Here is a 72,089-nt window from a genome sequence, read left to right as displayed (position 1 = left end):
GGCTCTCACTCAGCCCAACTCTTTCTCAGGCTCTATTCTAATTCTCACTTGGACAAAGCTCTCAAAAAAAAAAAAAAACAGTTCAGCTTATCTAACTTGAACAGGGTGTTGAGTTTCTTGTGTCAGAGTTCTAGAAATAAAACACTATTCTTAGCTGGTTTTATTTAAGAAATATTCAGCAGTGGTTGTTAGCTATCCTAGGAATGACACTGATTTTTGGACCAGATCTCATTGGCATCTTCACTTGAGGAATGCCTGTTTTAGGAATGTCTGTTTTAGTGAGAAAAGGAGCACATCAATTATAACTTTAATTTGAATGTTTTAAAATCATCTTTCAGGTGAGCCCAGGCAGCCAAAAACTTTCACACTCCACAATCTCCGCCAAGCTTCCAGCCTGATCCCACTGCTCAGATGAGCCTAATCCAGAAATTAATTTGTTGAAAAACTCAGATATGTGGGTTTTGTGACTGAGATCTCCAGATTTCATGGGGTTGGAGTTGGTCTTACTTCCCTGTACTTCTAGAAGCCCAAGAGTCACGCACCTGCCTTAATGGCACCAGTCAGATAAGAATTTAACTTCACCTGTATCAGCAGTTCAAAATTTTGGACACCCTGGAGTACACAGCTTAGACTTTGGCCACGTGACATCTCAAATTCTATAATACTGATAAACCAGGAGTAGCACATCAGATTGAATGCTATGTAATGTAGAAGGTAATCAATCTTGATTAGCAAAATATAAACACAGAAGGCTTAACTTGAAACATCTTAGTAATCTTTTATAAAAGGACTTAAAGGGTCCATGGTGAGATACAACAATCTTTACCATCTTTCTTCTAAGGAAACATTCTTTCATCATCCTCTTAGCAAATTATTTAAAACAACAACATAAAATAAATTATTGAAGGCCTGCTATGAGTGCAGGTTAGAGAGGTGGTTGGAAAAATTGGAAATACTGGTGGTGGGAAGATGAAACAGCGATGGGATTGATATTTGGGATATTGAATCTGAAACTAAATTAATGACTAAAAGTTATTTTTAAAAATCATCTTACAGGAAATTAATAGTATCTACCACCCAATTCCTTAACATAATCTGTTGTGATTCTAATTTTTCTCATTTAGGATAAGGTGTGTTTTCAGTGAACATGATCCTAACCATCATGTTAACTGGTTAAATTCACTACATATTTCACGGATTTAAGACAGAAATTTTCTATACAAAGCAAGTCTATGGACATCCCCTGCAAAGTACACTCTCTATAGTTCTTAAAACAGTTTTATCACAATTCCTGGCATCCAATACTAACATCAGTGCATGACCTATCCCAGTATCCTTGAAGCCTCACATCGAAAAACTCAACCAAGAAACCAAAGTGAAAGATTTGAGAAAACAAAAAAAGCAACAAACAAAAAACTTTAGGGTTTCTCTGGCCTCTGAAGGCAGAAGAACACACCAAATTTGCCTAAAGGCAAATTTACATAAGTGTGTTCTGGACATGAACAATAATACATAGCTCAGTGATATAGCACATACCTTGCATGTATAAGTTCCACTCTTAGCACCACACACATACACTAGCTCAACAAGAGCTACTTTCTGATTCCTTTGAAATATTCGTTGTCTACTTCTAGAGTTACTCAAAGTGAATTAAACACTGTTACTGCCCCATATCTAAGTTGTATATGTACATGCAATGAAACCAATTGTAAAGATGTCATCTCGGTTAATTGCTTATTCTCACAGATGCTTATTATGTATCCTGTACGTTATCAGACAAGTATCAATCCACATCTTTAATTCAGGCCTACAGGGAAGCGTTGAGGTAATCTTTCATAGTCTGAGATCTGGTGATGTGATCAGAAGTCAAGTTTTTTGACATATTCCCAAAAGAAATTACATAGTAACCAATATGAGGTGGGCAAATCAGAAAGACACTGCTTCTGAGACAGAGAGGGACAGACTCTTGACCAAAGACCACATGATGGATTCCATGATCCAGACTGTGTATTGGGGGAGGGGGGTCATCACACCTGGCTATGCACAGGGGTTACTCTGGCTCTGCACTCAGGAATTATTCCTGGCAGTGCTCTGGGGACCATATGGGATGCTGGGAATCAAACCCGGGTCAGCCACATGCAAGGCAAATGCCCTACCCTCTGTGCTATCACTCCAGCCCCCTGTATTACTTACTATTACTATTTGGTCTAAAATATCCTTTCTCCTTAATAACCTTTTCTCCAAGTCTTCTCAGTATATTTCTCCTCTTTAAAGTTTAATTTCACATGTAGCTTATCTCTACACATATATATGTGAAATAATAAATAATAGATTGAGGTATATATGAGTCCTTAGTGCTCACATTTTCATATTTAATTTTATTTGTTTCTTTCAGGAATTTTTCACTTTTCCATTTGAATAAACTTATTTCTAATATTTCTATTCATCTGCTTTTCTTAAAAGTCAAAGCTTTGGATGGAAGAATTTTTTTCCCTCGCACCACACACACACACACACACACACACACACACACACACACAGAGAGAGAGTTATTTCCACAGCACAGATTCTGCCATTCATCACTGCCACATGAACATCAGCTTTGTGTCTAGTTCATCAAACTTTGCCTTTCTTCTCATTTCTTTAGTTGAACTATCCAAAAATCTCGTCCCAAGTTCAGACTCTGCTATCTCCTTGTGCTCATTGACATTTGGAATGCCATTTGGTTCAGTTTGAGTTACATGTTACTGACTTCTTTCAGAAAAATATTTCTCAAGATGCGTGATATGTTTTTACTTCACAAACTCTTCACTGCATAGACATTTCACTCCACAATTTGGGAAACATCTATCCATAGTGCCTCCACCCTTTCTTGCAGACTGTTTTTACCCATGTGTCTAGCACATCTATAACTCACTTCACAAGTTAAATTTTAGCAACTCCTAAAAAAGAATGCTGCATTGAAATTTAGTGTAGTGGAGAAAAAATCTGCCACCCAAAAATATATCTTTTGCAAAAGGTTAATTTCATGGGAGGGGCCCTGAAAACAGGATGGGGTCACTTTTGAAAGAGACAGTTACAGGTAAGTATCTAAAAGGCATCTCCCAAGGAAGGTCAAATCAATGGACAAGTCAGAATTTTTTTAAGGTTGTTCACAATAATTTATTACACTCACTATTCCAACACCAATTCCACCACCATTATACCTTCCCACCACCATTATTTTCAATTTTCCGAACCATCACACAAGCCTGCTTCAATAGCAGGCCCTAACTAATTTATTTTGCATTGTTCGTTATGAATAATTCTCTAAAAATGATAAAAAAGGTTTCCTTAGGAGATAGTGTGTGAAGATTGTTGTATCTTACCCTGGAGCCATTGAGCCCTTGTATAAGAGATTACTAACATGTTACAAGTTGAGCCTTTTGTGCTAATATTTTTTTGATTGAAATTGGTTGCCTTCTACCTTACATCCTATCCATTGTGTACTACTCTTGCTACATCAGCGATGTAGATATGAGATGTCACTCCAGGAATTCTAAAATTTTAAATACGGTGATAGAGTTGGAATTAAATTTTTAAGTGGATTATGTCTTTGGGGTCTGGGGCATCTCTGCAGCTTGTTGATGTCTTCTGAGATTTATTTGTGAGTCTCTAGATCATGGCAGGTTATTAGCTTATAAGGTGCCAGAGTCAGTTCGGGCATGACTGTCAGGCTTCCAGAAGAACAGAGAAAAGCGGGGAGGTCACCCATACCTGAATCCATGAGAGCTTAGAGATCAGAGTTTTAAGATATATGCCTTTGTTTTACTGTGGCTATTTTTGGTAGACTTCCAAAATGACCTTCCTTTTCTTGTCCGTGAAATCCATCTGTGTTAACTTAGCTACTTAAAGATGGTGTCTAAGGCAGAAGAAATAGGCAAGAGTAAGGCACTTACACTGGCCAATCTGGTTCAAACCCCAATACCACATATTGGCCCAGAGTAAAGCCAGAGTAAAGCCTAAATGTAAAGCCAGAAGTAATCCTTTCATATATAATAAATATATGTATATAATTTATCAGAGATATTATTTATTTATTATTTATTATTATTTAACCAAGAGTAAATACTAGCATAACCAATGGGGGCTGGAGGGGTGAGAGAGAAACTAGGGACATTGGTGTTTAAAATGTATACTGGTGAAGGAACAGGTGTTGGAACATTATATGACTGAAACCAAATCATGAACAACTGTGTAACTATGTATCTCACTGTCATTAAATAAAATAAATAAATAAATAGAACTTTTCTGTATTATCTACTGAATTGTGCTTTTATTATTGTATTGTATTATTTGTCCAGTCTTTAAAAAATGCAAAGTGCTACAGGATGATTTCTTTTGTATCCTAACTACAGTCCTAACTCACTTTAGTTGCCTAACATATTTATTGTTCCAAAAACAATACTCACATGGCCCAGGTGGATTGTTCATTTAGAAAAACAATTAGTTTGGGGTTCAGAGAAATAGTACAGCAGATAGGGCATTGCTTTGTACACAGCTGATCTGGGTTCAATCACTGCCATTACATATGGTTCCCCAGGAGTAATTCCTGAGTTCAGAGCCAGGAGTAACCCCTGAACATCACTGGGTGAGGCCCCAAAAGCCAAAATGAAAAAGAAGAAGGAAAAGAACTCTTATTCTATTATTTTTACTATTTACTTCATAATGGGAAACCAAAGAAATTTCAAAGATGAGGTAAGACCAAGTTACTTCAGAAAAAAGAATTTTTTGTTAGCCACACAGCATTTCATTTGTTCTTCATTCCACACCATAAAGATCTCAGAGACAGCATATTTTAGTCAAAGGAAGAAATCAAAAGACTACAAAATGAAAGTGGGCATTAGAGGAATTTTGCTCAAGTGAGTTTAGTGAGATTGTATTACTTGAGTTGATAGTGACTTTCCTTCACTTTCTGAAAGACAAGGCAGCTTGAACTTTGTTTTCTCTTAATCTGAATATTGTCATATTATTCAAAGCATCCCTCGATACAGCTCCATCCAACAAAAACTTCAAAGTACCTACCCGTCACATCATACAGTGCCACAAACAAAAAATAGGCTTATTCCAGTCATGCATTTCCCAAGGGCAACTACGCACTTCCATGATGGCACCTTTGCCCAGCCCTCTTCCCAAAAGGATAAATACTGCTTCAACAGTCTGCCTTCCATGAGGGTTAAGAATTTCATAATGCAACTGAATGAGATTTAGGGGTCTAGAATGTCAGAATTACAAAAGTAATGGAAAATTAGATGCCCAATAAATATTGTGTACTATTTCATGAGTCTCTGAACAGGGCCTGCATTGAATTTTCTCATCCTTTTTTCCTCAGAACCTACCAGAGTATCTAACACATAGAAAGTATTCAATACCTATTTGTTGAATTAACAAATGAATGAAAAAATGAGATGTCACTTGTTCCAAATATATTTTTAAATATGCTAAGACCAGAGATAGTATACAATATAATGCATTCCCTACATGAAGCCACTTGGCTAACCTTGGTTTAACCGCAGGTTCCATATATGATTCCCTGAGCACTTCCAGAGGTCACCCCTGAGCTAAGAGTCAGGAGTAATAGGCCCTGAGCACTACTGGATATGGCCCAATTCTCCCAATAATAAATGCAATATGACATTAACAATACATATTTTATATCTGTTTTCTGTCTTATATTATTAGTAATTTTAAATTATATAAAACTAGTGACTTGTCCAGGTTTCCCCATTTTTTAACATTTTTTTATTAGTGAATCACCATGACTTACAGTTACAAACTTATGAACTTTCATGTTTGCATTTTGTTTATATCCCTCCACCAGTGCCCAATCCCCTCCACCAGTGTTCCCAGTATCCCTCCCACCCTCCCGCCCCATCCCCCCCACCCCACCCCACCTCTGTGGCATGGCATACCATTTTGTTCTCTCTCTCTCCTTTTGGGTGTTGTGGGTTGCAACAGAGGCATTACATAGCCATAGCGTTTGGTCTATATTCTATTTTCAGAGTGCCTCTCCCATCCTGTGCGGGTCCTCAAACCACACTTTACCTGGTGTTCCCTACTCTATGTGAGCTGCCCCTTCCTCCACCATGTGGGGCCAGCTTCCAAGCCTTGGAGCCAACCTCCTGGTACTTACCTCTACTATTCTTGGGTGTTAGTCTCCTATTCTATTATTTTATTTTATATCCCACAGATGAGTGCAATCTATGTCTGTGTCTCTCTTTCTGACTCATTTCACTTAGCATGATACTTTCCATGTTGATCCACTTATATGCAAAGTTTATGACTTCATTTTTTTCTAACAGCTGCATAGTATTCCATTGTATAGATGTACCAAAGTTTCTTCAACCAGTCATCTCTTCTAGGGCAGTCGGGTTTTTTTCAGATTCTGGCTATTGTAAACAGTGCTTCGATGAAAATATAAGGGCAGATATCATTTTGACTATACTTTTTTGCTTCTCTGGGATATATTCCCAGCAGTGGTATTGCTAGCTCAAATGGGACCTCAATTTCTAATTTTTTGAGAATCGTCCATATTGTTTTCCAAAGCGGCTGAACCAGTTGGCATTCCCACCAGCAGTGTAGAATGGTCCCTTTCTCCCCACATCCTCTCCAACAGCGGTTGCTTTTGTTCTTTTGGATGTGTGCCATTCTCTGTGGTGTGAGGTGGTATCTCATTGTTGTTTTGATCTGCATCTCCCTGATGATTAGTGATGTAGAGCACTGTTTCATGTGCATTTTGGTCATTTGTATCTCTTCTTTGGGAAAGTTTCTGTTCATTTCTTCGCCCCTTTTTCTGATGGGGTTGGATGTTTTCTTCTTGTAGAGTTCAACCAGTGCCTTATATACCCTTGATATCAATCCTGTAATTGATGTGTATTGGGTGAATGTCCTTTCCCATTCTGTGAATAGTCTTTGTATTCAGTCACTGTATCTTTTGCGGTGCAGAAGCTTTTTAGTTTAATGTAGTCCCATTTGTTCATCTCTGTTTCCAATTGGTTGGCCAGTTGCATGTCATCTTTGAAGATACCTTTATCTTCAATATCATGGAGGGTGTTGCCGACCTTGTCTTCAATGAACATTAAGATTTGTGGTCTGATGTTAAGGTATTTAATCTAGTTTGATATGACTTTTGTGCATGGTGTCAGGTCGAGGTCTAAGCCCATTCTTCTGCATGTGGTTGTCCAGTTGTGCCAGCACCATTTGTTAAAGAAGCTTTCCTTGCTCCACTTCACGTCTCTTGCTCCCTTATCAAAGATTAGATGATCATACATTTGGGTTGTGTGTAGGGATATTCCACCCTGTTCTATTGGTCTGCGGCTCTGCCTTTGTTCCAGTACCATGCTGTTTTAATTGTTACCGCTTTGTAGTAAAGTTTAAGGTTGGGGAGGGTGATGCCTCCCATCATCTTTTTCCCAAGAATTGTTTTAGCTATCCGTGGGCATTTGTTGTTTCATATGAAATTTAGGATTGCTTGATCCATTTCTCTGAAGAATGTCATGGGTATCCTTATAGGGATCGCATTGAATCTGTATAATGCTTTGGGCAGTATTGCCATTTTGACAATGTTGATTGATTCTCCCTATCCATGAGCAGGGGATATGTTTCCATTTCCTCATGTCCTCTTTTATTTCATGGAGTAACATTTTATAGTTTTCTTTGTAGATGTCTTTTACTTCCTCAGTTAAGCTGATTCCAATGTACTTGATTTTCTGGGGGACGATTGTGAATGGGATTGCTTTTTTCATGTCCCTTTCCTCTGTCTCATTATTTGCATATAGGAAGGCCATGGATTTTTGGGTATTGATTTTGTAGCCTGCAACTTTACTGTATAAGTCTATTGTTTCTAAGAATTTCTTAGTAGAAGTTTTAGGCTTCTCTAGATATAGTATCATATTGTCTTCAAACAGTGAGAGTTTGATTTCTTCCTTTCCTTTCTGGATGCCCTTAATCTCTTTTTCTTGTCTAACAGCTATCACAAGTACTTCTAGTACTATACTGAACAGAAGTGGTGAGAGTGGGCATCCTTGTCTTGTCCCTGATCTCAGAGGAAAGGCCCTTAGTTTTTCCCCGTTGAGGATAATGCTTGCCGTAGGCTTGTGGTAGATTGCTTTGACTATCTTGAGGTAAGTTACTCCAAAACCCATTTTGGTGAGGGTTTTCATCATGAATGGATGTTGGATCTTGTCAAATGCTTTCTCTGCATCTATTGATATGATAATATGGTTTTTATCTTTACTTTTGTTGATATGATGGATTATCTTGAGTGATTTCCGAATGTTAAATCATCCTTGCATCCCTAGGATGAATCCCAATTAGTCATGATGTATGATCTTTTTGATGAGTTGCTGGATCTTATTTGCTAATATTTTGCTGAGGATCTTCACATCAGTGTTTATCAGGGATATTGGTCTATAATTTTCTTTCTTAGTGGTGTCTTTGTTTGCTTTTGGTATTAGGGAGATATGTGCTTCACAGAAACTGTTTGGGAGAGTTACTGTTTTTTCAATTTCCTGGAAAAGCTTGAGGAGAACTGGCAACAGATCTTCTTCAAATGTTTGGAAGAATTCGCCAATGAATCCATCTGGACCTGGTCTTTTGTTTTTGGGGAGATTTTTGATTACAGTTTCAATTTCCTTAATATTAATGGGTCTATTCAGGTATTCCAAATCTTCTTGGTTCAGACTTGGGAGACTGTAGGAATCAAGGAATTCATCCATTTCTTTTAGGTTCTCTTGTTTCGTGGCATACAGACTTTCAAAGTAGTCTCTGACAATCATTTGAATTTTGTTGGTTTCTGTTGTGATGTCCCACCTTTTCATTCCTGATTCGGTTTATTAGGGTTCTCTCTCTCTTTTTCTTTGTGAGTCTTGCTAGTGGTTTATCAATCTTGTTTATTTTCTCAAAGAACCAGCTCTTGGTTTCATTGGCCTTTCAGATTGTTTTCTGGGTTTCCATGTCGTTCATTTCTGCTCTAATTTTTATTATTTCTTTCCTTCGGTCTGGTTTGGGTTCCTTTTTCTGGTCCTTTTCTAAGGTTTTGAGCTGTGAAGTCAAGCTATCTATGTAAGCCCTTTCTTCCTTCCTAAGGAATGCTTGCAGTGTATAAATTTTCCCCTTAACACAGCTTTAGCTGCGTCCCATAGGTTTTGGTAGCTTGTGTCTTCATTCTCATTTCTATCGAGTTATCTCTTGATTTCTTCCTTGATTTCCTTCCTGACCCACCCATTGTTCAACACTGAGCTGTTTAATTTCCAGGTGTTTGTTTTGATTCTTTGCGTCTGTGTGTGATTAGCTTCATCCTCAGCGCATCATGGTCTGAGAAGATAGTTGATGCAATTTCTATTTTTCTGATTTTATTGAGGTATATTTTGTGGCCCAGTACATGGTCTATTTTGGAAAATGTTCCGTGTACATTGGAAAAGAATGTGTATTCTTTCTTTTGGGGGTATAAAGCCCTGCATATGTCTATTAGGCCTCTCTCTTCTATTTCTTCTTTCAGAGTCCATGTTTCCTTGCTGAGTTTTGTTCTTGTTGATCTATCCAGAAGTGAAAGGGAAGTGATGAAGTCTCCGACTACCATTGTGCTGTTAGCAATGTCCTCCTTGAAGTCTGCTAAAACTTGTTTTAAGTATTTAGCTGGTCTCTCATTAGGTGCATATGTGTTTAAGAGTGTGATTTCTTCCTGTGCACGTATCCCTTGATAAATAGGAAGTGACCTTTACCGTCCCTTCTAATCTTTTTCAACCTGAAATCTATGTTGTCGGATACTAATATTGCCACCCCAGCTTTTTTGAGGGAGCTGTTTGCTTGCAGGATTCTTTTCTACCCTTTGACTTTGAGTGTGTTTGCTCTGACTGTTTAGGTGTATTTCTTGCAGGCAGCAGAATGTTGGGTTTAGTTTCCAAATCCATTTTGCCACTCTTTGTCTCTTAATTGGTGCATTAGGCCATTGACATTGAGAGAGATTATTGTCATGAGGTTTTGTGTCATCTTTCTGTAGGGTTTGTTGTTCTTATGGGATTCTTCCTTGACTTACAATAGCCCCTTTAGTCTTTCTTTTAAGTTTGGTCTTGAGTCTATGAAGTTCCTGAGCTGTTGTTTATCCGAGAAATAGTGTATGGTTCCATAGTGTATGGTTCCTTTGAGTTTGAGTGAGAGTTTAGCCGGATAAAGTATTCTTGGTGAGGCGTTCATTTCATTGAGTTTTTTCACTATGTCCCACCATTGTCTTTGGGCTTGGAGGGTTTCCTCTGATAGGTCTGCTGAAATTTGAGGGGTGCTCCTTTGTATGTGATTTCCTTCTTTGATCTTGCTGCTTGCAGAATTGTGTCTCTATCCACCGCATCTGCCGTTCTGACTATGATATGCCTTGGAGTCTTTTTATTCGGGTCTCTTTTTGCTGGTACTCTTCAGACTCCCTGGATCTGGATGCCTGCCTTCTCCATTTCGGGAATTTTTTAGCAATGACGTCTTTCACTGTGTTTTTTTTCATTGGGATTACTTCCCTGTGGTTCTGGTACTCCAATGATTCTTATGTTGTTCCTCTTGAAGTCATCCCCAAGGTCTCTGATTCACTCTATAGCCATTTTGAGGTCTTTTGCCATTATTTGTTGTTGTCTGTAAGCTTTGTGCAGCTCATCTTCAAGCTCACTGATTCTGTCTTCGGCTGTAGTCATTCTACTGTTGAGGGCACCTACTGAGACTTTTAATTCATCTACCAAATCCTTTATTTGTCTGACTTCTGTTCGTAGCTTTGTGATATCTGTTCATAGCTTTGAAATTTCTGATCTCATTTCTTCCTGCATTTTCTTGGTTGACCATTCCAAAGCATCATTCGTATCCTCCCTTAATTTATTAGATGTCTGTTCCATGGTTGCTTTAAGTACATTGACCCTCTTCAAGATTTCCTCTCTGAATTCTTTTTTCTGAGAGGTCCTGTATGTGGGTAGAACCTGTGGAGATTTCTGGAATCTTTTCTTCATCTTCTTTTAATGGAGGGGATTTTCACTGTTTCTTCATATTGTTATGGAAGTCTAGAGTTGGACCCTTCTAGTTGTCTATCCCTATTTCCTCTTTCTGCAGGGGGGATTCTGTTTGTGCTAAGTTGATGATGGTAGCCTTGTTCCAATTCTAGAATACTTCCTTACTCTCAGGCGCTCCTCTTGGTTTATGTGGGGCCTCTAGTGATGACTTAAGGCTATGCTGTCTTTACAAGGAGTTTGTGCAGATTCTATTGTTCACTGACATTTTTTGTGAAGTTCAAGTCAGCTAAAGAACTATTTGGCAAAGAATGGTTGAGATGGCCAGGGTGATTTTCGAAGAAATAGGTTATAGAGAGTATAGTGTAAAAAAAACTTACAACTGAGGCCACTCTGGCAAGTGGCCACACTCCCTTTGAGGCCACGCCCCCTGAAATACAGGCCACTCCCCCAGTAATCTCTTGGGGTATGGGGTGGGGTAAGTGGGATCCCGATCCTTCGAGTGAGTACCTGATTGGGAGTTCAGCATTACAGAGGAGCAGAGAGGCATGTCCACACAGAGCAGGGGGTTGGGGGGTGCCAGGGGAGCCCCTATTGCTCGGTAGGTGGGATCCCAATACGCATGAGTCAGTTTCCCCATTTTTAATACCCACTTTCTAATCTACCTAATATGCTACAGTTAAGAAATCATCTTAAGCACTATTATTAAACATAATAATAAGGCCATGTGAAGGTGTGTAATCACAGTCTGCAATCAAATGTTTATCTTATATTTTAATAGAATATATGAATATTAATAAAATTTATATTCTAACTTTTGTGTTTGGGGGCCACAGTGATGTGCATCACTTACTCCTGGATCAATGCTCTGGAATCATTCCTGGCAATGCCAGGGCACCACATATGGTGAAGGAGATCAAACTGGAGTCTGCCACACGTAAGACATGCACTTAACCTTAATCCCTGTACTATCTCTCTGACCCCTATATTTAAATTTAATAAATGTACTATAATTAGATGCTGTACTGCTATCCACATATCTGATGTTATCTGTGTAATTTGATAACACCGTGACATTGATAAGAAAATGTCAAGCAAAAGACAGCTTTGCTGGTTTGTCCACATTTGCATATTGATCATTTGTTTCAAATTAGCTTTAAAAGCAAATATCCTATGGATTGAATATCAGTTATGATGTGATTTGAAACATAAATAAGGTGTTTTTATGTCAGCATGTGAAAGATGCATGCCTATATCAAAATTGCATACCCAGATCCTATATTCACTAACAACAAAATTGGAGAATTCCAGAAATTTTCCAAATTATCAAAAGAAGAAAAAATACCTTGCTTACTTCGCTAATTATTTTATACACAATCAAGGACTGGTTTTTGTTTTGCATGCTCTGGGAAATGGCCTCAGTTTTGTTCTAAAAGAATTTGATTCCACAGAAAAACTTTCACTAGTCAAATGTGCACTACTAAGTAAAATGAGTCAGTCAGAAAGAGAGGGACAAACATAGAAGGACTGCACTTATTTGTAGAGTATAAAATAACATCACATGAGGCTGACACCCAAGTACAGTAGATACAAGGACCAGGATGATTGCCCCAGAGCTGGAAGCCTGTTTCATGAGTGGAGGGGAGAAGGCAGATGGAATAGAGAAAGGATCACTAAGAAAATAATGGCTGGAGGAATCAGTTGGGATGGGAGATGCATGCTGAAAGTAGATAATGGACCAAACATGATGGTCTCTCAGTGTCTTTTCTGCAAGCCATAATTCCCAAAAGGAGAGAGAGAGTATGGGGAATATTGTCTGCCATGGAGGCAGGGGGAGGGTGGGAAAGGGGAGGTATACTGGGGATATTGGTGGTGGGGAATGTGCACTGTTGAAGGGATAAGTGTTTGATCATTGTGTGATTGTAACCCAAACATGAAAGCTTGTAACTATCTCACAGTGATTCAATAGAATTAAAAATAATTTTTTAAATGTGCACTACATACATTACAGACATTTTATTATATTACTGATCTAAAATAACATGCTTAGAAAAATCTAATGACCATGAGACTTTTTAATAAGTCTTTTGATTCTACTCTTTGTTGTATAAAACAAAGATGTTGATCTAAAGAGAGATGAAGCAGCAATATCTAGTTATCTAAACATTAAATAAAAATATCATTTCCTTGACTCGCATAAAATAAAAATAAATGAGTCTGACTAGGTACAAAATTTCTGACTCTACTCTTTGCTAATGGTCACACAGATCAGTAGAGGCCCATCCCCCTTATCATGTGAGATAAGGATAACTTAATCCTATTGTCAAGCTCCAGCTGTGGGAAAAGTAATAAATCAATAACCTAGGGGGTTTTTTTTGAGCAAGGGAAAAAGTATATTGTGTATTAATAAATCTACCTCACATGGAAATATTTTGAAGATTTTCTTTTAAAGAACCTTGGATCCCAAAAGCAAGTGAATGCAGATTGGGGAGAATTTGTCACAGGAAAGACTGGGTGTGCCTGCATTTTCCTTAGTGCTGACTGCAACCAATTAAGTAATTTCAAAGACAAAACTTGTTACTGGGACAGAACTGGAAACAAATTTCCTTATTCTGACAAGCTTTCTGTTAGAGATAGCAAGGAACAACTGATGCATCTTGGAAAGGATGAAAGACAACACCCTCTAGGGCAATCAGCTCTGTGTTTTCTTTGGGTGGATTTTCCCTGGTCTCCCCTGGCAAATAGAAGACACCTCTCCCTGTCTGCTGGCTCTTCTCCACGAGACCAGAGTTCCCTGTTTGGTAATGATTCAGTTCTCCTCCACCACAAGGGGATGACACCCTCAGACTTATGCAGCAATGTCATTCCCCTGGATCAATGAGCAACTTGAATATCACAGAAAACAGAAAAGAACAAATGCAGCCCATCTCAGGAAAGAGAAACCCTAGATTCTAAGGTTACAGAGATTGGTCATGGGAATATCTGTTGCTTGAAAAGAGTTATGTCATGGAGAACACACTCCTGTTATTTCAGAGGACATGTCACAGGCCCACAGAGCTAGGTCCTGAAGAGGCTGTAAGTATGAGGAAACAGTGCAGGAGCTTAACTCATTTTCTATTTTGACATTCAAACAAAGAAATGTGTCTGTTTGGAAGAACTCTGCTGACTCTAAAGGAACCATCTGGGACTAATTATGATATCCAGCCTTATTTAAGACCATCATTTCATCTTGTATTTTGAGTTTCTATAATGTACTTAATGAAGGTTTTCCCCAAGCCCATCATAATCCCATATGCATGTGTGCACATGTACATCTCCAAAGCTTTTGCAGAGTTGTATGATGATTACCACTATCAACAGTGAAGTTTAAAATCTCCCCAAGATTTTTTCAAACAGGAAGTCATTTTCTTAGTCTTCTTCAGCAGATATCAGTCATAGTTCCCAGATAAATTCATGACTTACATCATTGGAAATCACATCTGGACACCACGAGTGCAATGCACCCTTATCCATTCAAGTGTTTGAATTCTATGCCCTCAGGAAACATTACAGATACAGAATAAATGAGGCCCTGCCCATCAGGTCTACTGAAAACCTTGTGTAAGCAAAGATGCCATAAAAGCTCCTCTATCAAGTCATTCTCCCAATGGAACAGAGATGGAACCAGATGAAATAAGCCCTTCTCTTGCAGGCTCCTAGCTAGAGGTAGATAGCTTTGTAGTGGCTTTCTTCCAGCTAAGTTCTATTTCAAATCTTCCCTATTTAGGATAATAAGAGAAGGCAGCAACAGAATTCTCTGAATTTTTTTTTCAGCTTCCAAGTAAAAACTGAATTTATAAAGGAGGTAGTATGAAGCTTTATCGCATTGTCTCTTATATCATAAGACATCTTCTAAAGAGTGGTTTCTTTTTCCCACACAAAAGTTGCAGTTGACATGCTTAGAAAAATCTAATGACCATGAGCTTTTTGAATAAGCCTTTTGATTCTACTCTTCTTTCTTTTGGCCATTTCTCTTCTCCAGAATCTGGCTAAATTGAGCAAAGGGGAGAGAAAAAATAACTATTTGTGGATCTCTGGCAAAAGTTTTAGTAAGGACAAAGTTCAACCTTGTCCTTACTAAATTAATGTCTAAAATAAATTTTTCAAATATTATTGGTACTAACTCAGTCTATTATCCATTACCACAGATACCAGGAATTAACTACAATTTTACTTCTATTTGATTCCCCACTGGGACAAAACCACACTTTTAATGCCAACACATGCACATTCTAACATTACAGTAAATGTTTTTCTGATGCTTTTACAGATTCACGAGAGACAGAGAGAGAGAGAGAGAGAGAGAGAGAGAGAGAGACATTTGAGGCTTAGTTACCTCACTAAGGATAAATACTATCTCAGAAAATGGTTGGTACAATATAGAAATTACTGAATCTATTCTCTAGAAACCCTCAGGTTAAAGTTTGGATTACTAGAAAAAGAAAGAAATGCAAATTGTTTATTGTTTTCACATGTACAGTAAATTCAGAAAATTGTACTTCTTTCTAAAACCAGATGGGAAAGAGACTTTCTTTTCATCAGGAGTGGTTTTGCTTATTGTGCCAAGAGCTAAAAAGATGTTTTTAATAACCAAAGCCAGTTTGTTATACAATCTGTCTGAATCTTGCTTGTAAGAGAGATGAAGTTTCCTTTGGTAGGAAATAGAGGGTGATGGAGAAGTTGTCAGAGATGATGGAAAAGCTGTAGAAAAAAAAATCCAAAAGAAAGCATCTTAAACTCATGGTTGATAGAAAACCTGGTTTGCATATTTCATTGAAGAGGCAATGCAAGTTTACTAGGTCTCCTTCTTAAGTGTTCTTTAGGAGGGAGAATAAATTGGGTGCCATAGACATGTCTTCTAAATTCCCAAGTTTTATGCAGTTCATCCACAACACCTGACAAGGCCTGAGAGAGCATGAATTCTCTTTGAACATTACTTGAATCAAGGGAGAATCTGGACAATGCATTAGAAGCTAAAATAAAGGTGTTCTGAGGCCTCAACCCCCAGTGTGAGCATAGAACTGCACACATACACATACTAAGGTGTAACTGAGAAGATCCTGAGAAGACAATACAGCTGAGGCCAGAAAGGTATTTCGATGGATTTGCATACAAGAGGACCAGGTTCAATTCAGGTACCATGTGGTAACTGCTCACCACATGGGATGACCCCCTAAGCACAGATCCAGGAGTAGCCCCAGGAGCCATAGGGTGTAACTCTCCCTGACCCCGCAAAATCATGTAAATGTGTTTCATTGGATCTGTGTTTGAAAAAAAAAGACATATCAAGATTGTCTGGCCAATCACCACTCAAACACACCTAAATGAACCACAGTGGATCCATCAGATTTTCTATGATTCAAAATTTATATTTGTAGAAATTGAGCTAGAAGTTCATAAAGACTTGAGACTAAAGCAGCTCTTTTGGAATAGGCATGATGAAACTATGTGCAAGCAAAGGACTGAAGAGAGAAGGAATCAGAAAGCAGGATGGAGAAAAGGAACATGTAAAGGCTCAAAGGACCGGTGCCCATGCTTTGCACAGTCACGAGGAACACTACCAGGAGTAACCCCCAAGGATGAAAGTGGAGGTATCCCCTCCCCTGGGCAGCCTTGGATGTGACCCTGAAAACAACTCTCTCTCTCTCTCTCTCTCTCTCTCTCTCTCTCTCTCTCTCTCTCTCTCTCTCTCTCACACACACACACACACACACACACAAATGCAAAGAAACGAAACAGAGGAATGTAAAAAGCACAGCAAATTGCTCCCTTAGTTCCAGACTTAATTGCAATTCCAGATCCAGTCACTGGAGAGGACCTAACTCTGTCTTTGGATGCATGATATGTCCTGAGATGAGTTTATTCTTTATTTAAGTCAGAAATATTTGATTTCTTTATTTAAAGAAACTCACTGAGAGGATTAACAGCCTTTGCATTGTTCCTTTTATTTCACTTCTCTTTCAGATGAATCATTCTCTGCAATTATTACTTGACAATGCCTCCAAATGAAAGCATATTAGGTTTATATAAAACAAGCCATTCCAAAGCATAGTGGCTAAAAACAGCCATGTTTTAGCTTAGAGTTCTGAAGAGAGGCTGTTAGGCTGACTTCAGCTTTGCAGCCTTTCAGTTCTCACTTAGGCTTGAACATCTGTGGTCAGCTTCTGGGTCAGCTAAGAACCAGTTGACCTGGAGTGGTCTCAGCTCAGGTGGCTTATGAATTCTTCAGGTGGTCTCAGACACTAACAGGCTACACTCCTACAATTGCTTCCTTGATAATTCAGCAGTGTTCCAGAAAAACAAGTGAGTTGCTCTGCCATGGTACAACATCACTTCTATTGCATTCTTTTGGAGAAAATTGACCCAGGTTAAAATTCTGAAGACAGGGACTGGGACAATAGTAAAGCAAGAAGGGCACTTGCATTGCAAGTGGCTTGCCTGGGTTTGATCACTAGAATCATATAAGGTCCTCTGAGCCGCCCAGTAGTCATCTCTGAGCACTAAAAAAAACACCAAAAATAAAATAAAATTCTGGAGACAGATACTCCACTCCTTATGGTACAACTACACAGTTGCATCATGATTGATAGAGAGGGGAATAGTGACCATTTTGCAATCTATCAGAGATGGCCTCCCAGCTCTGTAATAGAATGGGGTCTCTTACAAATGAGACAGGATTATTGCATAGCTCTAACCTGGATAGTGGGCAGAAAAGGGATAGGGAAATGATTTGACTAACCATGAAAGAAGAAACATTATCCAGCACCAAGGGAGAAAACATGACTACAGGGAGTTGGGTAAAATCAGAAAACATGCTCACAGTCAGTGACTGCTTAAAGTGAGATTGCTGAATCTGCATGTCACATTTGAATCCAGCACCAAGGGAGAAAACATGACTACAGGGTGTTAAAATCAGAAAACATGCTCACAGTCAGTGACTGCTTAAAGTGAGACTACTGAACCTGCATGTCACATTTGAATTCTTGTTCAAAGAATTCTCCTGTCAGGCCATCAAGAGTGGGGACTTGTAATGATTATTCAGATTCACAAATCTATTTTCCCTCAGAAGGGGCCTTAGCCTATGTTTCTCAGCTTTAGATATCCTCATGAAAAAAGCTGGAATCAAAAATTTCAAAATTCAGACAAGATTAATATTCAAAATGTAAACCTAACATTGATACTACCTGAGAGCAACTTGTGATACCTGTATTGTGGATCATAATGCAGAAACCCTGGGCCTATGGAACACCTAATGTTACTGTCAGTCCAGAGAGGTTTGACAGGTTACAGAGAAGATATATTGGTTATTTTCCTTTGCAATGGCATGCTGGCAATCGTCCAAGAGCTCATGAGAGATCCATGTCAAATTTGGAGGAAGGAACTCTGCAAAGGGGTTGTATTTTCTGATAATTTTGAAACAGGAGGAGGAAAGTAATATGTTCTTTGTGACCTGTGGGAAACTTCCTGGTTATAGGAAGTTTAACCAGGCTGTTCTTTCCAGAATTCAGGACAAGGAATGGACTGACTTCTGAGGGTGCCTGTGACATGCTGGTGGTGGTGATAGAAAGTGCTATTTAGAAGAGGAACCTCAGATAAGAGATAAACCTATAGTTAGATGACTACTGGCTTATCGATATTTTGATTCTCTCATTACAATATTTATCTACCAAAGTTGTTTGGAGGGGAATATAATGAATTATCTTGGTCAGCTCAAGCTAGGTGGGAGAACAAAGACTAGACTGTACAGATTGGCAGGTGCCTTCAAGTCAGGAGAGGTGCTGTGGCCATAGACATTGAAGAAGACAGGAAGTCATGGCACAGAGAACTTGAGCAAGTCTGCAGGGAAGAAAGACCAATGAACATAGCTGCATCAAATCAATTCCTGCCATGAAGGAGTTTGAAATTCAGTGCTCATTGTTGTGGAACAGTCCATTATAATGAGCACTGAGCTTTCTATGGGAATATTAGATGTTTGTCTAAATATGTATCAAGAACATAGATTTTAGTAGGAAAGCCATTTTCAGTCAGAAACCCTTTGGAGGGAAGTCGTTGACTTTATCCTCTTTAGAATCAAGATTGTTAGGTATGAACAAAGAGGTTGTGAAAATGTTTCTCTGAAATGTATCTCTAGGACCAGAAAGATGACACAGAGTGTTGAAGCACTTACTTTGCTTGTGACAGTCTAGTTTGGTTCCCAGCACTATATGGTCCTCTAGCACTGGGTATGGCCCTAAAAGTAAAAGATAGATTTAAAATAAAGATATGTATTTCTCATTTACATAACAATGATTCTATTGAATGTTCTTCATATTTTTATAAAATACTTGTGGACTGACAAATATGTGCAGCATGAAAGCAGTCAATTTTATTAAAATAATGTATATCCTTTACTTGTTGGTCATCAGACTGAATATATTTAACTTTTTAATAATTTTTAAAGAAAATATCAGTATTTTGATGGTATATTTTAGTAAACATTTGTTAGTGGTAATATCTGGCTCCTTTTGCTAAGTACCAATAGCAACCACATCTTTGTGTTAAATGTCAGAAAGAATTACCATATCGAATATCAATAAACTACAACAAATTGTAAAAATGAATAAAACTGAAGGAGAATGATAGCATGGGTGTGTGCTGCTTGGTTTATCTCTGCTCCAAGACCCGGAAAGAAGACCCTTATTGGCCTATACAAAGTAATAGGAAACAGAGGACCAAGTCTAGGGCAGGTGCTCACAAGACTGAATTATGAATTAGGAAGGTGGTAGAGCTGTAGTCTAGAGGCTACAAAAACCAGCAACTTATATTCTTAATTTATTTTATAAAGTTGTTCATGATGATTTGTTACATTCAATGTTCCAACACCAATCTCGCCCCCATTGCACCTTCCCACCACCCTTATTTTCAATTTTCCCAACCACCCCTCAAGTCTGCCCCTACAGCAGGCCCTGAATAATTTATTTTATATGGCTTGTTACATAGAATTCTCTAAAAATGATCAAAAACTTGTTTCCTTAGAAGAAAGTGTGTGAAGACTGGTGAAGTATCTCTGAAATTTATTGATCTTTTTTTGAAATTTATTTATGAGTCTCTGAATTGTAGCTGGTTAATGAGCTTACTTGGCGCCAGAGGCAGTTCATGGGCATGACTGCAGAGGCTTCTGGAAGAACAGGGAGATGGGGCTGGCAGAGGGGGTTTGGGGTCTGAATACCTGAGTTTTACAACAGAGTAATTTCTGGACGAGGCTTGTTCCAAGCAGTACAATTCAGCTGTGAGCATGGCAGTGATCATGGAGTGTGGAGGTTTTCAGCTGCCGGGGCTCTGTTTGAGTGGGTGCTTGGCTCACTCGCTGCCTTCAGGGTGCACCAAACAACTCAGCCTGGTGCAGAGTCTGGAAGCATCTCTACAACTTTGCAACTGATTTTAAGAAAAGACTCCATTTCAAAGAATAAGTTGCAAACACTGCCAGAATGTGAGGAGGAACATTTTTTTGACCATGGAAATTTTAAATTATCTCTTCTGTGTGCCATTTTAAGTAACATTACTTTGCTAGAAAAGTAGAAAGTGCATCTTCCTTATATATCTCTCCCTCCCACTCTTGCCTCAACTCAGTCCTTCCAGAGCAATTAATATAAGTTCTGCTCGTCCAGGCTACTATCCCAGGATTAAATTTAACAACACTAAATTGAATGACAGAGAGGGTGGAGCAGCAGAAAATGTTTTACAATTCTATCTACAGAACATCAGAGTAAAACAAACCAGGCAAGAACAGAGAATTCGGCTATTTCATTAGACCGTGGAGCCTAATATTATCCCAAACATAAATCTGTACTTTAACAACAACAACAAAAATATTGGAAGCCTTATGATTCTCCACAACATTGTTTCTGTCCAAAAGATTCTTAATTTCACAGAAGATGAAGTGTAGAAAATCAACTCATGGAATTCACTAGTCTGAACATGATGGCCATCCTCCTTGAAGTAACTGACTTGATAAAATAATGGAATGGGTTTTTGAAGATTCAGTTATAGTATCATATAGGTGACAACACGTTTAAGAACTAAGCAGAGTAGGCCTGGATATAGTATCTTAGAATTATCATAAAGGTATGATCCTATTTCTCCCATTATCTGACTTCATTGACCTTATAATTGAAAGATCAAAATGAGGACAATCCATCTCACTAATTAGAAATTTACTAGCAAAGTTTTGCTTTGCTTTCCTGACTTTAGGTTTGGAGGGCTTAATTTCAGAGAGTGGAATGTTTCCACCAAGAGATAAAACAATTGTTCCATTGAATTATAAATCTCTTTTACCTATTTTGAGCCCCACCTGGCATGCTTCGGGGATACTATTTCTCAGTACTTGGGATTGTTCTGCAGTGAGCTCAGCAGTAGAAAGTGAACTCAAAGAATCAAGCCAGAGGGAAAGCTGGGGTCTCCTGAATGCAAAATATGCACTCAGACTATTTAGTAGGTCTCTGGACCTAACATATATGTATCTATGTGAAGTATTACATATTTATATTGATGTATTAATATGTGATATATGGTATGCATATACAAATTTTTTTTCTGTATTCAGTCATATTTATAGTCCATGTGTGTAGGATAACATTGGGTTTGTCCTTTCAGCCTTGCCACGGGGAACTTAGTTTACCTTAAATCAATGTCCTTTCTGTATGGACACAGGAAGACTGTTAATATTATGCTTTGTAACTTGGGAGCTGATTGACTCCAATAATATTTACCCCAAGGCATCTGTTTTCTCAACTCAGTTGTCCTTAGTTCCTAGCATCCCAAAATCAGAGTCCCGATGAGGGACAGAATGGACCCAGGACAAGCTGTAAGCTACCCTGGTATCGAAATGGGCCAGGCCAAAGCACCACAATACTCAACTATAAGTTGAGAGCATGGTCATAGACAAATGCTGTCATGACCCAAAAGTAACGACAAGACTTGGACCTGCTGGGGTTAGGAAGACTAACCTGGCCTGAGGACTGTGGTCTGAAATATATAGTGAATGTCCTCAGGAAGAACCAAAGTCTAATACATCTCTGTACTGTACAGTAATACTGTACTCATACAGAATGACTTTGCTAGAAATACTAGAATTAAATTTTATTGTAACTATTTAAGTGGATTACTAGCTAAGGAAAGAAGATAGCGACACACCCTTGTTTGGATCCCACCCTTGAGGGGATCTCCTAAAATATGGAGTAATCTTCTTACATGAGATTTTGTTAACTTCCTGGAGAAGTTGTCTTACACTTCTTTGTTGATTTGTTAATGTTCAACCCACCTTTGTGTCACCACCCTAGATGATAGCTAGATAAACTAAGACTGTAAGAGAAGTAGAAAAGAGAGGCAAGACAGAAGCGGCAGAGAAAACACAGAAGAAAGAAAACACAGAAGTGGAGCAGAAGACAAAGGGGCAGAGGTAAGACAGAAGCAAGGAGAAAATACAGAAGCAGAGAGAGAAGACACAGAAGCAAGAGAGAAGACACAGAAGCACAGACAGAGAGAGGTTGGAAGAGACCAGAGGAGAGAATACAGAGACAGAGATAGAGAGACAGAAGAGAACACAGCAGCACACACAGAAGCAGAGCACAAGGAGGAGCCATCCCAATCCGGTCAAGAGCACCAAACACAAGCGAAGCGGCACACGCACGAGAGAACTGCCCTGAAAGCCCGCGAACAACACAATACATCATCACACATCATCGCACTCCCCCGAGCGCCCGCCTTTGTATTTTTCACACATGTGCTCCCCAACTACACTGTAATAAACTTGATTGGGTGCCCAGGCAACTCAATAGCAATGATTGGTTTTTTTTGTGCTGTTTACATAAATTCGAGAATACTCAGGGGTGCTTCTATAATAGAACTACCCTCATATTTCAATAAGCTTTTACGGTGAGAATGCCTCTGTTACTGAAGTACCTATCTCAGCTATCCATAAACCTTTACGTGGTAGAGGTCTCATATCAGTCTGTAGGCTGTAGACCCCTGTAATTAGGAACTGTGTGGGCATTTCTATGAGTGTGCATTACATATCTGATCATCATTGTTTGCAATTTGACAGTGGAAAGAGAGAAGCTACAATTCAGACTCTGTTTACCTACCCACAACTGTTCAGTACCATCTACCTTAATTTTTTAAAGCATGGAGGGCCTCCCAAGCAGTGCTCTGAAGACATTGAAGGTGGGGGATGGGGGGAGGAGTTCCTTCCAGGCTATTCTTAGCGAATACATACAACAGTTCAATGTGAAGACTCAAGGACACTGCTTCTCAGGCCCTGTGGTAACTTGCTCAGCCCTTGCAGTGCCAGGGATTACCTGGGCCACCCCACTATTGCTTGGGAGCCTCTGGGGCAACAACTAGCACTGCTGGGTGTATTGGAGGAGGTGGGGCTCCAGATCAAATTAGGGTTGGCCTCATGCAAGGCATTATCCTTAACTCCTGTATTATATCCCTAGCTCTTCTTCCATCTTATCAAAGTCACTATTTTAAATACTTTCTGATAAGTTTCTATAGTTAAAAGAGAGAAAGCTACTTTTTAATTTACCTAAGTAAGTCTGATTCCTATCAGAAAGCATTCGCCCTCAATTGGAATCATCTAAAGAGGGTTGTTACAAAGGTACCACTTATGGGACCAGAGAGATAGTAGAGTAAGTAAGGCACTTGCCTTGTATGTGGCTGACCTGAGTTAGATTCCTGGCATCTCTTATGAGCTCCCAAGCACTGTCAGGAGTGACTCCTGAGTACAAAGCTAGAAGTAATCTCTGAACATTGGTGGTGTGATCCCAAAACCAAAAGCAGAGCAAAAAAATACCCCCCCCCAAAAAAAACCACAAAGATACCATTATGGTTCCAGTTGGGTAAAGAAGAACCATGAAGGGACAGTGAAATAACCTGGAGTTATTAAAATCAGCACTGTTACCATATCTAAACACAAAGGAACAAGGGAAAAACTTACCAAACCAAATAGTGGAATATTCAAATAGTGGAATCCATCAACAGTGAGGCTGTGACTTTCAGAGAAGCAGTATAAATTGGACAAATACATAGCTCACCTGGGGCTGGAGCTATAGCACAGCGGGTAGGGCGTTTGCCTTGCACAAGGCCAACCCGGGTTCGATTCCTAACATCCCGTATGGTCCCCTGAGCACTGCCAAACGTAATTCCTGAGTGCAGAGCCAGGAGTAACCCCTGTGTATTGCCAAGTGTGACCCAAAAATAAAAAAAAATACATACCTCACCTATCTCTGCTACCTGTTTTCCACAGAAAATGAGAGACTTTCAACTGTCCAAATCCAAGAAAACTTGGTTCACTTTTTCTTATCTTTTTGAGTCACTCCTGGCGATGCTCAGGGGTTACTCCTGGCTCTGCACTCAGGAATTACTCCAGGTGGTGCTCAGGGAACCATATGGGATGCTGGGAATCGAACCCAGATTGGCCACATGCAAGGCAAACGCCCTACCCACTGTGCTATCACTCCAGCCCCTTGGTTCTCTTATTATTTGATCTCTCTGGGAATCGCACCCAGATTGGCCACATGAAAGGCAAACACCCTACCCGCTGTGCTATCATTCCAGCCACTTGGTTCTCTTATTATTTGATCTCTCTCCTGTATTTCACATGATAAACTATTCCCTTCATTTTGAAAGCATCATTTGCTTTTATTTCTAAGACAATGCTATTCCTCAGGGGTCTGTTACCAATATATCTTTTCTTCTTGGATAAACTCATTTGTTCTGGTACCCCCATTACCACCTGTTTTTCCATTTTCCCCATATTCCCATAATATCTTGTTTTAGTTTGGGTTTCCTGACTAGCAGATGCTAAAACAAGGGTTTGCTTATTGTAGAGATGTAGATTTATAAATGATGATGCCAGGAAACTTCACTGGTAGATAGAGAAATAAGACAGAGTGGAAAGAGGGTAAATGAAATGGACACTAATAAGCAAAATATGACAAGAGGCAAAAAACTTAGTCTTACTAAGGATCTCCAGAAAGTTGTGTAAAACATGCTGTAGGGTTATACCAGCCATAAGGAAAATGGTCTGGTTCTTTATACAAAACTGCTAAGAATCATTAGATGAGGGCTACTCCCAGAGGGCATTCTTTCTCAGCATTACTTTCCTGCCATTAATATAGGTACAGCTGTCTCTCAGAACAGTTATTAGCAATAGAAAGATGGGCCAGAATATAAAGTGTAATAGAACATGGGTGACGTTCAGCATTGGCTTTACTTCCAAATTTCTATTTTTTGTTCAAACTTGCCTATTTTTCCTCTATCTTATATTCGACTGCTTATATGGAGCTCTAGGATAAGACCTGCCTATCTTCCACTCCTCTCCTCACATCTCTCTCCCTGACTACAGAGACTAGCCTCACCATCCATCCAGCATCCCAAAAATATACATACCAGTCAAGACAGGTTTCCAAGTCAGGACTGGGCCAATATCTGAACAATGATTTCTTCTAACATTTCCCTCCCACTCCACTGTCTCAGTTTAAGTCCGATTATTTTTTTGTCTGAACTCTTGCAATAATCTCTGAATTGGCTTTTTTTTTCTCTCTCTCTCTCCCTATTCTACTACACTTACCATCTGTATAAACATTTTACATAAAATCCTCCAAAATCTTCTCAAGGGCCTTTCCATTACTTCAGGCCAAGATTCTAAGTTTAGTTATACAGAATGATCTGTTCTCTCTCCTAATTTCCATCTTTTCCTTTCCAATCTTCTATATCCATTATACATGCCTGCCCAGTTCCCTGTACTCATAGTTCTTTGTATATGATTAAGCCCAATATTAGCTTATGTTTCCTTCCACCATGTTTGTTCTTCCCCTGGTTACCTACTTTGTTAGTTCATACTCATGACAAAAGCAATTTCTCTGCCAGACCTCCCAGGAAGACATAGATTAGATCTCTTGGTTGTGCTTTTGTAGCACTATCAGGATAATAATCACATATCCACTGAAATAATTAAATAGCTATTCTTGAGTACAGTAAAGATAGGAAGATACCAGAAGTGATACAAAAAGGACTTATACCTGATATAAAAGCACAAAAAATTGGATAATACTCACATCAGATAGGAAGTTCATAGAACCTTTTCAGAGATCTCTGCTTCATGTTAGGGGGCTGAGTTGTGGACAGATTCAGTTCTGATAATCTATCATAATAGTTCAATTAAGGTCTTTTTACACAAGAACTAGATTTATAATTATTGTTGCTTATCAGATAACTGAGTATCTCCATGAATGTCTTGTCACATCTGCCACAGATCAGTATTTCATGAATAAACATAGTATTTGATTAATGTTTTTCCTTCATCCCTTTAAGGTTACCTTGCTTACTGTGCTACCTTATGACCTTTTCCACTCCAGAACCCTAGCATGTCCATGAAGACTAGTGATTCCAATTCAAGAACAGCATTTCCAACTTGCAATAGAATATACAGAGAGAAACTATTCACTTTTTAAAATGTAAATGGAATATTTTTAGTGTTTCAAAGTGTTATAATAAAGAGCATGTCTTTCAGACCTTCACAAAGGGAAAGTTATAGAGAGGTAGTGTAAATCATGTGTTTTAATCTCATTTTTATATCCTAATGATCTCAGATATTAAATGTCTTGTCTTTTTCTTTTACCCAGGGATTTCTGGCCTCCCAACTTTATTTAGTGTTTGTTGGTATTGGGTCCAGTCTTCAATGAGTAACTTAGAAAACTGTTAGGAATTCCATCTTCCCAAACCAGCATGTCAAACCCAAAATCTGATTTAAAAAACTTATAAAACAAATTTAGTCCAATCTAAAATTATACACCTTACTCACTGAATTAACACCTCAAAATATATTAATACAGCACTATCTACATCCTCCGAGTCTTTTGCTGCATAACTTGGCAATTTAAATTTTTCCAAATGACTTAACAATTGTTTATTTGATTAGAATATATACTACTTGCGTAGAGAAATTGAGGAAAATTCTCACCCAATGGCAAGGATATTATTTGTAAGGTTATAACAAGGTCTTCCAGTACAGCATTCTTATGCTAGCAAAGAAAGCCAAAATTTAGTAGGGTTCAGGGTATAAATTCTTTAAAAGTTGTCTAAATTTTCTCCAAAGTTATAATTCCTTTTTGAATATTCTCTATTTATTTTTTCTCAATTTATATAGGAAGAAAAGCAAAGTTATGGATTCCACCTGCAATGCTGCTTATTTTCAGAGTAAGATCTCTGTCTAATTTTGAACTTAACTGAAATAAGTCCTTTGTAAAGAGGTAAAAAATAATTATATATCTGTTCCTAGATCCTTGACTATGCATCAAGCTACAATTTAAATTCTGAGCTCTCCCTTCATGACCTTCCAGATCAAGAGTCTACCTGCCCTACAGAGTGTCATTTCCAAGGATGACTATATGTATGGGTTTTCCTGGCACCATCATGCCAATATCTCATCTTAGAATTGTTAATGATTCCCCTTTTCACTTTCAAAGTGTCCCAGTTGTTTATAGATTTTGTTTATCCATCAAATACCTCAATTCTATCTATACCTCAATTCATTTATACCACCAATGAATACTCAAAGTAACTATGATGAAAGCTATTTCATGAAACCATAATTTCATAATGGAATGAGTTATCAGTCTTTCTGTCTTCTTTTTATGATCTGTTCCCCGCAATCATTTTGGCACTATTGAGTTTAGTTGCGAACTTCCGTACCTATTACTAGAACTAAAACAGAAAGAAATTAATTATTGAGTACTTGGAGCTTACAGAATTTGGAAGGGTTTGAACCCATGGCCAATGATAATGAATCAAGAGAAATGTCCAATATAAGACTGCTCTATCAGAAATCCCATATTTGCTGTCACTCACTGTTTAGCATCAAAGTGGTACTAGGCTATTAACACACAACCGGAGTTATTTAGTGGATCCAATTTCTCTGTATATGATCCCATATTTCACATTGTTCCTCTATGCAGTGTAAGTTTTTGCAGGGGTATCTTCATAGGAACTAATGTCATGGGCAGAAATTAGTAAGAAAAATTCAAAGGGCTTTTATTCTTGTCTTTGACATACAAATTACATTTACATTAGAAAGCTTGTAGGGTCCAAATGCACAGGGAAGAAAGTGGTAGTAAGAGTCAGTGGTGGCTCCAGAATTTCTAGCACTTCAAGAGAAACTATTTCACTGGTTAAAGGGATTCATGGATTTTCCTTAAAGCTGTGTTCACATAACAAACACACTGTTTTTACTTAGCTCAGTTGTTTATTTCAAGTGGTATCTCAGAGAGCTAAATCAGACAAATGAGTCAAACTTTGGCACCACAACCCAGATAGAAAAGGCAAAATACTCTTAAGACTACTACCCTGACTTCACAGGTTGAACTGCATTGCCTCTGAATTGCAAAGCAAAATTTTAAAGATCTTTAGAGGGTTCTATCATATCAACATATATCAACATACATTTTCCCTAAACAGTCTTTTGAGAGAAAAAAACTACTTTAAAAACAATATTGGTATACAATTTTCGCAAAATACAAACTATTTTACAAAACATTATAAATTCAAAACTTGCAGAGAAACTTGGATTTCTTTTTCTCCCTCACCAAACTGGCACAGGCAGGCTGGAACATTTTCTCTTTTGCTATATTGCATCATTCTTTGTTTTTTAACTTCTTAGTTTGGTCTCCCTAACATAAACCATCCCATTGCTTTATTTTTATTTTATATCTTTTTTTAGTGACTAAAGCTTTAATGAATTACTTTTTTTTATTGGATCACTGTGAGCAACATTTACAAAGCTTTCATGTTTGAGTTACAATCAGACAGTGATAAAATACCCATCCCTCCACCAGTGTACATTTTCCACCACTAATGTTCCCAGTATCCCTCCCCCAACCCCTGTCCCTCCCCTGTCTCTGCCTCTATGGCAGACAGTTTCTCTTTCTCTCTCTTTCTCTCTCTCTCTCCCTCCCTCTTTCTGGGCATTATTATTTGCAATATAGATGATGAAAGGCCAACATATTTTGTCCTTCACCTACTTTCAGCACATATCTCCCATCCCGAGGGATTCTTTCAACCATCATTGAATTAGTGATCCCTTCTCTATCCCAGCTGCCTTCTCCCCCAGTTCATAAGGCAGGCTTCCAACCATGGACCAGACTTCTTGGCCCTTGTCTCTACTGTTCTTGGGTGTTAGTCTCATATGATATTTTATATTCCCCAAATGAGTGCAGTAATTTTATATCTATCCCTCACTTTCTGACTCACTTCACTTAGCAGGAATCTCTCCACAACCATCCATTAATAAGCAAATTTCATGACTTCATCTTTCCTAACATCTGCATAATATTCCATTGTGTAGATGTACCAAAGTTTCTTTAACCAGTCATCTGTTCTCAGGCACTCGGGTTGTTTCCAGTTTCTGGCTATTGTGAACAGTGCTGTAATGAACATATAGGTGCAGATGTCATTTCTACTGTGCTTTTTTTGCACCCTTGGGATATATCCTAGAAGTAGTATTGCTGGGTCATATGGAAGCTCAATTTCTAGCTTTTTAAGAAATGTCCATATTGTTTTCCAAAAAGGCTGGACCAGTTGGCAATCCCACCAACAATGGAAGAGAATCTATTTCTCCCCACATCTGTGCCAGCACTGGTTGTTCTTATTTTTTTGGATGTGTGCCAGTCTCTGTGGTGTGAGATGATATCTCATTGTTACTTTGATTTGAATCTCCCTGATGATTAGCAATGTAGAATATATTTCCAAGTGCCTTTTTGGTCATTTGTATTACTTTTTTGAGGAAGCTTCTGTTAATTTCTTCTCCCCATTTTTTGATGGGGTTGGAGGGGTTTTTTCTTTTACAGTTCTACTAGTGTCTTGTATAGCCTGGGCATTAACCCCTTATAAGATGGGTATTAGGTAAATATTTTTCCCATTTAATGGGCTCTCTCTGTATTTTGGTCATGGTTTCCTTTGAAGTGCAGAAGATTCTTATGTAAGTTTAATGTAGTCCCATTTGTTTGTTTGTTTCCACTTGCTTGGTCAGTGGTGTTTCATCCTTAAAGATGCTTTTAGCTTCAAATCCCATTGCTTTAAAGGTACCTTTGGGGCAACAGTCTTAGTTACCTCTGTGGGGTTCCAGTGATACCTTTCTCATTGCCCCAAGTCTATTAAAACCATTCCCTGTGCATTTTCTTTTAGATTTTTTAATCAAGTCATGCAATGAGACTCTTAAATCCTAAGTCAAATGGCACAAAAAAAGAAACAACTTCTTTTCAAGTCCAACATGGAAGAGGGGCTCTGTGTTGCTAAACATAAATTTTGCAGATCTGTTGGCTTCTCAGTTCATAGCACTCAACTCCTTGGCTCCTCAGCAACTCCTTCTCTTCAGCTGCATCTCGAGTTTTCAGCTGGGGGAAGTGCGCTGGAGACGCAATGAAATCGTAGTGCCGGTCCAGATAGCGCAGGTAGATGAGCATGTGAAGGGCATAGGCCAGCACCAGCAACAGGATCAGGGACATGGCCAGGCCAATCAGAATGGCTGGCGAGAAGGACGAGGCACAGTCTCGGGCCTTGGCAAACTGGCTCCCCCTGATGGTAAAGCCTTGGATCTGTCAAGAGAAGGAAAAGATCTGAAGTAAGACAATCTTTCTCAGAAAAGAATTCAGAGGGAAGGAAGATGAGAAAGGGAACTAATGCAGGAACACAGGCCAGGGGCCTCAGGTATGTCAGTGATAGGAAGAGTCATGTAGCTATAGATGCAAGGCACAGACTCAACAACACTGAAGACACGAGATCTAAGTGACAGCTATCAATATTTGAAATGTGCAACGTGCTTGGGGGTATAGGGTGGGGGATGGGGACAGGGAGTGGGAGCACATGGACACTGGTGAAGAGAATCTGACACACGAGGTGGGATTGGTGTTGTGCTGTGTGTCCAAGACTCATCTATCAATAACTTTGCCAGTCATAGCTCTTTAATTTAAAAATACCTTTAAAAAGCAAAACAAAACATAGTCTTTCTCTCTTAAGATCTAATTCCCAGCTGGTTTGGGGGAACTGAACTCCTAGTTCGCTAAATGAAAGATACTGTGGCTATATTTGCTAAATAATTTGAACACATTACCTAACCAATGTGAGTGTGCTTATGGCAACAGTGAAATTTAATTATAAGTAAAGATCCAGAATCCTGGGTAGGTAGAGTTGTCATAATCAAAAGGTTCGTGAAATTCAAGTCTCTAAAGCCTCTTTTAATCTGATCCTCGGAAGTGTTCTGGCTCTTCTCAAACCACAACTGCTGTGAAATCTCTAAAATTCAAGGCACACTCAAAACTGTACAAACTTCATTAAGAATTTTGTATTAGAAGATGAAATCATGCTATTTGCCACTTTGGGGTTGGATCGGGCATGTCATGTTGAGTGACGTCAGCCAGAAGAGAGGGACAGTTACAGAATGATCTCTTTTTTGGGAGAGGGAGGGGGTAGGCCACACCCTGCATTGCCCAGGTCTTACTCCTGGTTCTAGGCTCAGAAAACTCTCCTGGCTGGGTTCAAGGGACCATGTGGGGTTCCAGGGATTGAGCCCAGGTGGGCCACATGCAAGACAAATGCCCTGCTGATACTATCACTCGAGCCCCAGAACAATCTTTCTTATATATGGGGTATAAAGAAGCATAGTAAGGAAATAACAAATAGACAAAGGCAACAGAACCTGAGAACTGTTCTACAGAACTGGGCTTGCTGTCGTGGGGTACCAGGGTTTGAGTGAGACGACACTGAGACTGTGATGGAGAAAACAGACATTCTGATGGGGGTATAGCACGGAATGCATGAAATCTTATTATTACTATAAATCATGGAGCCTCAAATTTTAAAATAAGTTTTAAATAATTTCAATTTTGACAACTTTGTTATGAACAACTTTGTAAACTATGGTGTTTAAATGAGAAAAAAATTGTAGTTTTGTCTTAGTTCCTCTGTCTTGTACTCTGTTGACAGGAAGTCTCTTAAAGGAAAATACCCTAGTTCCAAGGAAATAAAATAGAGATAATAATAAAAGTTGACACTCATCTGAGGTATTTTTATGTACCAGATAGTACCTTAACTCATTGCTCACAAAAGCCTAAGAGTAAGCTACTAATGTAATCCCTATTTTATAGATGAGGAAACAGAGGCAAAGAGAAGTTAAGAAAACTTGCCTAGAGTCATACAAATGTCAAGAATCCAAACCCAGTCCATCTGGCTTCAGATTTTCTTGTCAAATTATGATTCCAGAACTCCTGGTGAGTTCTGTCTCATCTTTCTCCTGTCATTACTTCTTCCTCTTTTTGGCTGTACCTCACGGATCCAACTGTTTTTTTAGGAGCCATATACCAGCCCCTCCTAGCATCCTGCCCACAAAACAAAAAGAACACTTTCTCATTTGTGTAAATGAAGTAGTGTAATTACTTGGAAGTCAGAGAACTTCAGCTTGACAAATGTCCCTGAAAATAGAACACTGTCAAAAGAAAAGGAACAGGGTTAACAGAACGACTACTCTAAAATGAGAGCAACCTCTTATGGAATGCAAATCCTACATTTAGCTGTCATTTAGAACATAAACCTACATAGTACCACTTCATTCAATCTCCTTGTTAATTTTAAAAGGGAACATCAGAAAATGGAATTATCCATGAGCATTTTATTAAGAATTCAATTTTTATGAGTTAAGTGGAATGTGGGCATAGTTCCATGTGAAAATAATTGTAGTCACCCATCGTGACCTTAGAGGCCTTGCTCACCAACAGTCTGTGATCTAGAATGAATCCAAACAGCTTCTAAAGGAGATTCTTGGCTTGGCTTTTGGGATCCTTTTTCTGTCCCCTACTACGAAGAGACAAAATAGACTTCTCTTCAGACTAGCTCCTGAGGAGTCAAGTTCCTCAGTGACGAAAGTTGGCCTTCTTGATTAATATAACTCCAGCCAAGCCAACTCCTGGGTTATATTGCCACTTAATTTTTGCCATTTGATTCATTGAGAACAGAATCTGTGAATAACGTCTGAATATTATCTATCCATTTTCTTCTCCACCAATGGTTGAAAAAACTTTTTTAAGCTCATGGGTGAGTATTGTTTGTTGCAGATTTCTTGACATCCTGATCATTTCCCATAAGAATCCAGAGTTTGGGGCTGGAAAGATAGAATAGGAGTTAAGGCACTTGCCTTGCACATAGCTGCCATTGATTTGATCTCCAGCCCCAATGTAGTGTCCTGAGCAGAAAGCCAGCAGAAAGCGCTAAGAACACCAGGTGTGGCCACAAAACAAAACAAAGAAAAGAATCCAGAGTTTTGGGCTGGGGAAGAGACTCAAAAGGCATTCTTCACATGTGAGAGACCAAAATTTTATACATAGCATCACGTGGTACCCTGAGAACACCAGAAACACCCCTAACCCAGTAGTAACAGTGGAGTGGTCCAACTCACCCCTGCAAATATGCAAAGAATGGAAGTGACTGAAGGGAGGCCATCTGTTTCACAAATGGGAATTTCAGAGTTGTCGCTTCTCTTGAAAAGCTAGAGGACCAGCAATACTGGGCCTGCATTCCTATGAAGCAAAGTTAGCTGGAGTTGAACAAAAAACACTCCTTGACCTGATGATCAACTTTGCCACAGCCCCCAGCTGGCAACCCTTGAGGCCTTTGAATTTTTAAGCCAAGGCAGTTGAGTTTGCTATGCATGGGGCATCACTCTATTTCATTTCTAGACTACACCAGATAAACAAAGATTCATGTGGAGACAATAGACTTTTGAACATATTCTTTAACCACCATCATCATCACCCCAATTCACCCTGGACTAACTGTGTGCTCTGCCCTGAGCTTATGTTCAGGTGTTTTAATAAGGCTCAGCTTGACAATGTTGGGTTCCTGGAAAGGATATTGTTCAGGATATTGGTGTGCCCTGCATCACAGCGGGGATAGATGCACTCCTCACAAGCACAGTTCCAATAGTCTTCTGAACCCCATGAACATGAAACTGAGGAACTGTTTTTTATGTCGACTGTTTCAAAGTTTTAGGGTCAAATCTCTGTCACTTCCGTCCAGGGCAAAGAGAGGATATGATGGTTTTTACCAACCTCACCAGTGGCCCAAACTGATCTTTTCTTCCTTTGGTTTTCTTAACCCCTACATCTTTGCTCTTTGGTGTTTTTTGGTTTTGTTTTTGCTTTTTACTTTATACAATACAATCTACCATCTTAACCTGTCTTTTCCATTTTCAGGTATACAGTCAAGTGGCATTAACTACGTTCACATTATGAAACTAGTGCCACCATCCTTCCCCAGAACAGTTCTCTCTATGCCAAAACTCTGTATGAGTTAAACAGGAATGCTTCCCTCCCCATCTTCCTCCAAGCCCTGGAAACCACTATTATACTCCTATCTCCAAATCTGACTACTCTAGATACTTCATGTAAAAGGAATCATAAAAACATTTATGATTTTTTTGTATACTTCTCTCAGCATAATGTCCTCAAGGTTCACTCATGTTGTAAGTATCTAAATTTTTCTTCCTGTTTAAGGCTGAATTACATTACATCCTAGCTCTCTAGATCTGGGTTTTGTCTGCTTACAATTGGACATTTGGGATGTGCCCCCTTTAGGCAATTGCTAATAATGCTGCTATGAACATGGTATATATACAATTCAAAGTCCATGGTTTGAATTCAAAACAGAATTGCCATATTCCATGGTAATTCTATATTTAATTCTCTTGAGGAATAGCTATACTGTTTTCCATTGTATAAGTGGCTATACAAGTTAACATTTCAATCAGCAACATATAGGAATTCTAGTTTTCAATGTTATTTTTCTAATAGCATTTCCATGGTCACCATTAGTAATTTCTGAAACAAGTTGGGGGCAAAACTTTGTCAATTCTTCTGTTGAAATCATGTGTTACTTCTGGGAATATATATCTCGAGGATGCAAAAAAGCACAGTAGAAATGACATCTGTACCAATATGTTCATTGCAGCACTGTTCACAATAGCCAAATTCTGGAAACAACCCAAGTGCCCTAGAACAGATGACGGGTTAAGTAAACTTTGGTACAGCTACACAATGAAATACTATGCAGCTGTTAGGAGAGACAAAGTCATGAAATTTGCTTATAAATGGATAGACATAGAGAGTATCATGCTAAGTGAAATGAATCAGAAAGAGAGGGACAGACATAGAAGGACTGCACTCATTTGTGGAGTATAGAATAACATAACATGAGGCTGACACCCAAGGACAGTAGATACAAGGGCCAGGAGGATTGCCACATAGCTGGAAGCCTGCTTCATGGGCGGAGGGGAGAAGGCAGATGGAATAGAGAAGGAATCACTAAGAAAATAATGGCTGGAAAAATCAGTCGGGATGGGAGATGTGTGCCATAAGTATATAAAGGACCAAACATGATGGCCTCTCAGAGTCTGTGTTGCAAGCCATGATGCCCAAAACTATAGAGAGAATATGGATAATATTGTCTGCCATGGAGGCAGGGGGAGGATGGGAAAGGCGGGTCATACCAGGGATATTGGTGGTGGGGAATGTGCACTGGTGGAGGGATGAGTGTTTGATCATTGTGTGACTGCAACCCAAACATGAAAGCTTGTGATTATCTCATGGTGATTCAATTAAAATTTTTTTTAAAAATTAAATCATGTGTTAATGATTCCTTGTTTTTGCATTCTACCATATTGTCCCTTCTGCCTGCTTCCCTTTTAAAAATTCAAGAAAAATCAGTAATATGTGGTTATAAATATTGTATACATATAAATTAAACATGCAATAGTGTCTTTGGAGTCAGACAGTTCAGAATTCAAACTCTGGCTTTATCATTCACCACTTATACCACTTGGGAAAATGGTGCAATCATAGGGATTTTTTTTGGTAGACAAAGCATATAAAATAGCACAATGCCAACACATAGAGAGATTTATACTTAGGAGTTATAGTGAATCCTGCCTAATCCAGTCCTATCACATATATGGCAGGGAACTGTTTACTTCCATCAAGACAGATAAGAAATTGAAAAAGTGAGCAACTTGTTGAAGCTGACCCAGGTGGCTGAGAAGTAATTTCAGAGCAGATCTGTTAGATTCTAATATGTAAGTTCCTTCCCCTGGCATTGCCATGATGGTCCTCCCAGCACTGCAGGTTCTAGCTCTGGTTTTCACTCCTGTCCCCAGCACAGCCAACTGTAGTCTCACTGGTCACCAAGCATTACTGGACCAGAGTATTGCCAGGGATCACCCTGGTAATTGATGAGCACTGTTGGGCCATCGTCCTCAGAGGGTCAAACAATGTTGAAGATGCTCCTATGTATAAAAAATAATAATGAAAATGTCTAGAATAAGATACAAATGGGGATGGTAAAACAGTACAGAGGTTAAGGCACTTGCTTGCATGTGGCCAACATCAGATCAAATCTCCAGGACCACATACGGTATCCCTAGCATGGCTAGGGGTCACTCCTGAGCACTGCCAGGGGTAGCCCTGCGATGTCCTCCTCAAAAAAAAAAAAGGGTTTGCATCTTCACTATCCCAACCCAGCTCACAAAAAAACCACAATTCTTTATATTAGGGGGATGTAAGGGAGTACAGAGGGAGATGGTATACATATATGTCTCATAGAAATATGCATATATATGTGAATTCCATTTACATATGGAAAAGATTAGAAAATGCCTATAAAGGGACATGCAAGACTCCACCTTCTGTTTCAGTAAGCTGGGGGGATCCAGGAGCTTTCCTGCCAGGTAAACAGCACAGAGGAACTTAACAGGAACTGTCTGTCAGCCTGAGATCCTGGTGGTGACAAGGACCCTCTTGTGGTCCCATACCTTTCCACAAATACTTTCAAGAGGATCTTTGGGATATTTTCAACTTCCTGGCCGACAGTTCTGTTCTCTACTAACTGCCAGAGCTGTCACTCACACGACAGATGTACTTCTTATCTGTCCTGATAGGATCACTGCTCCAGTCCTGAATGGAAATAAAATAATTGTCCGGCCACCCCTCTCCTGAGAAGGGCCTCTCAGGGCAGGAAGTGTCAGTCACTGGGCTTCATGCCACAGCTTCCCTCCAGCTTTGTGGGCTGGCATTCCTCACTGATAATTATTCCTGACTGCAGAAATCTAAATGTGAGAACAAAGTCCTTGGGGTGGGGGAAGGTCCAGGGAAAGAAAATAATCTCTTCTATGTCATTTTATATTTTAGAAAAAAGTTTTTAAATACTAATACCACTAAGTATGTAACACTCTTCTCTTTTTCCTGAACAGTTTTGTGGCAGGTATTTTCAGACAAATATTGGATTTTGTCAGCACCGCATACAGAGGTGCACTGGAGTTTCAGCTGATTACCTGGAAATCAACAAAAGTGACCTCCCACAGGCTTGACATATCATCCGTGTCGCTGGGCAACAAGAGGGCATCATATCTCTGGAGGTTGCTGACGTGCTGGCAGTGATAAGAGTAACTTGATGGGGCATAAATGCCAGTTGCATTGAAAGTTGCCTTGATCGAGTTATTAAAGATAATCTCCACTCGGTGCACACTAAACCAGCTCTGCATGGACAACTTGTTGTAATTGGTAAGGATGAATCTGAAAGCGATTATAAAACAGCATTACCCCCACAGCACTTGAACAGTTGCTGACACAGCACTTCGTCTGTGAACAGTACAACCGCGCCCTCTTCCGTCAGCTAGCAGAATTGGCACGAAAGAGACAGCATTCTCGGGTTCTATACAAAAGCCTAATGGCTTATGGGAATCAAGCAAGGGACAGGGTAGGGGAGGCCTCCAAAGGGAAGAACACAAAATCCTTCAAAAGGGGAAACATGAACATCTTGGATTTTGGCTTTTTTTACAATGAACACTTGGTTCTAGTATTGCCCAAAAAAGTTGATGAAAAACTTAAATGGATATCAATATAAAATCAGCTAAATAATATATTAAAAGAAGAGTATTCTCTTATTATTAAGGTCGAGCACACTTTTATGTTCTTTGTGTGTTTCATTTTATGAATGAAGTACTACAACTACTACCGTAGATCAGACCAGCAATATTTGTCAGATGAAAAATCTAAGACAGATAAGGATTAGCTTGTTCAAGTTTCACTCAAAGAGCAAGTATTAGATCCCAGCTTCAAAACCAGTTTGAGCTGGAGCAATAGTACAGCGGGTAGGAGGTTTTCCTTGCATACAACTGACCTGGATTTGATCCCTGGCACCCCATATGTTTCCCTGAGCCCTGCCAGGAGTGATCCCTGAGTGCAGAGCCAGGAGAACAGCCTGAACACACACGGGTGTGGCCCCCAAACCAATTAAATTAATTAATTAATAATATTAAATTAAAAAAAAAACAAAACCAGTTTGAGACTAGTGTCCTTATTCTTGGCTATTTTGAAATGGCATACTCTCTACTAATAAAAAATATATATTAAAATATACATAATGTCATCAAATCTTTTAATTTAAAAAAGTGTTATGGGACCAGAGAGATAGTTCAAAGTACTAAAGCACATGCTTTGCACATGGGATCACTAAGTATGATCCCCAGCACTACATTAACACTGAATACTTCCGAGAGTGACCCCTTAACACTGGAACAGAATCACCCTAGAAGCACCACCAATTTTTGAAGGAGGAGAAACTGGGCAGATACTAAGGCAAAAATACTGGAAATATGGAGGCCAAAATATTAATACAGACTAAAAGGGTCACTGGCGATTTTCATTGCCTTATTTTATAGCTTAGTATTTCCTGATTTTTTTTCTTTCCAATACAACTGTATAGTTTTGTCTTAGTTTGGGTCCCTGCATTAGCAGACTCTGAATCAAAAATGTGAAGACAAGAAGTATTTGGAGAGATGAGCTAAAATTTATGTTAGAATTTGGTCATTCAGAATATATAAAGCAGAGAGAAGAGAAATAACAGAGGAAGAGAAAGCAACTCCCAAAGGGCAGAGAATTAAGCCAATGTCTGCTGCAAGAAGTGGAGCTTGATGCCTCTGAGAAAGCCTGGGAGCCAGGTGGAGGGCAGGCCTGAGTTCTCCAACCCGAGGGAGTCAGGATTCTTTTAGTTCTTGGCTGAAAACTGCTGGAGTAGGGCTGGCAAACTGGTCCCTTTGGACAGAGAAAGCGTTTAAGCAAGAAAACACTGTTGAAAATGAGCTGGTGAACTAACCATACTTATCTCAAATGGAAATATCCAAGGAGGTGTAGACAAGTTTCTGAAAGTATGTGACCCATAACTTTAATATCACAAAGCATAATAAAGCCATTTTCAAAGCCATTTTCAGAGGAATGGGATCAGAGACAGACCCATTCTAAACACATATACAAACATGTGTATGTGTTTAATATTCTGTTTTTCTTACACAGCTTTCCTGAAAGGTGATAGCATGTGTTTTTTTGAATTAAGACCATCCTATACAGTCCCACGATATATAGTGCTCTGAGGGAGCATTTTCCAGGTTAGATCACAGGTTCTCAAAGTAGTCAAGTGCAACAATCTTTCTTAATGCATGTCATCACAGAAACCTATACATCCAGGTTTATGCTGTGACATTCTAAGAGTAACAAAGGTACGGGGTCTTTCTCAAACATGCTTGGTCACTGGGCCTCTTTTCTCGGGAATCCTATATTTTCACTTATGTTTTCATAGAAGTCAGCTTAGAAAAGATGGCTTTATCGCACCCTGCTGGTTTTCTCAGTAATATGAAAGAGTCAGGTGACTGTCTACACGAAAAGAATCGGTCCTATAGGAAGGGAAGCATTATATTTTTATAAGAAAAAAATGTAATACCTTCAAATTCCCAACACGGCATCGGAGTAGTTTTTAAGTGACTGAATAAACCCCAATGCTGGCAGGTGTATCCTTCCTTACATAAAGATAGAAAAATGTAGGCCTGTTTTGTCTGTTGGGGAATGGGGCTAACAAACTTTTTCATTATTGTTAAATAATCAGTGGTTTATTGCAGAGAGCTACAGAGAAAACAGCTTCAAATCAGAGCCTCAGTGGTTGGAGTTTGAAATATATTTTATCCTTAGCTCAGAGGGAAAGGGTATTATATTCTCCCATCCATGTATTCATGTGTCCTAATAGAGGAAGAAAAATTATGGTACACAAAACACTGGTCCCAGCACTCCCAGCCCATGCACTGAATCATTCAGATTGGTTTGGCAAATGTCACTGGGAGTTTTCCTAAGGCCCCATGAGCACAGACTGGGAGGTCTCCACCCACAAAAATAAAGAACAAAACTTTACCATAGGTAGGGTCCCATCATAACATGCTGACTGCTCAGTGAAGTGGCATTTCATGTGTACAGGACTTGGCCCAGAGCAGGCTCTGATACTTACATACTGAATGAAAAATGATACGAAGCTCATCTGAAGAGCTGAGTCTAGGGTATCCAAAGGTATTCCTATGACATGCCACAGTGGCAGACATACCTACCTTAGATCTAAACCCGTAGGATTTTCAGCATCAACAAACTTCAGAGACAACCTAAGAAAACAGAAACAACAGTCTAGAGATGGGAGCTAGATAATACAGAGGTTAAGGGAGATGGATAGTACAGAAGTTAAGGCACCCATCTTGCATGTCACTGACTTTGGTTCAATTCTTGGCACAGCATTTGTTCTCCTCACCCTAATAGAGTGATGACCCTGGACACCACTAGGTGTGGCCCCAAATGAACAACAATAACAGTAACATTTTAAAAGAGGGATTATCTTTACACCATGCTCAAAAGTGATCTCAAAATCGGGATGGGAGATGCGTGCTGAAAGTAGACTATAGATTGAACATGACGGCCACTCAATACCCCTATTTCGGACCACAACACCCAAAAGGAGAGAGAGAGAGAACAAAAGGGAATGCCCTCCCATAGAGGCAGGGAGGGGGGGTGAGGGGAGGGGGCTGGGATTGGGAGGTGGGAGGGATACTGGGTTCACTGGTGGTGGAGAATGGACACTGGTGGAAGAAGGGGTGCTCGAACATTATATGAGGGAAACACAAGTATGAAAATGTGTAAATCTGTTACTGTACCCTCATGGTGATTCACTAATTAATAAATAAAAAAAGGAAAAAAATGTATCACAGAGGCTGTGCAGATGCCTAGGATACACATCACCCTGAGTCTGACCCCTGTATGACATCCCTTCCATAGCATCACTGGAAATAGCCCGCAAGAGGCCCTTAGCACTGCAAAAGAGGCAAAATAAAACCCAGGAATTACATACCTAAGTACAACAAATACTATCACACTTATAGAGAAAAACATTTTGCAATCTGTGACAGGCAATGGTTTCTTAAAAACACACACACATACAAAACCATAAAAGCAGAAAAGGGGGGAAATGGACAAATTAGACTTATAAAAAATCTTTTGCTTTCTAAAAGGTGCTATTCAGAAAACAAAAGTTAGTAAAAGAATGGCAGAAAATTTTCAAAATTTTCACATTTATACAAAAATCTTATATTCAAAACACAAGAAAAAAGTAACATTTAAATTTACTAAGAAAACACAGAGAAAGCATTTCACAAGATTCAGCACCTGTTTATGATGAAAACTCTCAGCAAAATGGGCACTAAAGGAACTTTCCCCAATATAGTCAAAGCCATCTACCACAAGCCCATAGCAAACATCATTCTCAATGGGGAGAAACTAAAAGCCTTTGCCCTAATATAGGGGACAACACAAGGTTACCCACTCTCGTCATTCCTATTCAATATAGTACTGGAATTCTTGCCATAGTAGTTAGGCAAGAAAAAGATATCGAGGGCATACAGATAAAAAAGGAAGAGGTCAAGCTATAACTATTTGCAGAAAATATGATACTAAGAAAATCCTAAAGACTACCAAAAAACTCTTAGGAATAATAGGTTTGTATAGTTAAGTGGCAGGCTACAAAATCAACACCCAAAAGTCCATGACTTTCCTATGTACAAATAATGAAAGAGAAGAAAGATATATATATATATATATATATATATATATATATTAAATCCCATTCACAATACTGCCTCAAAAAATTAAGTACCTCAGAATCAGCTTAACTAAAGAGGTGAAGGACCTATACAAAGAAAATTACAAAACACTACCTCAAGAAATAAAAGAGGACAAATGAAAATGGAAACACATTCACTGCCCCTGGATAGGGAGGATTAACATTATCAAAATGGCAATACTCCCCAAAGCACCATATAGATTTAATGAAGTCCCTATAAGGATACCCATGGCATTATTCAAAGACATAGACAAAGCACTCCTGAAATTCATATGAAACAATAAACCCACATGAATAGCCAAAGCAATCCCTTAGAAAAAGAAGATGGGAGGCATCACGTTCCCCAACTTCAAATTGTACTACAAAGCAGTAGTAATTAAAATAGCATGGTATTAGACTAGAAACAGACCCGCAGACCAATGGAACAGAGTTGAATATTCTGTCACAGACTCTCAATTATTATCTATTAATCTTCAATAAAGGAGCAAGAAATGTGAAGTAGAACAGGAAAACCTCTTCAACAAGAGGTACTGGGAAAACTGGATAGCTACCTGCAAAAAAAAAAAAAAAAAAACAACTCTGACCTCGACATAATGCCAGGCACAAAAGTCAGATAGAAGAGGATTAAAGACCTCAATATCAGACCCGAAACCATAAGGTAAATGGATGAAAATGTAGGCAGAACCCTCCGAGATATTGAAGCTAAAATCATCATTATAAAGATGAAAGACCACTAAGCAAGTGTAAACAACATAAACAAATGAAAATACATTAAATTAAGAAGCTTCTGCCCCTCAAAGGAAACAGTGGCCGAAATACAAAGAAAGACCAAGAAATGGGAAAAAATATTTACCTAATACCCATCTAATAAGGGGTTAATATCCAGGATATACAAGACACTAGTAGTACAAGAAAAACCCTCCAACCCCATCAAAAAATGGGGAGAAGAAGTGAACAGAAGTTTTCTCAAAAAAGAAATACAAATATCCAAAAGGCACATGGAAAAAATGCTCTACATTGCTAACCATCAGGAAGATACAAATCAAAACAACAATGAGATATCATCTCACACCACAGAGACTGGCACACATACAAAAGAACAAGAATAACCAGTGCTGGTGCAGATGTGGGGAGAAATAGATTCTCTTCTATTGTTGGTGGGAATGCAGACTGGTCAAAACTTTTTGGAAAACAATATGGGAATTCTTTAAAAAAAAACTAGAAATTGAGCTTCCATATGACCCAGCAATACACTTCTGGAAATATACCTTGAGCATGCAAATAAAGCACAGTAGAAATGACATCTGCACCTGTATGTTTATTGCAGCACTGTTCACAATAGCCAGAATCTGGAAACAATCGAGTGCCTGAGAACAGACTTCTGACTAAAAACACTTTGGCACATTTATACAATAGAATACTATGCAGCTGTTAGGAAAGATGAAGACATGAAATTTGCGTATAAATGGATGGTCATGAGAGTATCATGCTAAGTGAAATGAATCAGGAAGAGAGAGAGAGACTAAGAATGACTGCACTTATTTGTAGAATATAAAATAACATAATATGAGACTGACACCCAAAGACAGTAGAGACAGGGCCAGGAATATTGCTCCATGGTTGGTAGTATGAGCTGGGGAAGAAATCAGTTGGAATGAAGAAGGGATCACTAATTCAATGATGGTTGGAGAGATACTTCTGGATGAGAGATGTGTGCTGAAAGCAGATAAAGGACCAAACGTTATAGCCTCTCAATATCTGTATTGCAAACCATAATGCCCAAAAGTAGAGAGAGTATGAGGGAAATTGTCTGCCATAGAGGCAGGGGGAGGTTTGGGATGGAGGTGGGGATACTGGGAACATTGGTGGTAGAACATGTATACTGGTGGAGGGATGGGTGTTCAATCATTGTACGACTAAAATTCAAACATGAAAGTTTTGTAAGTGTTGCTCATAGTGACTCAATAAAAATAAATAAATTTTAGCTTCTCACAATAAAGTAAATAAAAAATAAATATAAATTTACTAAAACAACAGCCCAACTTAAAATGGCCAAAAGACTCAAGTAACTTACAAAGAAAAATATGCAATTTTTTTACGCAGCTAATGACTACCAAATAAAAAGTGCTCAGCATCTTTAATATAACATAAACATGATATATATTTATAATATAAAGACAAATATTTATTTACATTTTTCTTAACATTAACACAAGTGTTCCTGGAGCAGAAACAGATCAACTATTATTTGTAATAATAACTAACTGTTTCTCCTTTTTATCCAATTCTTTCCCCTAGGCACGAGAAAAGCCAGATATCATCTTGTATGAACTAGCATTTGTAATGCAGGTGAGAAACTAAAATCATGAAACTGGGACTTAATATTGAGAGCTACAGCAATTCCCCATCACCCCCTAGGAAAGGAGGGAAAATCAAGTTCTTTGCTTAATGTCAAAAAAAAAAAAAGATTCTTGAAAGAGAAAAAGGACTCTGAGAGTCTACCTCCAAATGCACACAGAGGAGCTTTATTAGCCTGTGGATGGAAGCAAATGGCTCAGACAAAGGAGACAACTGGCTTTATGATCAATACCATAATACATAAACAAATCTCTCCAAGGGGAAAGTTAGATGTTCTCTTAGTTTCCAATCCCTAAAATGTCTTGATAGTTAACTTTTTTTACATCTTAACATGTGAACACATTCCTCTGAGATAGAAAATCTCTAACTATAAAGCTTTCATAGGACCCAATAGAATGTGTTTAGAAAACACTAAATATGCAAAAAATAAATAAAAATATTTTCTCCATAGACACATTCTAAACATACGCAGCACTAATGAAGATATGAAGTAAATGAAATTCTCATACAATACTGGTATGAGGTAAATGGTACAACCTCTTTTTTAAAAATTGACTATTTCTTAAACTTTAAACATTCAAGTACCCTATACCTGAGCCATTCCACTCCTACATATATACATAGTAGATTAGGGGCTGGATCAATAGAACAGCAGGTAGGGCCTTGTAAGAGGCCGACCTGGGTTTATTCCCCAGCATCCCATACAGTCTCCTGAGCACCACCAGGAGTAATTCCTGAGTGCATGAGCCAGGAGTATCCCCTACGCATCGCCGTGTGTGACCCAAAAAGAAAAAGAAAAGATTAAAATATGGTCCTACAAAGATCTGTGCACAGATGTCTAAATGACAACATTACTTGGAAAGTTGTTTCAAAATTGGAGAAGAAAACAAATTTCCATGAGAAGATGTATGGGTAAGTTATGATATAACCATACTATGAAATACTTAACCACACAAAAATAGAAAGAACATAATGTTGACGCATGAAACAATGTAGAAAACTGTCAAATGTGTTACACTAGTGTAAGAAGTCTGGAAAAGAGTATATGTTGTATATTATATTAATATAAAATCTAGAACATATGAGCTAATCTATGATTAAAAGTAGATCAATGGTTACTTAGAGAAGTAGGAGTTGCTGAGATAGATTACTTGGGTTACAAGAAAATTTGGGGACATAATAAAAGTGTTTTTAATTTTATTACTGGTTTCATGGACATATACACATGACAAAAGTGACAAAATAGTACGAATTCAATGTGTGCAGAGTGCTTCATTTATATTTTAATAAGTGTGAAAACTAGGAATGATGAAAATCTAAATAGAGAAAAATGTAAGCAATTTAAATATATAAAGTATGATGCTATAATGTGACATTATAATACCTAGAAGTTACAATATTTCAGATATAAAAAAAAGTAAAAGTAGTTATAAAACGGTCCATCATGAAAGCTTTTTTAAAACGTCATCTCTGACTTCATTTCATTGGCTGAGCTAAACTTTATTCTTTTTGTTTTGCTCTGTTTTGCTTTGGGGCCACACCTGGTGGTACTCAGGGCTTACTCCTAGCTCCAAGCTCAGGAATCACTCCTAGAAGATATAATATTGTACTGTCACTCTAGCCCCTAAAGTTTATCTTAATACTATTTATGGGAGGGAGGAAAAATACTTTAATAAAAATAAACTAGGGGCCCAAAGGATAGTACAGCAAGTAGGGCATTTGCCTTGCACGAGGCCAACCAGGGTTTGAATTCCCAGTGCTCCAGATGGTCCCCCAAGCCTGCCAGAAATGATCCTTGAGCACCATTGGATGTGACCAAAAATATTAACTAAACAAATAATAAAAGCAAACCACACATGTAATATTATAAAGAGAAGTTTATTTCTAACATTGTAAGTCTAGACAACTTTGAACTACTATATATCACCTTATCCAGATGACCACAAGCTTCTACAAGCATGGCTCCGGTATGTGGGTATCAGGACTGTTTCTCTGAGCTGCCTGGTGGCACTGGAACTGGGCAGTTCCATCCTGGCCCCCACTCCGACCCTGAAGCTGGAAATGACGCCCTCAACCCACCCCTGGCGCCATCTTGCTGCACACAGCAGTTAAGAGTCCCAGTGGGCACCACAACACCAGAGAATTCTCCGGGTCCCATGCCAAGCCAATATCAACCGGGATGCCCCAGATGGAGCAGATGCAGTCTCCCCGCCTTCCCCAGATGGAATCCCAGTGACCATGAGCTTCTACAAGCATGGTTCCAGTATGTGGGTATCAGGACTATTCCTCTGAAGCCTGTGGCCACTTATCAGGCCGCGTGACCTTTCCTGATATGCAAAGTGAGCAATGGAAAATAAATGATCTAGCATCTGCCCCTGGAAGGCAGGCATGAATGGTGGTGGGAATATCCGAGCAAAATACAATGCCCAAAACTAGAGAGTATCTGAGCAATTGTCTGCTATAATGGCAGGGTAAGGACTGAGATAGAAGTGAAGGGGATAATGGGGATATTGGTGGTGGAAAGTTTTCACTGGTGGAGGTATGGGTGAACAATCATTGTACGGCTGAATATCAGACTATATCTCACACAGTGGCTCAATAAAAAAATTCATTAAAAAAGAACTATTATATATATTTTACAAGCTAATTTCTCAATAATCAAGTCTTCAAAAGGAATTTTCACTAATCATGCTCTGATGTGTTACAAGTCATGAAAAACATTTTCAAGAGATAAATCTCGAAGAAGATTTATAAATCTGACTGGTCACTTATTCTAACTAAAAGTTATCCCATTCATGTAAGGCATCAGAATAGCTTGGTTTCTCATAAACTAGCTCTACAGTTCACACACTAAACCCTAAAGTAAAGCCCTGCTGAATGTACCGACATACTCTGCTCAGCAACTTCCAAGCTTCTGACTCTCCAAGAACTCTCTCCAGCTGTTCTGGTGTCAATAAACTGTTTCCTTGCCCTGCTAGAAACAATATGAGCCCTCCAGGTCCAATCCCCAGAACCACGTGGTGTCCCAACACTGACATGAATAACTCCCTAACACAGCACAGAAAACAGACCTTGAGCACTGCTGGGTCTGGTTTCAACAGCCAATTCTACCATCACACAGTGACAATTAGTTTTAAATTATTTCCATGTATCTAGCCTTCCACACTTAAAACAAATTTTGAGACAGTACTTGCTTAAACACAAAATGCACATGTGGACTTGGATTATTCTCAATTTCTGATGCTCTAGCTATTTAAAAAGATTCCATTCCACCCCAAAAAATTTTTTTAAAAAATTATAAGCGGAACATCATAAAAAGTCTCCATCCTATTTTCTTCATGTTGAATAATAAGAGGAGAACAAGAAAGAGGAGTTGAAAAAAAATTACACATACATGGACCCATGCTGTCAAGCCCATGTTATTCAAGGAAAAAATCAGAGCTAAACTAGACTCAATCATAACTAGCCAGCTTTTTAGTGATCATTAGTATGTTAGGAAAGTTCTAACTACTATTTTGGGCAGCATTATTTGACAAGTTCTCAAAGTTTGTATGATTTTTCACAACCCTATAAGAAATGGCCAAGAGAAAAGTGGTAAAATCTCATCATTGAGACAGTGGGCTGAGTGTAAGTTTCCCATGTGGGGGACCCAAGTTCAATGTCCAGAACTGCATGGTCCTTCAAGCATTGCCAGGAACTACACCACCAACATGGAGCACTACTGGGTATGACCCTCAAATAAAATTAAGCACAAGAGAGACACTTCAGATTCTAGCTATATTAATATATAAGCTCTATGGCTGTAACAAGCTTCCTAACCCCAAAGACAGTTGATTTCCTCACCTAGAACATGGGTGAGGGGCCAGAGAGTGCAGCAGGCAGGGCACTTGTCTTGCATGCAATGGACCCCAAGTTTTGATTCTCAGCATACCACATGATTCCAGAGCACTTCCAGGAGTGATTCCTGAGTACAGAGTCAGGAGTGACCTTTGTGCATTGCCATGTGTGGTCCCAAAACAAAACAAACAAAAACGAACTTTGGGGATAAAAGTAGCTGCAGCTCAGGACATTCCTAACCACGCTACTATGAGGAATAACAGATTCTAGACCTTGAGGTCCTCACACAGTCTGACCAACGTCAGTTGTCAAGCCTGTCAACTGCCTCCTCCCCAGTGAGTGGAAAGCTGCTGTCAATCATGTCAGAGTTTCCTAGAAAATCTAGGCTTTGAAGCAACCTTTTCATTCCTCCCATCCATGGGTCTCCAGTGATCATTAAGGTTTCTAAGGCCCAGCAAAAATCTGTGGTCTCCTGACCTTCCCCACAAATACCCTAGAGTCGGGATAAAAGGAATGAAGGAGGGCCAGTCAGCCACTGACAGGCAAGATTATCCCCAGGCAATCAGCCTCTTTCCGCACAGCTGACCACAAATAAAGAGCCCAGTAGGGAATTAATTAGAGCCTGAGGAAAAAGTCCTGAGCCCTCAGCAGTGCTGGGGTCTCTGATAAGCCTGCAATAACTGAATAAACAAACTTGAGGGGACTTTGGATGTTTATGCTCAAAATTCCCTAAATCCGTAATGGAAGTCATTGTGGATAGTTAAGATATATTAGAACTTGTAGGTGCATATTCCGTTTTAACTTATCAGTAAGAATTTTTAAAATGAGACACTGAGGAGTAAAAATTGTTTTCAAACAAGGTACATGAAAAGAATAAAAGAATACATACATACATACACACACACACACACACACACACATGCACATACGCACACACGCACACAATTCTGCTTTCCTGCTTATCTAAATCAGGTTAGAACAAATAAACACAGATCATCCAAAAGTCCCCATTATACCAGAAAACAATGCAAGCAAGGAGGTTTATAGAAAACAAGTGGGGCCTGACAGACTTCATCACAGGGACCAAAACAAATACAAGCAAAAAAGTTGTGGATAGTTGACTGAAAAGTAGAGAAAGGCGTAGAGAAAGACTCTGGAAATGACTGTTTTGCTAAAAGTGGTATTTGTTTAATCTGTTTATCTCAAATCCAATCTAATTATTCTAATCACTTTGTTATGTTCCAAAGAATTCCCCAATGTGGACGTTGAAAAGTACCCTTGCACATGCACAAACAAACCATGTTCCACAGTTTCAGAATATATCTAACCTTTAGAATGTATGATTCTGCTTGGTGATATGTAATCTCCTTCCTATTGGGACAAAAATGACCTTACACCTCAAATTTGGAGTTGATATAAATCCCAGAATCCTTTTCTCTTTCTCAGAATGTTTGGATACCACCATTTTACAGATTTTCTACAACTAAAGGGTTCAAGAAATAGACACTAATAGAAAAAAATCATTTTAGACATTAAATATTTACTCAGTGTGTGTCAGGGTCCTGCATAAAAACTACTTTCTTTACTGAGATAAGAGAATACTGGACAGTCAATTAACAGATTAAAGTTGCCCTATGCACTTCCTCCAATGGAGCGGTCAACTTACATAGCACTTTCTTCACTGCAATTTGAGTTGTCAGCATCCACTGTTGTCTTCTGGCCAAAAGCTTCATCTGTAAGGTCCAACTGGGTCCGGTTCTTAAATTTAATTGTTATTCTTTTGGCCCAGAAGAGAATGCAGGGAATTCCATGGACGGAGATATTAATTGGACTGTGATGGCTGAATGCATTCCAAGGTACTTTTTCTAAATGTTCTTTTCTGCTCAGACTGTAGTTGAGAGCCTAATTAAGCAAATAAAAGAAGTTTAAGAAATGAATTTCTTTCACAGCACAAAATGCTTCTAGGAAATAGAAATGTATTTAATTTATAATCTGTTGAAGTCTAACACTCTACCTCTAGGGAACTAATGTAAAGGGCAAACCAGATGATGATCAGCACAAAGTGACAGGCCTGAAGCCTTAGTCCAGCTCTACCACACCCAAAAGAGGAAGGATCAATTGTAAAAGAAAAATATTTTGCAAATGATGTCAGATTTTTTTAAAGTGCATAGTTTTGTTTTGTTGTGTTGTTTTTACTTATTCGTTTGTTTTGGTTTGGGGACTACACCCAGCAATCCTCAGCAGTCACTTCTGATTCTGCACTCAGAAATTAATCCTGGCAGTCTTGAGGGATAATATGAAATGCCAGGGATTGAGCCCAGATTGGCTGCATACAAGGCCGCTATACTATCTCTCCAGTTCCAAAGTATAGATATTTTTAAAGTTACCCTGCTGGGGAAGTATCAATAAATGAACAGGCTTGAATGGGATTTTAGCGATGTGAAAGTTTCCTTCTGTATGTTAGTATAATTGTGGGTTCATATCTAATGATAGATTCATATCATTTCTAAAAGTCCACAAAATACACAGAGTAAATTCTAATATATGCTGTGATCTTCATTAATAATGAACAAACTTGAGCTGAACTGTAACAAATGTAATACTCTAATGCATCATATTAAATATGGAGGAAATTAATATGAAATTTCATGGTGGGGAGGGGGACATTGAAGAGATAAGTCGGAACTATTTTTTATTCCCTCCACTCCATTTATTCTACATACCTCAACTACTCAGATAAATCTAATAATTTGAAAAATATACCAATTTAAAAAAATGTAAGTAAGGGGGGGGGAAGCATCATGCCTTAATACTAATGGCAGTAATCACTTTAGAAGCTATTGTACAAACCACAAAAACTGGAGGTTTTCTAAAAAGGAATTAACATATTAAACAAGCAAAAAAACACTCAATTTCTAGAAGTCAAGCATAATTCTCAGTCTTTAATGTCAATAGAGCATTCTATAATATTGAGATATTCTATATCAGCACAGCTTAATGAATAATTGCTGGCTATACATGGCTATTATGCACTTAAAATGTGGCTGGCCAAAAGGAGAGAGAGAATAAAAAGGAATGTGCCTGCCACAGAGGTGTGGGGGTGGGAGGAATAGGTGAGATGGGAGGGATACTGGAAACATTGGTGGTAGAGAAGGGCACTGGTGGAGGGATGGATACTTGATCATTGTATGACTGAAACGTAAGCATGAAAGTTTGTAAGTATGTAACTGTCTTCACACTGAACTTCACGGTGATTCATTAAAAAAATAAAAGAATTTTAAAATAAATATAAGAAAGCTAAAAAAATAATTTTTTAAAAAAATGTGGCTGGCCAGAGCATATATCAAAAAGATGTGAAAAAAAAAACAGTGCTAACGGGTATGTAGTGAGAATGAACCCTCATTCACTGTTGGTAGGAATATTATCAAGTATAACTTATATGGAAAAATGTATTAAAACAATAAGTAAATAAAAGTAAGAACAGAGCCTCCATATGACCAGTGATTCCACTTCTTGGTATCTTTCCCAAGAGCACAAAAACATTCATTTAAATACATATATGCACATCTATGTTCATTGTGCAATGAAATAAATTGCCAAGATACGGAAACAATCCAAATGTTCAAAGACAGATAAAAAAGACTGGTATATGCACACAACGGAATACTATGCAACTATAAAAGATGAAGTCTTGCCTTCTTCTGCAATATAGATGGTGTTAGAAGGTACCATGTTGTAAAAAACATCTGCCAGGAGGCGACCAGGGGAGAGCCCCAGCAGCTCTCCCCGTCGTCCCCCACACTTGGGTTTTTGGGGGATCAGTCCCGGGCCGCTCGCCCAGCCGGAGCAGCCGGGGCCATGGGGCAGACGGAGGAGGAATCGAGGTCCAAGCCAGTTGATCAGTTGCCATTTATTCCATTCATTCCTGTCTCTCTGCTTCTCTCCCAACTCTGGATCTCCTCTCACTCTGGATTCCCCTTTGCTAGTCTCTCCCCCTACTTGTCTCTCTCCACCATGCCCTCTAGGCTACACACAGTCAGGTAGCAAAACCAAGAAAGCCCTTCCTGAGGGCTGCCAGGTTCAAAGGCAACACTACTTAGGGACATTCCAAAGCCCTTCCTGACTGCCAGCAGGCAAAATACCTCTTAAGGTTTTTCTCCTTTACTCAGTCCAAGAGCTCATTAACATCTTTGTATTAGTTATTTTTGTATGGACACTGGAAGAGATACATTGAGGCTTGTAGGGCAGCTCTCCTGGCAACATCTTGCCACAGACTCAGACTACAGCACTCATGCCAGATTAATCATTCCTAACCCTAGCAGGGTCCAAATCTAGTTATTTCTTTTTGGATCATGACAGCATTTGTCCATGACCAAGCTCTTAACTTATAGTTAAGCATTAGGCACTTTGGCCAGGCCCATCTCGATGCCAGGGTAGCACATAACTCACCACTTGCTTGCCCTGGGTCTGTCCCGTCCCTCGTTGGGACCCTACTTTGGGGGATGCTAGAAAGTAAGGGCAGCTGAGGCTTAGGTCGAGAGAGAACAGATATCCAGGAGGAAAATAACATGTAGAGTCAAATGACTCCCAGGTTACAAAGCATAGCATTTGCTACAGTCTTCCTGTGCCCATACAAAAGGACATGGCTCTGAATAAACTATACAAAGGACTCAAGGAGAAGAGAAAAAAAATATTTACAAATCAACAGAATGCTAAGAAAGAAGTTACAAATAAACACAGAGGAATGGGAGCACTGTGATGGGAGTAACCCAATAAACCTAAACTACCGGAGGCTATGTTATCCTACACCATGTTATGTAAAACTGAAAAGGGAGAAGAATAAATATCAGATGGTCTTGTTCATATGTGGCATCTCAAAGGACTGGAGCATGTTCTTTGCATGCAGGAACTCCAGTTTGATTCTCAGCACCACAGTTTGATTCTGAGCACAGCCATGAAAAGCTCAAAGCACCAAGCAAGGAGTAATCCCTAAGCACTGCCATGTGTGGACTATAGAAGTGAGTTGGCAAGTGGTAAGGGCTTCAGGGAAGGAAAAGGCTGGCTAGAAATAGCACAGGAATAGTAGTAAGTGGTGTTGAGCACTTGAGTGATGGTGAAAGTGCAGTCTATGTACACCAAAAACATAAATGTTAACCCTGTTGTAAACATGTTACCAAAAGCACAATAAATTTAAATGAAAAGTGGCCAGAGCAACTGAAGTACTTAATTTTTAATTTCATTTAGCTTTTATTTATTTTTTTTATTTAGTTTGCTTTTTTGGTCACACCCTGAATGCACAGGGGTTACTCCTGGCTCTGCACTCAAGAATTATTCCTGGCGTTGCTCAGGGGACCATATGGGATGCTGGGAATTGAACCCCAGGTGGGCTGCGTGCAAGGCAAATGTCCTCCCCGCTGTGCTATTGCTCCAGCCCACATTATTTCACTTAAATGTAAATAGCCATATGTAGCACGCTGTGACTGTCTTGATATACATATATAATTTTATAATAAAAAAATAAGATATTGCAATATTATTCTACATCTTAGAAACCTCAGCTTTTCTAGGAAACTCAAGACAAGGCATTTTAGTGCCCAACTCTGAATCTCACAAAGGCAAAACCATGTCCCCCCAAAATTCAGTTAGATAAGACAACTGGATTCCAAGTACTCCACCGTAAATACAGTTATAAATTAACACTTTGACTCCTATGCATGCCACTGGCGGCTGACACCAGCATGTGGCTTAATTAACACATTGCAGTTCTGTGTCCTGTTAAACTGGTAGCAGCAAATCAAGCTCACCAGTAAGCAAAGACAAAGGACATAGTGAACTCCTATGGAACAACCAAAGTAAAACTGAATATTGTAATAAAAATACATGAAAGCAAATAAAGTTTGGTGCTTTGTTTTTTGCCTCAACTGTAAGATTGTCACAAAACAGTTCTTCACTCAAAGTTCAAACAAAAATGCTAACTGTCTGTGAGAAGAATCACTTATATTTTCACAGTGGTTCTCACAGGTTTGAAATACTGTAAAACTTGGAGTTTGAACATTTTTAAAAAGAAGTAACCTTAAACAACATACCTGTATGATTGGTTTTGCTGTGAAATTCTGGACTGTTTTCATAGTCCCATTATTGGATTGATCTGTCAATTAAATAATGATATAATATGTGATTTATTCATGTATTTGGGTTGCAAATATATGTTGAACACTGTCAAACATGCCAGGCTTGAACTGCTTTAGGCTATGAATTTAGAATACACTAACTTTAATTTGAGAGACTTTCTCATGAGAGATTCCTAGGGTAAGTACCAAGGTTTGGAAGAGCCCATCAGAGACAAAACTGATTCTCAACACTCCCTTCCCCATGAAAGGAGTTATGAGGGGGTGAACCACTCTTACCACTGTCTGTAACCACTTCTTTATTTGAAGATGCTCGAGAAAGGAAACTGAAAAAGACAAAAATAAAAAGATTCTGAACACTTCACTAAAAAATCATATTCTATATGCTATTTTGTTTTGTTTGTGTTTTGGGACCACACCTGGCAATGCTCAGGACTTATTCCTGGTTATGCATTTAGAGATCACTCCTGACAGGCTCAAGGGAGCATATGGGATGCTAAGGATCAAACCCAGGTTGTGCAAGTCAAACACCCTACATGCTGAATTAACACTCCATGCTGAACTAACTTTACATGCAGTTTTAAAGAAGATATTTCAATTTGTTATTAATGATATCTGTTTGATAATTCATACTAGAAGAACACCACCTTAGCTGCTAAAAAACTCTGTTTTTAAATAGTAAATTTCTGATTCTAAAAGTAACATATACATTCCTTCAAAAATTAGGCAAACACAGGCAGGAGAGATTGTAACGGGGTTAAGGCACATGCCTTTCATGTGGGCAACTCTGGTTCTATCCTCTGTATCACCCATAGGCCCCAGCACCACCTGGAGTGATCCCTGAGCACCGCAGGGATAAATATGATAGATAGATAGATAGATAGATAGATAGATACATAGATACATAGATACATAGATACATAGATACATAGATACATAGATACATAGATAGAAATAGTACTAAATTTTTGCTTGAAAACTATTAAGAAAATGCAAATTTTAAAGATATTAAAATTATCCTTATCCTTATTCACTATTATTAAAAGTCAACTATGTGTTAATCAGTGTACTAGTAACCAATGTGTCATAAATGTCACAAATTCATAACATTCATTGCATAAAGTACATTTTCATAACTTGTACAAGCAGTACATAAATATGCAGATCAAACTCTATACTTAATATCTAAAATATCCATTTCTAACCCAATAATACAACTATTTATAAATAACATTTCTGAAATTAGAGAAACATAAATGTATTCTACATTATCATATGTTTGTAAAACATAATTTTAGCTATAGAGTTAGTTCATCTATACCATGATAAACTGATTTGGAATTAGATGCGTGAAGGATGGCTTGGCAGTAGAGTGGATGTCCTGTTTGAGGGCCTCATTTCAATCCGTAGAACCACAAGATAAAATTAACTATATAGAACCAATGGCAAATTAAATGTACCACTCTTTTTATGAAACTATCCCTCTAAAATTTTCTGAAGCTGACAAATTAGTGATTATGCTGCTACTAATTGCTATTAACAAATTCATGCATGAAACTATTCATTTGTCAGCTTTATTGAGAAAGAACTTACAATAAATTGCATTCATTTAATGCATACAATTCAATGAGTTTTGTCATATGCAAAAGTCCATGATAAATTTTCCACACTAAAGCTACAGAACATTTACATCCTACAAAAGTTGCCTGTGCTCTTTTGCAGTTGAGAGATGTTCCCTCCAAGTTCAGCTGCAAATACCTGAACACTTGTTTTCTATTATTTTAGACTAGTTTGCAATTTTAAAAAACTGGCTTTAGTAAACAGTATATTTAACTCAAAATAATGAGAAAGAGAAATCTAAGTATGACTACTGCACACTACCCAGAAAGAATCAATCAAGATTGACTCAATCTTGGAGGGAGAGGATAAAAGGGTGCTAAAGGAGGAGTTCTACTTCACAAAACAAAAACCTTGGACTGAAGCAACAGAATAGTGGGCACAGTATTTTTCCTACACACAGCAGACCAAGGTTCAATTCTTGGCACTCTATATGGTCCTCTGAGCACAGCCAGTAGTGATCCCTAAGCACAAAGTCAGGAAAATACCCTGAACAAGGTATAGTCCAAAAACCAAAACAAAACAAAAGAACAGGGGGAGACATCTGCAGAGATCTCTAGGTTAAAAAGGTATTTGAAAGACTATGTGTTAGATAATGGCTTGTGAAAGAATTAAGAATATGCATATTTACTACAAATAAAAAAAGTGTAACTCAAGGGAAAGAGTTGTACAAATAAAAGGGAAACATGTATTTATAGTTCACTAATAGGTACACAAATAGTAGTACACTAGTTACATAAACGTATTATACTCAGTGAGCTTCAATCATTAGTACAAAGACCATTACCAATCCATGGGTATATAAAAGTTGAAAACAACTGGTCTACCACCCTGGATTTTCCAGATCCATGGGTGTTAAATAGTTGGAGAATGCTAGTTAAACAGTTGGAGAACTCTAGTCACACTGACTGAGAACAGATTTAACCAAAAATAGTAAGGTAATTATTGGATGGATGAGAGAATGAAGGAAAGACAGGTGAGGGCAGAGTTGGGAGACAGAAACTTTGCTGATAATAACATGATAACAAATTACGAATCACGAAATCCCCGTTAATCATAGATTTTTCGAGCGGGCTCAGTAACCTCTCCATTCGTCCTTCCCCTGAGATCTTAGAAGTCTCTCTCGACTTGGCCCTCTCAAGGATGTCGCACTGGAGGCTCTTTCAGGGTCAGGGGAATGAGATCCAGCTTGTTACTGGATTTAGCATATGAATACACCATGGGAAGCTTGCAAGGCTGTCCCATGTGGGCAGAAAACTCTCAGTAGCTTGTGAGTTTCTCCCAGAGGGAAAAGTAGGTTATTAGATATCGCTTCTGGGAGCTTGCTTTGAAGTCTCTGGGTGCTGACCGTTGATGGAATTACACACACCTGGGTTCCTCTGCCGATACCTTCATGCGTGAGGCCTGTCTGAACGTGTGGAGAGGGGCCTTGAGCATGGCTGTAGCTAGGCTCCTGTGGTCTTCGGCTGCCGGGAGCTCTGCTCAGGGTGGGGAGGGAAGCTGGAGCCCATTCCCTCCGAGGGGCCCCGGGGAAGATAGCCAGGCGTGCGGGCAAGAGACTCTTTGATAATAACATGAAGTTGTTAAAAATCTAAAAATCTAAAAGGTATAAATTAGGGGCTTGAGCAATAGCACAGCGGATAGGGCGTTTGCCTTGCACGCGGCCGACCAAGGTTCGATTCCCAGCATCCCATATGGTCCCTTGAGCACCACCAGGGGTAATTCCTGGGTGCAGAGCCAGGAGTAACCCCTGAGCATTGCTGGGTGTGACCCAAAATTAAAAGATATAAATTGAAAACTGTCTATGCATATTCATTAGATATTATATGATGTGGTAGACTGCATGACTGTTTCCAAATCCCTGGGATCAAAACCAGGGATATATACATTCCCACCCTTGGTCATATGCTTTGGAGCACCTCCCCATGTAGATGAAGAATATTTCCTATTCTACCTATGTACTTGGCTTTGTGTCTGGGTTAGACGGGTGACACAAGGAAACACTGCCAACTCTGTAGAAATTTTAAGAGGTGCTGCATGGGCAGAATCTCCTGACCCCACGCCGGGCTGTCTTCAGAGGGGGGCAGGTTGAGTTTCCCCTCCCCTCACCAAGCAGAACCCAGTCGCAGCCATGCTCAAGGCTGCTCTCCACATGCTCAGATGAGCCTCACCCATGAGGGAACTGACAGAGGAACCAAGGTATGTGGGACCCGTGGCTGAGATCTCCACGCCTGCTTGGATCGGGATTGGGCCTCCTCCACCCAGCTCCCCAGTGTTTCGGTAGCTTGGCAGTCACATCCCAAAACTGCCCCCAGCATCATGTAATCTCATCAACAGCCAAGATCCAGAGATTATAAAATAAAACTCCTGGAAGAGAGCAATGCAGTATTTCCTGGACCTCTTATACTCTAGCCCACTGATGTACCTAAAGTAGCATACATTTGTTTGATTTTGGCATACTTGCTTGTATTCTCTTATATGCAGGCTTAAATGACTCCAGAATGAAATACAACAGTCTTCACATACTTCCCTCTGATTGTGGTGGGAAGATGCTCACTGGTGGGGTGGGTGTTTGAATACTATTGTGAACTACTTTATAAAAATAAGATGTATAAAAATAAATTTAAAAAAGAGGTGTTGCATGTTCTGTATGTGTCTGCAACCTCTTGTCTTTTTCCATATCATAAGAATGACATGCCCCACAAAGAGATTGCCCTTTCAACATGGGTCTTAGAATTGAGAAGACCTGGCAAACAGAACTGGAGAATGGAGATGGCTATCAACATGTAACATGAATTAAATAAATATTTGAGATGAGATAGTGGACTGAAACTTTGGAAAATGGGGACTGTGCTACTGGAGAAAAACTGTCTAAATAGGAATAATTTTCTTCTAAAATATATTATATGCCTTGGGACCATTTGAATTTTTAAAATACTATGTATGTATTACTTGAAAATTTTTTCTAATTTTAAGTACCTGAACAACTTAGAAATAAGAATCAGAGAAATAGTACATTTGATAAGGCAATTGCCTTTCATGCATCTGACCCGGGTTCAATCCCTGACACCTCATGTGGTCTCTCAAGCACACCAGGCGTGATCCCTGAGCAAAGAGCCAAGAGCACAGCTGGATATGGCCCCAAAACAAAATGAAACAAACATAAAAATCAGCATGCTCTTATGAACAGGCTTAACGCAAATCAGCATTTAGCAAAATCCCATGTATATGCCTAAGAAATGTAATTTTCTGAGCAGCAAAACTGAATCTTTGATCAAAGTAATCATGTAACTACAGAGATATATTTTAGCCAAAAGTTCTCTATCTCCCTAACCTCCAAACTAAATTTCAAATGCAAGTGCAATGGCCACTGAAAATAATTAAAATAAATGAAAATTTTGCTTAATTTGAACTTTATTCAAAAGGCACATTTTATCATTTGAGTTAAGTATTCAATTTTAGGATTTTAAAAATGTATTTTAAAAATACATTTAAGATAAAAGCATTAAAATGCATAATTTATTTCACCGGAAAAATGTATTAAATTGATACAGAGAAATGGTCAATGTAAGCATGAAGTACAAATGATGTTGTAAGTCATCTTCCTGGTATAAGAATGTTCTCTTATGCATAAACTACCACTCCTTTGAAATTACACCAGTTCTGCATATGAACAAACTATTACTGTTTTTGTCAAAAGCGCTAATAGGTCATAGATATTAAACACCTACAAAAGCAGGGGCCTGAGCAATAGTACAGCAAGTATAGTATTTGCCTTTCAGGAAGTTGGCCCCGTTTGGATCCCTGCCACCCCATAGAGTCCCCTGAGCCTGCCAGGAGTGATCTTTAAGCACATGAATAAGCCCTGAAGACTGCTGAATGTGGCCCCAAAACAAAAATAAATGAACCATCTAAAGAGTCAAGATAAATGAAGTCCAGAAATCCAAGATGGAGGTCAAGATATTGATGGTTTGTTTTCTGCTCATTCTAAAACTTTTGTGTAATAAAAATTGTACTCACCTGCACTATGTCAATTTGAAGTTGCCATGGCATCCCCTAGACATAACCAACATAATGAGAACCTAGGTAGTACTCAGATTTACCTTCCCTCTTCTGTAAAATATCATAAATATTCCACTCCTTATTGAATTGCTCCATTTCTATACCTACATAATCTAGATTTTTGTGCAGAAATAGTACTACTCTTCTAGAGTGTTGCTATTAGTTTCAGTAAATTGACTGAGAAACAAGGCTGCTTGCTCTATGAGTATACCTGAACGCTCATTCTCAAGTGCATACAATTCTTCAATAACTCTTTTTCTATCCTGCATTTCTCTAAATCACACTTGAATTCTTTCTTGAGAAGGTCAAACAAACCTGATGCCTGAATCAGGGCCTAAAGGTCACGCCCCTGACCAACATATTCCTACAACAAAGTCATTTGAAAATATTTGCTTAGCAGGGATGGCTAATAAATGTTTACTGAGTAAAAGTATATAGATGAGTGACTAAATGAATAAATGACCTGCCCTACCATTAACATGATTGATTTAAAACTTGGTTGAAAACGTTTTATATATTTATGGAAAGCTTTCAGTATATACAACAAGTTCATTTTCATTCTTATTTCAGTTTGTCAATAGGCATGAACATATAATATGCTGTTAGTCATACTTTTTAAATGAATTATTATTCTTATAGGCCTTGCCTACACCCATAATCTTTTTTTTTCTTTTTTGGTCATACCTGGCGATGCTCAGGGGTTTCTCCTGGCTCTGCATTCAGGAATTACTCCTAGCAGTGCTCAGGGGACCATAGGGGATGCTGAGTATCGAACCTAGGTCAACTGTGTGAAAGGCAAATGCCCTGCCCACAATACTATCACTTCAGCCCCCACATCCATAATATTTAAGTATGATAGGAAGTCAAAAACCCAACTTAAAAGAGATTTCTCATCCCCACAAAAACTCTCAATAAAGTATGAAGTGAAGAATTGTGTGGTTTGGGGACTGGAGCAATAGCACAGTGGGTAGGGCATTTGCCTTGCATGCGGCCAACCCAGGTTCGATTCCCAGCATCCCGTATGGTCCCCTGAGCACCGCCAGGGGTAATTCCTGAGTGCAGAGCCAGGAGTAACTCCTGTGAATTGCCAGGTGTGACCCAAAAAGAAAACAAAAAAGAATTGTGTGGTTAAAAAGATGTGTGAATAACTTGAAAAATACTGATTTTCTAGATTAAATCCATTTTGGTCAAAATATTTAGACCTTTTCGAATAAAAAGAGATTTCTATGAGGCATTGAAAGTAATTAAGAGCCACAGATTTAGAGCACCCTATTTTTCATTTCCTAAGTGTTCCCCCACCACTGTATCACTATATCATTGTCATCCCATTGTTCATCAATTGCTCCAGTGGGCACCAGTAACATTTCCATTCGTCCCCGTTGCATGCCAGTGGAGCCCAATAGCGTCTGCTCGCTCCAGGAACATGAAGAGCATGTTGTTGTTACTGTTTGGGGCATATCGAATACATCACAGGTAGCTTGCCAGGCTCTGCCGTATCTCCCAAATCTTCCCTTCCTTGAGGTGAGAGGGAAGCAGTTCCTCACGATCCTTCTCAGAAAACCATATCCCCACCATGGCCCACCAGCCCACAGAGCCTTGGCTTGCTAACGGTGCTCACTTTATTCTATCTCTACCTTCTCTGTTCCATCTACACTAGCATTTTTCACTTCTCTAGATGCTTTATTATTCGTTTTTCTCTCAGGTGTCTTAATGTCTTCAGTTCTAATATTCTTCATCCTTCCTTCCCTATTCTTTCTAGTTACTTCATCAATGGGCTGGAGAGATAGCACAACGGGTAGGGTATTTGCCTTGCACGTGGCCGACCTGGGGTTGATTCCTCTGTAGTCTGGAAAGCCTCTGAGAGTAACTCGCCCGCATAGCAGAGCCTGGCAAGCTACCTGTGTCGTATTTGATATATCAAAAATAGTAACAAGTCTCACAATGGAGACATTACTGGTGCCCACTCGAGCAAATCAATGAGCAAATGGATGACAGTGACAGTGACTGATACAGATGCATACTTCATCAACACCCTCCAGATCATGGCTGTAGGATCACTTCTCTAGGAATCCTCTCATGTTAGTTCAGATACCCCTACTAAATGTGCTCATAGATCCTATACTTTTTATTCATAGCACCTTTCACTAATAGCTATCGCATGTTAATATACATTATTTTATTCATAAGCACAAGCCTTAAAATTCCGTGAGGTCATAGACTCTGACGATTAGAAACCCAGCACCTAGCATAGCAATGGGCCTAGCTATTCATAGACTTTTTAAAATTATACATGCATGAATGAATTAACATAGTAATGAAGGAACAGACTCTGAAAGGGTAACAGAAAATGGGAAACCACACATGGGATGAGAAGGAACGTTTTCCCCTCTTTGGGGTCAGCATAATCCCATTATAAAGAAGAAATACGAAAGGAAGATTAGTGAGTCCTGTTGTGGGAAGCTTAGGAAACATGTTATCAACTTTTACAATCACCCTTCCTAGTGATTTAAGATCTTTAAACACACACACACACACACACACACACACACACACACCTGAGACTTTAAAGATATATTTGGTGGGGCTGGAGCAATAGCATAGTGGGTAGAGCGTTTGCCTTGCATGCAGCCAGCCCGAGTTTGATTCCCAGCATCCAATATGGTCCCCCAATTACCTCCAAGAGTAATTCCTGAGTGCATGATCCAGGAGTAACTCCTGTGCATCACTGGGTGTGACCCAAAAAGCAAAAAAAAAAAAAAAGATATATTTGGGGGGTGGGCCATACCCAGATGTGCTCAGAGCTTATTCCTGGCTCTGCGTTCAGGGATTACTATTGTCAGTGCTTGAGGGACCATATGCAGTGGCAGGAATCAAACTCAGGTTGGTTGGGCACAAGGCAAGCATGTCATTTGCTGTGCTATCTCTCCAGCCCCAAAAGATATTTTTAACTTCAGATCCATAAGTTGAAAAAACATTCACAGAATAATAAGTTAACAAGGCATACAATTAGGTTCACAAGATCATTGATTTGTGTGATTTCTAGGGTTTCTTCTGAAGCTAAGATTTTTGAAAATTTCCTTCAAAAGCAATATTTTTCTCAGTCTTTGGGTCACACCCTGTTGTGATCAGGGCTTACTATTAGCTCTCTGCTTATGGATCACTCTTGGTAGGGTTCAGGGGACCACATGTAGTGCCAGGAATGGAACCCAGGTTAACTGCATGCAAGGCAAGCACCTTATCCTCTGTACTATCTTTTTGGCCCCAAACAAATGGGATTTTTATAGTTCTTGGTGTATGTTTTTACCAATATAACATACAAATCAATCATTCCTATATTAACCCATGAAGAAACATTACTAAACATTACCTAAGGAATATAGGCCACTTATATGAAAGTGAACCGAAAGAAAAGCACTTACTGGTTTGGAAACAATGGAGGACAACAGATTTAAAATGCCTTTACTTTTAATTTTTTCTATATCATCTAGACTTAGGCATTCCTGAACACAAATTTCAGCAGATAATATTGCTTGCGCAGCTGTCCTTTCCTTTGTTCACACTAAAGTCCCAAATGAATTTGTGGAAATAACACATCATGAGATATTAACTATCATCAGTTAATTGTGATTCATTATGAATATTCTTCTTCAGAGACCAACCTCTATATACTGCCTTGTATGATTTGGTAAGAAGTCAAAACAATGAAGAAAATACAAATTGTATTGCTTATTTTTTTAAAGCACATACGCCAAACAATTTCCTTCTCCTACAGTTAAAGTGATTTGACACCTTTTCTTTGGAGAACGAGTTATATATTTTTGAGGTTGTATAATTTTTTCTTATTCCCTTTCACACAGTAAACATGAACACTGAATAGAAGGGTCACTTTCTCATATCTAATCTTATATATAACACATATTTTGTGACAATTCTGAACAATAACTCTTTTCTTATAAAGATCATACTTTCATCTTTTATTTGTAAATTCTAGATCAATGATTTGAGATACAAAATGATATGATCAAGCCTATTCCTTCTAAGTTGTAAACAAATATAGCTATACAACAATTTTTAAAAATTACTAAATTACCTAGTTTTACACTTGAACTGAAGTTCACAAATATGTTACATTGAAAGACAAGGGATTGCTTACCTTACATTCTTCCTGGCAAGTATCTGGTCCAAAGTTAGTGAAAATCCCACACATAAAAAAATAAGTGAAAAGCTGAACAAGATTTTTCTTCCCATCAAGAAATTAATCAGTCTCTTCAAGCCAAGCACATCTGTTAATTTGTAAATGCAAACAGAACAGAGGCAGTACCGGGTCTTGCCATGTGACCGACAGCTAATTCAACCAATCATAGGACGGCTTTCCCAGGCTGTATTTCTGGTAGAGGAGGGTGGAGAGAGGGGCTGATACTGTTCATTTTCTAATACAGAATGAAACCAGTAGGTCTTTTTCATTATTCATCTCAATAAAAAATTACTAAGGAGGAGATTTTCAAAGAAAATATTCTGGCAGCTAAGCTTTTTAAAATGTATTATCTAATATTCTCGTATAACTTCCAAGAAGCAATTCAGTTCCTCCAAATCTAGGAAGTGTATGTATGTCAGTACGTGCATTTTTCAGTTGAATACATGAGTGAAAATCCCTAGAGCTTACCTAACGTTCTATGTGTGTGTGTGTCCTAGTTTCCTGTTGAATTCATGAATTTCCATTTAGAAAGAGGCAGGGGAAATAAAGGCAAAGAACACACTCTGGAATCAGATAGCACTCAGGTACACTTCCAGCCCTAGTCCCTTCTGTCTGATGTTCACAATGGCATTCCTTTCCTGAAGCCTTGTTTCCTCATGAACAATGAGGGCACAAGAACACTTAAAGATTTATTATGAAAATTGAGTGAGATCCTAAGTATTCAAACCTGTTCTAAGAAAGAACAAACCCAGGAGTGATCATACAGCAGGTAGAGCATTGGCATTGCACGTGGCCAACCTGCATTCATTCCCTGGAACCCATATGGTCCACCAGGAGTAAGGCCTGAGCACTGCTGGGTGTGATCCCAAAACAAAAACAAACAAAAAAAAATGAAGAACAAACCCAGAGATAGCACGTTTTCTGATTTGAAAATACATTACAAAGTGACAGTAATTTTTTAAAACTACAGAACTTGCATAAAGACAGATCTAAAGTAGTAAAATAGAACAGAATGCATAGAAATAATTCTATATAAATGGCTTTTGACAAGTATAAAGAGAAACTACAATGGAGAGAGGGAAAGTCTTTTCAACAAATGGTACTGAGAAAATGAAATATCCTCATTGTAAAGAAGGTGAGAGTTAGGGTTCATAACAGACATGTGCCCTAGGGGAGTAGATGCAGGGCATCACATGATCCCTGAGCATTGCCGCACACAGTCCTCAGGTATCCCAGTATCGCAAGGCCTAAGCAGTATCTCATCCTTGGGCCCTTTTGCTGAATTAACAGCCCTACTGGGCTGAGAATAGCTGGCATGCCCAGGGACCTCCTGAGCACTGTTTCAGAGGCCCCTACCCCACTAAAAATGAAATTTGAATCTCTTATCTTACATCACACACAATAGCTACTTCCAAATGGGTTGAAGACCTAAACAAAACACAGGAAACTGGGGCTGGAGCAATAGCACAGCGGGTAGAGTGTTTGCCTTGCATGCAGCAGACCCGAGTTTGATTCCCAGCATCCCATATGGTCCCCTGAGCACCACCAGGCTTATTCCTGAGTGCAGAGCCAAGAGTAACTCCTGTGCATCGCCAGGTGTGACCCAAAAAGAAAAAAGAAAAACACACAGGAAACTAAAACCCGTAGAAGAAAAAGGGTTAAAGAAAAGCTTCATGACATTGCCTTGGGAGTGAGTTAATGAGTTCCACATTATACACAAGCAATTAATATGAGGGGCAAAAAAAAAAAACATGAAAATCATCAGACTGAAAACCTCTACACAGCAAAGGAATCAAACGAAAGAGTAAAACAGGCAATCCCTGGAATGTGGGGAAATACTAGCATGTATCTAATAAGTGGTAAATTTGCAATATACATAGTTAATTGAACTCCAGCAGTTAAGTAACCAAACTAATTTTTTAAACCTAACAACTCAATTTAAAAATGGACTAGCATCAGGACTGGAGAGATAGTAGAGTCGGTAGGGCATTTGCCTTGCACATGGCCAGGATTCGATCCCTGGCACGCCGTCCAGGGTCCCCCAAACACCACCAGGAGTAATTCCTGAGGGCAGAGTCAGGATTTAGCCCTGAAAAACTCCTGGTATGAACCAAAAAGGAAAAAAAATGGCTAGCATCTTAAACATTTCTTCAAAGACTTACCAATACTAAAAGTGACTAACATGTATGTGAAATAAATATTCAATGTCACTAATTATCAGAGTCCTGTAACATCATTTACATTTTAATGCATATGAAAAGTACAAGAAGATATCATTTCACCCATAAGAAGGCTATTATCAAAAGAGACAAATATTGGCAAGGATAAAATGAAATTGGAACCCTTCACACAGCTCATAGGAATACAAAATGGATAGCTGCTATGAAAAACATTGCAGAAGTTTCTCAAAATTAAAAATAAAGTGGTCTCATGGGGCTAGAGCCCTAGCACAGCAGGTAGGGCATTTGCCTTGCATGCAGCCAAGCCGGGTTCGAATACCAGCATCCCATATAGTCCCCTGAGCACCGCCAGGAGTAATTCCTGAGTGCAGAGCCAGGAGTAACCCCTGTGCATTGCCAGGTGTGACCCCCCAAAAAAGCAAATAAATAAATAAATAAATAAATAAATAAATAAATAAATAAAGTGGTCTCAGGGCTCTGGCCTTTCGGTGAAACATTTGTCTTTCAAATGTGAGGCCCTGGGTTCAAGTTCTGACATTGCATGGTCCCCCAAGCACCTTGATCAGTGATTTCCAAGCCAGGAGCATCCTCTCCACCAGTACCACACAGTATGGCACCAAAACAAAATGCATTAAAAATAAAACTAGTATACTATCCAGCAATTCCATTTATCGGCATTTATGCAAATGATTTGAAATCAGGATTTCAGAGATATTGCTTTATCATACAAATTGCCTCACTGTTAATAGTCAAGATACAGGAAAAATCTAAGGGTTTTGGCAGATGAATGGATGAAGAATATGTTGCATAAAAATATAATACTCTTTACCTATAAAAAAGTTAAACTCCAATATGTGACAATATGGATGAACCTTAAGGGCACTATGTTATGTGAAATAAATCAGTCACTGAAGAACAAATATTACATGATTTCACTTATGAGAGGCATCAAAAATAGGTAAGTTCACAGATTCAAAGAGCAGAAATGTGGTTTCCAGGAAATAGATGAGGAGGAAATGGGAAATGCTGATCATAAAGTTTTAGTTAAGATGATTTGTAACTTTTGCAATCCAGTATATAAAGCTGTACTTATATTACGAATATTATATTGAACAAATTGATTAAAGGATGGATCTCATGATCTCATGTTAAGTTCTTATAATAAAATGAATCTTAATTAAAAACATAAGTGATACCATAGATGAAATGCTGTTCTTTCTTCAATGGCTACCTGAAGAACATTTATTATTTTTCCTCCCTGCCTGCCTCCACTCCCACTTGGCAACCCCATGCAAAAAGCATGCAAAAAATAAATGAACAGCAAAAATCCCTAAAACATCTTAAATTTAAGAATGCAATTAAGGAAGCGGGGAAATAGTACAGTAGATAAAGCACTTGTTTTGCATGCAGCTGTGCTGAGTTATCTCTCCAGCACTTGATCTAACCCCAAGCACTGGTAGAAGTGATTCCTCAGTGCCAAGCAACATGTAAGCCCCGAGAATAGCCAGTTCTGGCTCAAAAACCAAAACATTTCAAAACAAAATAAGTCAAAAATAAAAATACAATTAAGGAGCCGAAGAGAGAATATAGGGCTTACGGTGTATGTCTTGCATGTAGCAAACACTGGTTCTATTCCTTGTACTACCTGGTCCCCACAAAGATTACTGGGTCCAGTTGTAGAAGTCTCCAGTACCACTGGGTGGCCTGGGTAATCCCAGCACCTGAGCAGCACCTCAGACTTGACTCTTCACACTGAATCACCATTCTGGTTGGCTGAGAATGGGCCCGGGAAGCTCCAGGTGGCCTGAGTACTGCTTGGGAACCCCTCCTCCACAAACAAAAAGATGCATTAAAATGTCACAGAAAAAGAAAATCCTGCATTTTCTTTTCTCCATGTGCATTTTTGCCACATAAGAACTTTCTTCTCCTCAATGACAAGAATATTGGTAGCAGAAAGGGGCTATTTGTTAGTATCATTTCTGTGATGAATGAATTATGAGGAGTGTGGGGCCTTCCTGACACCTCATCTTCTCACAAGGTTCTAGGGAGCTCAAATGTCAATGAGAGGACATTAAAGCCTGATTGGCTGGGAAAGGGAAGAATGAAGAAATGAGGAGAATGGATGCTCATACAAAATTATAAAATAGAAAGGTTACTGCCATCAAGGTATTCTCCAGGCTTTACTTTATGCTTCCCATCATATTTCCTTTTCTCCTTTCTTACATTCCCCCAACTTCAAAATTTCGCCTTTTCTTTGACCTTCCTGTCCTTCTAATTTTTTTGGAACTTCAAGAAGGTCTGGACAGTTCTGTATTAGGCAGGGTTGCCAGAAAAACCACAGTATATGTGGTTAAAATTTGAATTTTAGATAAATAACAACTAGTTTCCATAAAGGTGCAACCCATGTAATATTTCAGACAAACCAAACCTGCCCCCCACCAAGTTTGTTCTTTATACTGAATTGAACAGGCCACTCATTTTACTTAGACTTATCTTAGAGTTATGGACACTCTGCCACCCCAAATTTAACAAGCACACATGTCACCTGGGACTTTATTAAAATGCAAATTCAAACTCTGTAGGTCTGGCGTGGAGCATGAGAATCTTTGTTTCTAACAAGCTTCCAGATGCTGCTGATAGTGCTCCCCTGAGCATCATCCTAGGATTAACCAGAGTCTAGAACAGCACTGTTCATTAGAAATGCAAATTCAGGGTGCAGCTCAGGGATACAACACAGGCTTTGCATGCATAAGGTGCTTGGTTCTACCTCTGGCACCCAAAATAATCATAATTCAGGGCCACACATATAATTTTTAATTAGTCAAATAGGCACTTGAAATAAAGCAAGATAAGCAGCTGAAATTAATTTTGCTGGGGCTAGAGCGATAACACAGCAGGTAGGGCATTTGTCTTGCACGCGGCCAACCTGGTTTCGATTCCCAGCATCCCATATGCTCCACTGAGCACCGCCAGGACTAATTCCTAAGTGCAAAACCAGGAGTAACCCCTGAGCATGGCCAGGTGTGACCCAAAAAGCAAAAAAAAAAAAAAAAAAAGAAAAAGAAAGAAAGAAATTTTTCTTTTTCTGTTTATTTGACCTACTATAATGTTCTGCCAATGCAATTCCGCCACTACACAACATCTCCTCCAGTTGTCTGATCAATAGCTCCCAGTTGCCCGAAATAGGCAGCAGCTTTGTCTGAGCACACTGCTTTTGATATCCAAGGTCAAGAGATCCAACCCCATGATGATCCTGGGCAGTGATAATACAATGCTGTGATCACTCAGAAGTCATTTATATTTTCAGGCACACATAGGTACAAAACTATGTTTCAACCAAGTAACACTGATTTGCTTGACTATGTTTTAGGGGATACACATCTCATACCTTTTCAAAATATGTGTTCCAACCATTCACAAATCACTAAATTTTTTTAATCACAAAGCAAGGATCATGTTAATTTACTTTATGACTTGATGACACTAAAATTTTAATATCACATTTTTTCTGTTGATGAAACTTTCTCTCACTTAGTTCAGAATATTTAAGGCAGAATAATGAGTAGCTAGTAGGTTTCACACATGCATTTTAAAATAGAAGCCACACTTTAGATGAGACTGTCTGAGAATAGCTTATCTTGTGATTTTATAGGAGAAAAGCAGTGACAAAAAAATGCTAATGTGAGAGCTTGCAAAATGCAAAGCACTGGGGTATCACCTATCTAAATTCTCTCTACCTGCTGAAATAGCTGTCGGGAAATGGGAAGACTTAAGACCTCACCCCACTCATAAGCTAATAAATTACTCTCCCACAGTTTCATGGATGTTGGCCGGAGACACATGGCATCTGGGTGAGAGACAAAATACTTTATTGCTCACCACATCATACGTAATATGAACATCAGCATGTTTGTACCAGTCCCCTTGCCCATGGAGCAATGCATATGGGCCCAAAAGAATGTTCACACACAGGTTTCATTTCAGGGGGGCAACCCTGAGTGTCCAAAGAAATATAAGGAAATCAATTCTTTACTACAGAGGAATCTACTTTTTTTACCTTTCAAAAGTTGCCTACTATATAAACATCCAAAAGATGTTAGAAGAGAAGAGATCTTAGGACACGCTCACAAAATATGCAGAAAATGCAGAGGCACATGGAAATTTCTTCCATAACAGTCTCCATGAGAGTATAAGAAGTTGTACCTTGGCCCACGCTGCTTACTTTCGAATTCACAATACCTTGGCTTTGCCTCATTTTTTTTTAATTTATGCTGTATTACTATGTGAAATTTCATCTGCAAAATTGAGTACTATCCAAGTACTATCTAAGCCAGAACAATAATAGAATGGGTAGGCTGTTTGCCTTGCACACAGTCAACCTGAGTTCAATCCTCGGCACTTCATATGATCCCCTGAACCCCACCAGGAGTAATCACTGAGCACTGTCAGGTATGGCCCAAAAATTAGCACTGTAGCACTGTCGTCCCGTTGTTCATTGATTTGCTCGAGCGGGCACCAGTAACATCTCCATTGTGAGACTTGTTACTATTTTTGGCATATCGAATACTCCATGGGGAGCTTGCCAGGCTCTGGTTTCTCTTCAGATTGTATAAATCTTTCAGCCCAAAAATTTAAAAAAAATTAAGCCATCTATACTTGATATATAACTACACAGACCAATGTTTTGAACAAAGGTCTATGTAGTTATATATGAAATGGATCTAATTTTAGAAGCCTCAAAACAGCTTAACGGGGACTGGATCCATAGCACAGCAGGTAGGGCGTTTGCTTGCATGAGGTCGACCTGGGTTCGATTCCCAGAATCCCATATAGTCCCCCAAGCACTAACAGGAATGTTTCCTGAGTGCAATGCCAGGCGTGACCAAAAAAGAAAAACAACAACAACAACAACAACAGCTTTAACGAGCTTACATGCAGTCAGACCAGGTTCAATCCCTGGCACTTGACATGGTCCCCAGAGTCCACCAGGAATAATCCCTGAATGCAGAGTCAAGAGAAACCCTGAGCATCACAGGGTGTGGCCCCAACCAACCCCCCCCCCCAGAAAAAAAGAGTACCCGACATTTCTCAGCCTTCAGTTTCTGTTCTTCAGATGCTCTCAGACCCAAACTCCTACTAATCATTTGTCCAAATCAACTACTTAGCACACTGATTTAAAAACTAAATCTAACCTCCCCATACAAAGTCTTGAACCACCTGGCTTTTTTGGTCTTTCACCTTATTTTAGATCACCCTCGGTCACCACACTCAGTACACTGACTTTCACTGAGCCTTACAACTCCCTCCACGGACCAAGTTTTTTGCACCTTGCTAAAAGGTGTGAATAATTGCATATATTGCATCTCTGTGCATAGCTTACTTCCTCTGTGGGGATCACCTCACATCAGAATCATTTTTAGATTATTTAAGTGGAGGGTCAGAGAGATCATATAGCAGGTAAGGAGTTTGCCTTTTACATAGATGACCTGGGTTCTATCTCTGGCACTGCATATGGCCCCCTCAGCCCCAAAAGGAGTGATCCCTGAATACAAAGTCAAAGTCAACAGTAAGTCCTGAGCACAGATGGGTGTGCCCC

The 72,089-nt window shown here is 39.0% G+C and overlaps 1 protein-coding gene across 3 annotated transcripts; it reads right to left on the bottom strand.

The window, feature by feature from the left end:
- Positions 1–28,105: 28,105 nt before the first annotated feature.
- Positions 28,106–64,406, bottom strand: LOC101549742 (V-type proton ATPase subunit S1-like protein). Of its 3 annotated transcripts, XM_004613167.2 has the most exons (7): positions 64,272–64,406; positions 54,719–54,765; positions 54,398–54,459; positions 49,978–50,213; positions 40,561–40,611; positions 37,465–37,705; positions 28,106–30,688 (listed from the first exon to the last, which is right to left on the bottom strand). In XM_004613167.2, exons 1-7 carry the CDS (start codon positions 64,364–64,366, stop codon positions 30,386–30,388), a joined length of 1,035 nt encoding a protein of 344 aa, XP_004613224.2. In that variant the 5' UTR covers positions 64,367–64,406; the 3' UTR covers positions 28,106–30,385. The 3 variants fall into 3 exon arrangements, with proteins under 3 accessions (XP_004613224.2, XP_054993267.1, XP_054993268.1); XM_055137292.1 differs by lacking the exon at positions 54,719–54,765 and having other exon boundaries at positions 64,277–64,406; XM_055137293.1 differs by lacking the exons at positions 54,398–54,459; positions 54,719–54,765 and having other exon boundaries at positions 64,272–64,396.
- Positions 64,407–72,089: the final 7,683 nt, after the last annotated feature.

This window comes from Sorex araneus, chromosome 1 (genome assembly GCF_027595985.1).
Source record: "Sorex araneus isolate mSorAra2 chromosome 1, mSorAra2.pri, whole genome shotgun sequence".
Classification (NCBI taxonomy): Eukaryota; Metazoa; Chordata; class Mammalia; order Eulipotyphla; family Soricidae; genus Sorex; species Sorex araneus.
This window is presented reverse-complemented; position numbering and strand designations above follow the sequence as displayed.

Coding starts and splice junctions, on each gene's coding strand:
- LOC101549742 (XM_004613167.2), bottom strand. CDS start 64,366: ATGGGAAGAAAAATCTTGTTCAGCTTTTCACTTATTTTTTTATGTGTG. Junction 40,612..49,977: donor TGCAGTGAAGAAAGTGCTAT/GTAAGTTGACCG, acceptor CTGTTTTCTTAG/GTTGTCTCTGAAGTTTGTTG. Junction 30,689..37,464: donor TCACTTTTGTTGATTTCCAG/GTAATCAGCTGA, acceptor TTCTCTTGACAG/ATCCAAGGCTTTACCATCAG.